The 72,089-nt window shown below is 44.6% G+C and overlaps 2 long non-coding RNA genes across 4 annotated transcripts; one reads left to right on the top strand and one right to left on the bottom strand.

The window, feature by feature from the left end:
- Positions 1-16,391: 16,391 nt before the first annotated feature.
- On the bottom strand, positions 16,392-64,143 carry LOC142363559 (uncharacterized). Its single transcript, XR_012765814.1, has 3 exons — positions 64,093-64,143; positions 52,501-52,696; positions 16,392-16,439 (listed from the first exon to the last, which is right to left on the bottom strand). It is a non-coding gene; the product is annotated as an uncharacterized LOC142363559 (long non-coding RNA).
- On the top strand, positions 22,544-32,750 carry LOC142363539 (uncharacterized). 3 transcript variants are annotated; one of them, XR_012765796.1, is made up of 4 exons: positions 22,544-22,766; positions 23,374-23,594; positions 27,545-27,696; positions 30,663-32,750. It is a non-coding gene; the product is annotated as an uncharacterized LOC142363539 (long non-coding RNA). The 3 variants fall into 3 exon arrangements; XR_012765797.1 differs by having other exon boundaries at positions 23,371-23,594; XR_012765798.1 differs by having other exon boundaries at positions 23,354-23,594.
- Positions 64,144-72,089: the final 7,946 nt, after the last annotated feature.

The following is a 72,089-nucleotide window of genomic DNA, read 5'->3' as shown; positions in this document are numbered from 1 at the left end:
TAAGTGCCATCTACCAGCATTTACCTATTAACTCCTTACCCACAAGTGTGCAGGTCCTCCTCCCCCAGTGTCCCTGCAGCAGCTCGAGCTGCTCACAGCACTGTCTAGCCAGGTCACCTCCACGGTGGTGACCCACTGCCCTTTGGTGGGTGGGAGGCAGGATTTAAGTCAGCGTGGCAGCCTGTCTCTGGCGAGGGGAATGCAGTGCTGATGGTGATGTGCGTGGACTTGTCTTCTTAGCAGCAGCCTTGGGATTGCCATTGCTGAAATGGTCCCAGCCACTACTCGTTCACAGTCTCCAGACAGCAGCCTGGAGCCTGAGCAAGCAGCCTGGGGAGCTGCGTCGGAGACAGCAAAATGCACTGAAACATATATTATGGCAGTGAAGGCTTGTTTGCAGGACTTGCTGTGGTGATGGTCTGTTAGGGGAAATGACACATTGATGTTGAAAGCCTTAAATGTTCCTCAGGCATATTGACAAAAACTGCATGCTTCTCCTTAGGCTGCTGAAGCAACAGGGAAGAGAACATTTGCTTTCAGCTAATAAAACCTGATTTCAGCTGGTTTTGTTTTGTTTTCTTTTTCTTTTGCTGCTGCTGCTGCTGCTGTGGAAAAACAACCCATCCTCCTGGAGTGCATCAGTGGGGTGCAGGCATTTGTCCCATCATCTCATGATATCCTCGAGGGCTTTCCTGGATGCATCCTCCCTCACTTCACCCTTGCTATGGTTTTGATGCTGATGCCATGTGCTTATTGTCCTTTATCCATCAGGTAGGTTGTTGTCACCTGGCACCTGACCTGCTTCAGGTGAGGGCAGAAACTCTGACCCTAACAAAGAATGCTGGTGACCCAAAGTCAGCATCAGCTCCTTGCACCCAACAAGGCTCAGGCACTCTCAGGCAACCTCCTGACCAGCTTCTTTATTTCCACCACTTAATTCCATGTTTATCTGCCAGTTCAGATAAAAATAAACAAAACCTAAAATCTCCTCCTGGTTCTAAAATTCCAACGTTTCTAACAATGACAGGATTTGCTTTTGTTCCTTACGCTGTGGCAGACTCCAATTTACCCTCCCCACTACCAGGAGCTGCAAAGCACCTCCACACGCAGGAGCATCCAGCAGCACACCACAGGAACCAGCCAGGTTTCATTATTCAGCTGTAAAAGGCAGACACCAGAGCTCTCTGAAGAGTCTCAGCATGGAACTTCAGAAGAAAAAGGTGACCTTATCTTCCCATTTTACTCCTCAAAAGTGGTAACAGCCCAACATAACACATACGTATCTTCAAGGAACCCTATATAAGTGATATTAGGAAACAAAGCTGTCTCTAGATGTTTGGAAATGCCTCACTTAATATTATGTGCATAACTTTAAATTAGCTTATGCAGTTACACGTATATGTGGCAACACAGATTTTTCTGCTGAAGGTTTGCTTTGCTTAGTGCTTGGGCAACTCTGCAGTGTTTCTCCCTATTCTTCTTGGGTCCCTCTCCACAGACCCTCTGTGGGATTTAGCTGTGCTTCTTTGTTGTACCTGTGCTTCTTGGTCATGATTGGATTTTTTAAACTCTATTTTTTCCACAATATTCAGACATGTTTTACAGTGTCTTGTTTTGTAATTGAGGAACTGAGGCACAGAAGAGCGGTGAACAGTGTCCACTGACTTTTCTTCTTCCTACTTGAATATTGCTGGGGCAGATTATTTATTTATTTGCAACAGTATTTTTTTTTTTTTTTGTGGATTTTCACAGCTTTCTGAACATTCAAATCTACAAAACTTCAGTGGGAACAATTTACCAGGGAATACTCACCTCTGGGAAGTTTTTTGCCTCATTTGTCTGAATGCTTTTGTGGCAAATGACACTAGGGTCTTATGGACAGGGGTCATCTTCCCATCAGAGCCCTGATGCAAGGGCTTTGGTGTTGATGGTGCTCACCAGTAGCTCTACTTTGACACATTCAAGCAGAACTTTTTTCTTTGAGCCAGGGGATGATATATGGGAATTTTGTCAAAATTTTCCTACTGAAGCTGCTGGTTTATGCTTATGTTTCTTGTCTGATTATGTACATGGTTGGAGAGTTAATTTACTCTGTAATTAATTGCTTGCCTGCTTGCCCTTGTTAATCTTCCTGTTTTGTCTTTTGTGGCAAAGGGCTTAGTTTTCTAACATGCAACATAGCTCATTCATTTGGGTTTCTGTTTCTAGACATTTCACGGCTTGTCTACTTTGAGGAAGGTAGCTGACACAGCCCACCCTCGCTGCACTAAACTGTGCCGTATCATCAGTGTTGTCAGGCTACTGAAGCAAGACTCTGTTGATCATTGTTTGTTCTTCTCTGGATTCAGGTTCTTGGCTGAATTTTGTGCATTAGGTGCCATGTGGGGTCTGGGCAGTGGCAGAGTAAGAGTTTCAAATGGTGTGTAATTTCTATGCTAGCTGGGAATAGCCTACAGAAGGTTGTGGCAGCAGAGTATGCTGTAGTTTAGTTCACTTCTGCCTTCTCAAACTCCAGCCTACGTTTAAAAACCAATAGAACAGCTTACCCAAGCAGCTTTGAAACCCATCCAACCCCAGTATACAGCCTCTTGCCCCTGTTCCTTCCACCCCTTCCCCTCTCTGAGTTTGTTCATCTCACTTCATCCTCTCTCACCTGCTTTGCCTGCATGTGGCTTTCAGTTGCTCCAGGCTGTGATGAGGCACCACTCATTACTGCCAGCAATTTCAAAGGATTTCTGGAATGCCAGTGTCATTTAGCATGCTTTTCTCCAAAAATCCTTTGCTCCAGAAGGACTCCTGTGAGTTGGAAGGTACCAGAGGCATTTTGAAAAGGACCTATGTAGTGTTAGAGCTTGGGTCTCAAAGAACAGCAGTAATGAGGGGTGCCTTGATAACTTACATGCTACTTAATATCACTGCCTGTTGTCTTGAAGCAATCCAGGCAGATGATGAAACAGCAGTATGCAAGGATTTGCATTTCTCTCCTGTAGTCCAGACCAGAAAATTGTCTGTTTATGTAGACAGTGAAGTTGCTGTGTTTGTGGTTGCTGAATGAGTTTTCTGTTGGATCGGATATGTAGTTCAATGAGAAATATTCACCGAATAGAGATTTGGGGTGGAGAACTGTGGTTTTCCATCTGTCTGATCAGGAGATTGAAATGACTGCTTTCAGGACATACCCTTCCTCCCAGAAGAAACAGAACTTTGAAGCAGTTTCTAAAAGCCATGGTTTCTCGCCAGCACCGCCAATGGACCAAGCCCTAGACCGTGGGTTATGTAACAGGAAGCTGCTCTAGAACTGCTGTATGCTAGACTAAGCTAGAGAAAAACCTCTCCCTGACCCAACAGCAATGGCACTCCACTGATGAACTGCAGCGTTGCAGGTTGTGAGCCAATAAGAGGGTTGCTGTAGTGTCTGAACAGGTGGAGCAGAGGACGGTTAGAAACCATCCAGTTATGGGGAATCTGAGTCATGAAAACCATTGGATAAATTTAAATACATTATTCTAGCTTGGAGGAGGAGACCATCTGGGTAAGTAGAAGAATGTTTGTCTTACTGAGGGAAGAGTCACTTCAAATGACAATAGAACTGTCCTGAGCCTGAAAAAGCTGCCAGACCCAAGATAAAAAGACCAGCTTAGAATGACACTGATTTACTGTTTGCATGTCAAGAATCCAGCTAAGGGGCATAATATTAAAATATTTTTAAAAGCAATAAAAGACTTTTGCTGGTATTAGCCAGCTAGATGAAGGAGGAAGGCATGGAAATTTCATCAGAACTTGACATTACAAAGTCCCTTTTGGAGATTTTTAAAGAAATCTTGTATTTGAACTCTGAATTCCATGACAGCTCTGCTTTAAACAAAAAGCTGGGAAAGAAATAGGGGGATCTCACTGTGGCCAGATTGCAGTGGGCTCAGATAAGCTGGTAACGCAACCTGGATTTTAAATTGTTTTTGAGAGTTAAGACTTTGGTTTGCCACCTGGCTCATCCCTGTAGGTCAGGGTTAATGGTTGGGTAGCCAGGTGGTCTCCTGATGGATTTTCTTGGTCTGTGTTTGTCTGGGACCCACTGCCACAAGACACACAGCAAACAGCCTGGCGTTCTGGCTCTGCCTTCTGGCACTTGCACTGGCTCCAGATAACATGTAACCGGTGTGCTAGCAGTATGCTCAGGTAAAGTCCAGTCCAACTCTGTTAATTTTCACAAAGAGCAGGTCCTGCATGGCAGAATCCCTCCTGGATGGCAGCTGAGACCAGCCTTAGAAGTGGGAGAGTCAGAGGGGGAGTGGAGATGTGCCAGTTGACCCAAGTAACGATGGAAAGAGGGCCGAGTAGCTTATGATTTACCCAGCACTGAGCTGTGGTTGTGACTGGGGAAATGAAGGCAGTGTGAGGGAAACAGTCTGAAGTCAATGACTCCACCCCTCTTGCTGTGTTGATGGATTGACCACCCACAAGGTGCCTAACGAAAGCACCCTCTATCGTCATCTCCTGTCACCTACTCGGGAAATGACATGCACGGCTTGCTGGTACCACCACTCCTTGGGGACCCGGCGACCACAGCAGCCCCCAGTGAGCCTAGCCTGCGCCAGGCATGGAACAGTGACTGTCAAGGTCTGCAGGGGGGATCCAGGTCTGAAGCCACGGCAGGACAGGGTTTGCAAAAAAAAAAAATCTATGCAGGGACTGCTGCAAAATATGCAGAGGCCCATGGGGCTTCCTCTCCACCCTTGCTTTAGACAGTAATGGCAACTCTAAGTTTTATTGTATTTTTTACAAGCATAGATCTCAAAACCCTATGGTACAGACTGATCATTACCATCTTACAGATGGGGTCGCTGAAGCATAAAGAAATGAAATGACTTCCCTGGAACCATTAACTGGGCAAATGACAAGGCTAAAAATAGAGTCCAGACATTCAACCTTTCATACAACCCATTGCCATTCCTAACTTAGAGGAAGGGTGCCAAGGAAGTTCGCTAAAGCAGGTAACAACTATTTAACTGAATACAGTTACCTAGTACTCTTAGTAAGATATTTTCATGAGATGCTCCACCTAGATCTCTCTGACAAACCAACACATTTTTGGAGAAAAAACGGTTGACAGAAAGGACAGCGAGCCACATATGGCTGTAGTGTACGTCAGTCACACAAACCCTAATACGTTCAGAAGTTCCAAATGCCTTTTAAAGCTAATGGTCTGTGCACTAATAGCTCCTGGCCCTGGCATCCAGGCTAGCAGCTGGTGCCACTAATTGGTAGCCCCAAGGATGAGCACGTGTGCAGTGGGCAGGCGACTGGATTTCAGGAGCGGCAAAAGGATTAGGATTCCTGCCTTGCTAATTCTATCGTTCAGCATAGTCTTTAATCAAGATGAAAAGTCAAGAGACCGCGAGGGGCTAACAAACAACAGCTCTGCCTGATTACCAGAGTCCAGCTCACTCAGACCGGACAGGCATTGCCTGGAACGGCCGGGCCAGTAACAGCTTGTAAAACTGCCTGAGCTGCAGCTGTTCTTCTTCCCTGTGGTGTCTGCTGGACAATGTTAGAAATAGCATCAGAGAATAATATGTTTGTCTCCAGCCTTTTTGAGGATGCAGGGTTGATTATTTGAGGGGTGGATGTCAAGTCGTATAAAAGCATCCAAACACCTCCAGCTAAGCCCAGCAGAAACAAACAGCCTGTCTGATACGGGCTTGTAACACCTACTAGTGAAGGCATTAACATCTCTCTTCCTTTTCTCCTTCTTGATCTCTGCCTTGTGGAGTGCTGGAGGAACGTCGCTTTGTAAGGCTGGACCACAACAGAAAGAGCAAGAGCACTGAAATGGCTGAAGATGACTGTCAGAGAGCTGAAGCCATTCGAGGAGATGCCGTGCATTGCCGAAGCCCGCACAGAGCGATCCAGCCCATAGCCGGAGGGCAGCTTGGAAAGCTGGTGTGTTACTTGAGCTGTGCAAAGCAACGGGTACCACCTGTTTTGTTGATGGCAGGAGGTTACAAGGCATCCTCTGATGTCTGTTTTTAACCCTGATAATTAAGGTTTTGATGTTCCAGATGAAGCTTAACATAACCTGGAATTAACCCATTTGAACACCATCCGTCTTAGTCCCTTTGAGAGCCCAGCTGGCCCAGGCTTAGGAGCTGCAAAGTTCCTGCAGCTGCAGAGAATGCTCTGCAGATGGTCTAGGGGCCTGCTCCAGTCTCCTGGATGAATCTGGATAATTTCAGATTGAAACTCCTTTGGGGAGACTCTCCTTGCATTGCTGACCGAGGTTTTTGTAGTCCCCAGTCCTTGTTCAGATCTCAGAGCTTTTGTTATCTTTCCAGTAACTTCCACTTCGTGGTTCCAGATCATACAGCTGAGACCAGAGTGTCGCAGTGAGACACAGAAAGAGATCACCAGCTCTAAGCGCAGTCATCGTTAACCTTCCCACCATTTTCCAGAAATATCCTTTCCCGTTATGCTTGTGACTGAGTCTGAACCTTGCTCCAGATGGCAGTGGGCTGAGGAGATGAAATTTTACTGCAGTCAGAGCTCAAAGATGCACAAAAGAGGGAAATTGTGAAATTGCAATGACAGGGTTGTTTGGGTAGCTTGTGATGTTCTGGCTTTAGAGAAATCCATGCCTGATGTGCCTGCATGGCAAGGTAAACTAAAGACCTTACAATTCCATTAAAGCTTAACAGGAAGAAACCCGTGTCTCCTGGACTCCCAGCTGTCTGCAAGCATTGAGGCCAGTTTCTACACGTGTTGTTCAGTCACTCCGTGTTAAAGAGCTTAGGATAAGTATTTCTGGGATTTGGTTACTACAGAGCTTAAATGTCTGGCTCTGCCGTATTCACACTTTCTTTAAATGACATCATGATCAGGCACAATGTGACCACTCAGGGGTTCCTGGAGGAGACTGACCTGCTTGGTCCTCACATCACCCTGTCCTTTCTTCCTGCCCCTCTGCTGCTGCAGAGAAGAATCTCACTGCTGAATTTTTCTAGCTGTCAGCAGGCTGAGCTTGAGGTGAGGGAAGAGAGCCCCTTCCAGAAGCCAGACCAGAGCTATGAATGGAGTTTGTTCTACACTGTGAGAGGACATGCATCACCCCAATGAAGAGCTGGGGTGAACTGCTCGTTTTAGGCAAGGTGTGCACGAGTAGATGGTGCCTCACAGAGATGAGGCTCAAAGAGGGGTAAGAAAACAACTTCCCACGCTGTGAGGTGTGGGGCTGCATCGCTCTGTGTCACAGTCTGGGTGTCCCATGAAGGAGCTGGAGTCTTGACTTGGCGGACAGAAGGGGAGCTGGTGGAGTCTGGGCACACCTTGAACTCTGTCTCCAGACCTTCACTTCTCCTCCTTTTTTTTCTACTTCTGCTTCGCTTCTGTTGGCATTTGTCACTGCATTTTATCTCCCCACCTTCCTATTTTATTTTTGATTTGTTTTGTTGTCCTTATCTTAGCAGTCCTATTTCCAAGTGTGGAACATTCAGGTTTGTTTGAACTCAGCAAATATTTTCTGTTCTGTTCAGTGTGGGACTTCTCAAAAGATTAGCTGTGTTTAATACGACATCATCTGTAACAGTGCATTGGGGTTAGAGCATCATATATTAAACATGCAAACAGATACTTTTCACAATAGCTGCCTCATCTTTCTCCATATATTAATAATGCAGGGAGTTCTAGATCATCTGTCCCTGTCATTGCTACTGCATATTGATACAGTCACAAGGACTAGCTGTTAGAGAGCAAAATATGTGAGGATGTTCCGTGCCCTTTTCCCTTCTCCCAACCAGTAAATTCTATAGATTCTGTACAGGCAACCAATACTGTATCCTGGCAGCAATATTATGGTGAAAAGTCCGGATATCACCAAGCACAGAGTGAATGGTTTTCACAAAGGTTATGTTAGTGCCAACCTTGATGGTTCCCTGATTTATTTATATGATCCTGCCAAACAGTGATATCTACTTCCCATTCATGTCTCTGCTCTCTGTCTCACATAGCTGCAGGGTACCAGCATCCATCACTGGGCACAGTCCTGCCTGGGAAGCTGTAGGGCAGTAGAAAGGAGGCTGTGAGGGGGCTGGGGAGTTTATTTAGTCCATCCCGTGACCCTGAGGTTGCAGTGGGCCTTCATGGGATGATGAAGTTTTTTGAAGACTGAGTTTGTGGAGGAGTGGTGTTTGTCTCCCATAAGAACTTCTTTTGTTGAAGAGGTAGGAGGGAGCTGCATTACTGAGCTCCAAAAGTGGGCAGAGGCAGCACAGAAGAGACGGGTTGCCTGCCTACAGCTCCCCAGCTACTGCTGGTACATCCCCAGGGAGTGCTTCTCTCCTGTCTCTACAGAAACCACTCAGGCCCTAGGAACCTGGCTACCCTTCTCACACACTGCTTTGTGGCAAAGGAAAGCCAGCCCTCTACTTTTCTTCATGAAATTCAAGCTCCTCTCATTTGGGTACCTGCAGGTGGCAGGACTGAAGTGGATGACACCCCTTTACACCACCATCGGTGCTGGCAGGGCTGGCCCTTGTGAATGTACTCAGGCGTACAACATGGAAATGCAGGGTCTCAGGGTCTCCCCTCCAGCTGGTGGGCACAGCTACCACCTGACTGTATAGGCAAATGCTGGCAGCTGCTGTTGAAATGCTTCAGCTCCCCTCTCTCTGCGAGCCACGGTGCAGCGCTGCCTTGTTATTCCAAACGCAATAGTGATAAATGCTCCTCCTTGAGCCTCCATTATATTCTCCGAGTTGATGGAGGCAGCAGGAGCGCAGCTCAGGGATGGGTTTTCGCTCAGTGGTGTCAGAGCTGGGCACCCGGCTGGAGCACGAGGAGACTCGTGTCCTCAGGGGGCAGGTCAAGGGAGAGGTGACATTGCTGGAGAAATGCTTGCTGACACCCTGGGCAGAGTCATAGCAAGTGTGCTGGGAGCCAGACCCTGAGTGACAGCTGGGGTGGGAGTGACGGGTGACTTTCTGCAGAGAGACACTGTGGGACTTTCTGGAACAAGGATGAGGACTGAGTCTCCCAGAGCTCTTCCAGGCACTGGTACTATATAGCCTCCAGACTGATGTAATTAATGAGACATCCCACTTTATGTAATAACGAGTTCTCTGTGACTCACCCTAATGAACAAAAACAATACCATGTGCCTCCTAATGGGACTCCTGGTCTTTATGTCCCAGTGCTTGCTGTGAATTATTTAAGGCATCTGGAGGCATCGGTGAGTAATGAAATCTCTGCTGATTCTGTCTCACCTCAGATGACTCCAAAGGTCTGGTTAGCTGCTTTGGTTCTGTTTCAAGCTCGTCCTTCACCTGCAGGTCAGCCAGCTTGAAAATTTATCCATGTTCTTCCTTGCTACTTTCACTTATCTCTTGACTGTGTTTCCTTTGCCTTCCTTCAACCTAAAAAATAAGATACGTCTTTCCATATTACATGTCTGCCTTGAGTATGCTAAAGCTAGGTTTGTCAGACAAGGAAGAGGATCTTATTCAGGGAAGTGTGTGCACGGTCTGCGTAAGTGCTTTCTGGTAGTCAAGATCTTGGACCTCATGGGCCCTCTCCCTTTCATTGCAGGTGAGATCCTAAGGGCCAGAGAACGACAGAAGCAGCCATGGCACATGGCCATCCAAGCTTCAGACAGTCAATGGCACCTGGAGATCCTTTGAAAACCCTGGTAATAAAGTTTATCATGGAGAAGCCAGTGTGTGAGTCAGTCATACCAACCAGCAGGCTGGAGGTAGGCAAAGTGGATGGGAAGTGCCAGCTACCGTACAGATTGTACAACCCATTGCAAACCCAGAGGTTCAGTGAGTCCTTGGTCGGTGCTTCTGTTGCAATAAGGAAGTTTGTAGAGGGAAAAAAAAAGATGAGGAGAGGAGGAGACATAGGACTTCTTGGCTTTGATGTTCAATGTAATGAGCAGATTAGGTCTCACCATGAGTGAGGAAGCTGACAATCACTTTAGTTTAATGCTAGGGTTTTTTACGTTCTGTTTGTTGGCTTTATTAACAAAAAAAACCCCAAAACTTTCACGTTCACTTCTTCACTCTATGCCTTGAGGTTGCATTACACTTCTAGAATTTGAAGCTGTGTGAAGACATTCTTCTAGCTGCAGCCTTGGAACAGAGAGCCTGAAGGGAATGCTGGGAAGATTAAAGATTGCTTCAAGAGAATGAATGAGAGCGGACAGCCAGATTTCCCAGAGCTAAGACCTCGTGCAGAGCCTTAGCGCTTTGTAGCAGCTCTGAATCTGCCACTGCCAATGGCCAAAAGGGATAAAACCAAACATCTGCCATCTGTGGCTTTTGACCAGAAAGGGGTGATCCTCCTTACTGCAAAGGATGAGAGTCTGATTTAAAGCACTTTGTGCCCTGCTTTTACTGACATTAGGAGGGCACAGATGTTAGGGCAATGTTTCTATTTTTAGGAGCCTGCTTAAGATTACAGGCCTAAAACAGAGCAATGGAAAGGGAACCAGTCTCCTTTGAAGGAAATGAGTTCGGAGGCCTTTGTGGAAACCAAACAGATGGATGTTACAGTGCTGCAGTGCGTGGGACTCTGATACAAGCTGCACTTCCACTGGACACAAATGCCTTGAGTTCTTGGCCTTTCCTCTAATTTGGTGCACATTGCTTAAATCCTAAAATATCTAACCTTTCAAATGCTCAGAAAAAGCAGCTTAAGGGACAACATCTTGAAACACCTATCCCCAAAAAGCAGTGGCTGTTACGGGTGGCTAATTTAACCAGGTGTGGTGGGATATTTTTATCCTCTTTCTGTGAGTAGGAGGATTTAAGAACATTGGCTCTCATTTTAGTGTTAGCTTTGAGCACAATAATTTAAATAGCTCAGAATTTTTCTATAGCTATCATAGACCAGATCGTTGTAAGGTCCACCTGTTTGTCTCACATTTAAGGTCGCACAGGGGACCCTAAAGCAGAAGCCAAGGGGGTGCACGTGTCAAAGTGGGCTGTGGGGACATGTCCTGGATGATGGTGTGGCCTTTGGCAGTGGTTATGTATCGCTATTTGTTAAAGAAGCCTTGAGGCATTTTTAAGTTATAGCAGGAGCCAAATCAGGAAGGATGGTAAAAGCAGTGCTGGTAAGGCTCGAAGGAATGACTCCATGCAAATACCTGGCCTCAGTAGTCTTAATCAGACATCTTCCTATTCTCACCTTCTCATTCCTCTTCTCTTCAAAAAAGCTCTAAAAAATAAATCTATCTTTGTGTGTATAGTTAAAAAGAATACAAATAATCATGTTAACAAGATTTACATTTATTCCTGGTATAATTTTCCCCACTAGGGAAGTTTGTCTAATGTTTACAACAGACTGTAAATGCTTTGTCCGGTAGATTGATGTGCTTTGTGAATTAACTGGTCTTAGTTAGAACATGACTCAGCTCTACTTCCCTGAAAGCAATGGAAACATACAGGATATTACGGGAAGAAAATTTTTAAAAATCTGAAGACTATAAGAACAGGGATCCACCAAAGCGTGATTGCTAATGCTTCCCAAGATGCAAAGTTTAAAAACAATTAGATGGAGGCACAAACTGTGCTACCAAATCCATCATCATGTGCAAAATTTTCTGTTAGCAATTGCAAATTGGACAGTGAGTTGAAATTCTCCCCTGTGGAGAAGGGGAAAGCACAAAGGCTTCTGCCCCTCTAAAATCTTGTTTGTCTCTGTAGTACTTACAGAGCTCTCATTAATGAAGTATTTAAGCATGTTACAACCTTATTGCAGCCCATGAGAATAGCATTCATTTTGCAAGCATTAATTGCAGTACAGGAGCTATGTTAACACTTACCTTGGCTCGGTTATCCTGGGAACTGCAGCCGGCAGCATCCCAAAACTCAAACCTGCACATCCGCGTTGCCCTTACGGGCAGGCTGCAGTGCAAATCCCATCTGCTGCACTGGAAGGTAACAAGATTCTTTTAAGATCCCTGGGCCATTTTATGTCCCCAGCTACAGTCATCAGGCGACTCTTCCAAAGCAGATATGTGGGGGACAGGCAGAGCCCCGGTGGCCCATCTACCTTGTTCTCACAGCCTGTCCTGCAGATACCAGAGCTGAACTCCCACCAGTGCCAGCATCCAAGTCATCCACCAACTGAACAGAACGGGGCCCTCTGTAAGTTTGGCCTCTGGCCAAGCCTCATGGGTGATCTTTTGCTTTACAGCAGATGCAGAGATGAAGTGCAGTTTGTTCAAGGTTATGCAGAATGTTGGTGGGCAAATGTGGCTTCTAGTCCTTGAAAGCCCAGGGAAGCAGCGCTTTCTGAGGTCCTTGGGTTTCTCTGCCAGGTCAATGGCTCTTTACACCTTGCAAAATGTTCCCTGCCTTGGACCGTGGTGTGGATGGAGCACAGCTCAAAGTGGTGACATTCAAGGCACAGCCCACTGGGAAAAGGACCAGACTTCCCAAAGTGAATTTGAAACCCCACCTGAGAGCTGAAGTGGCCTTCAGTAGCCTCAGGAGGAGGATGACGCAGTGTGGTTGTTCCGATCACAGGCACTGGTAAGGAAGACACAGGAAGGCCTTCGTTAACCCTAAATTCCTATAGCCATCTATCCTCTTTCGAGAAAAATCTTAGCTCACCGCTGAAGTGGGGATGATTGCTGTCCTGTTTGTGAATGCTCGCTTGCTTCCAATAAAGCAGGTGGCTGAATACTTTGCCGATGAATCAGTGCGGAGGAAAAAGAAGACGTAATTTGCTGCATGCTTTGGCTTTTCAAGTAACGGCAAACAAAGATGCTTGAAAATTGTGGCTCAAAGGTACTTGGTAAATAAGATACGTAAATATAATGCTTCTCTTCATCTCTGTTAGGTGAAATGTTACATGGTTTTGAAGAAAGTCTCAAACCAACAAGGCAAAGATAGAACAGTAATACACAAAAATACTGGTGAATTCACAGGGAAGTCAGGAATTTTCCTATTCATCCAACAATGATTTCCTGGACTGCTTTAAAAGCCAGGAATTCAAGATCATCCTCTAGTGTTGAGTACTTTCCATACCTGGCATATATATAACAGTAAATTTAGCATGAATTTTCAGTTCTCAACTTTCACCAAGAATTTTGGTACTGAGATTTTCTGCCCAGAGTGTTAAGGATAAGGAAGATTTTTTGATGGGCAATAAATTATTTTAATAGGAACCAGTGACTTTTGATACAAGTTTCCTTCCAGAAGCCGCTAAACTCAGCAGCTGCCATCCCATGTATTTGAATGTGAAAATTACTTGCTGTCGCTATGACTTTGAACATGTTATTTAACCAGTCTATACCTCAGTTTCTCCTTCTTTGTGAAGTGAATAGTGTTCACACACTTAATTTGATCAGTTTGCTGCTTGCTTGTTTTTAAAATTCCACTGTTGTCCCAGCTAATTCAGAATGAGGAGCCCTGGGGAAACTTCCTGAAGTGTCTGTAAGCCACAAGAGAAAGCAGCTCAGAAGGAAAACACTGGCTGGATATGGAAACACCTACATGCTACAGATGCAGATGAAATCAAAATGCTTATTAAAAAGCAGGGGAGAGCTTTCTATAGGGAGAAGGCTGGGAGCTGTCGCTGGTAGGATACCCCGCACTGGCAGGGAGGCAACTGCACAGAATCACAGAATCACAGAATGGTAGAGGTTGGAAGGGACCTCTGTGGGTCGTCTAGTCCAACCCCCCTGCCGAAGCAGGGTCACCCAGAGCAGGCTGCACAGCACCGCGTCCAGGCGGGTCTTGAATATCTCCGGAGAAGGAGACTCCACAACCTCCCTGGGCAGCCTGTTCCAGTGCTCCGTCACCCTCAGAGGGAAGAAGTTCTTCCTCATGTTCAGCTGGAACTTCCTCTGCTTCAGTTTGTGCCCATTGCCCCTTGTCCTGTCGCTGGGCACCACTGAAAAGAGCTTGGCCCCATCCTCCTGACACCCACCCTGCAGATATTTATAAACATTTCTAAGGTCCCCTTGCAGCCTTCTCTTCTTCAGGCTGAACAAGCCCAGTTCCCTCAGCCTCTCCTCGTAGGAGAGATGTTCCAGTCCCCTCATCATCCTTGTAGCCCTCCGCTGGACTCTCTCCAGTAGCTCCTCATCTTCCTTGAACTGGGGAGCCCAGAACTGGACACAGTACTCCAGATGAGGCCTCACCACGGCAGTGCAGAGGGGAAGGAGAACCTCCCTCGTCCTGCTGGCCACACTCTTCTTGATGCACCCCAGGATCCCACTGGCCTTCTTGGCAGCCAGGGCACACTGCTGGCTCATGGTTAACCTGTCATCCACCAGGACACCCAGGTCCCTCTCCACAGAGCTGCTCTCCAGCAGGTCTGCCTGAAGCCTGTACTGGTGCATGGGGTTGTTCCTCCCCAGGTGCAGGACCCTGCATTTGCCTTTGTTGAAGCTCATCAGGTTCCTCTCTGCCCAGCTTTTCAGCCTATCCAGGTCACGCTGAATGGCAGCACAGCCTTCCGGTGTGTCTACCACACCTCCCAGTTTGGTGTCATCAGCAAACTTGCTGAGGGTACATTCTAACTCTTCATCCAGGTCACTGATGAAGAAGTTAAACAAGACTGGGCCCAGTACTGACCCCTGGGGGACACCACTAGTTACCAGCCTCCAACTAGACTCAGCGCCGCTGATGACAGCCCTCTGAGCTCTGCCATTCAGCCAGTTCTCAATCCACTTCACTGACCACTCATACAGCCCACACTTCCTCAGCTTCCCTAGGAGGATATCATGGGAGACTGTGTCGAAAGCCTTGCTGAAGTCGAGGTAGACAACATTCACGGCTCTCCCTTTGTCTAGCCAGCTAGTCATGTCATTGTAGAAAGCTATTAGATTGGTCAGGCATGATTTCCCCTTGGTGAATCCATGCTGACTACTCCTGATAACCTTCTTTTCTTCCACTTGCTTGATGATGGCCTCCAGGATAAGTTGCTCCATCACCTTTCCCGGGATGGAGGTGAGGCTGACCGGCCTGTAGTTCCCTGGGTCCTCCTTCTTGCCCTTTTTGAAGATTGGAGTGACATTGGCCTTTCTCCAGTCCTCGGGCACCTCTCCTGTCCTCCAGGACCTCTCAAAGATGATGGAGAGTGGCTCAGCAATGACATCCGCCAGCTCTCTCAGCACTCGTGGGTGTATTCCATCGGGGCCCATGGATTTGTGGACGTCCAGATCACTTAAGCGATCTCTCACACAGTCCTCCTCGACCAAGGGAAAGTCGTCCTCTCTGTAGGCTTCTCTTACCTTCGGGACCTGGGGTTCCTGAGGGCCAGTCTTAGCACTGAAGACTGAAGCAAAGAAGGCATTCTGCAGCTCTGCCTTCTCTGCATCCTCCGTCACCAGGACACCCGCCTCATTCAGCAGCGGCCCCACATTGTCCCTAGCCTTCCTTTTGCTGCTGATGTAGTTGAAGAAGCCCTTCTTGTTGTTTTTGACATCCCTTGCCAGCTTCAATTCCAGGTGAGCCTTGGCCTTCCTCGTCGCATCCCTGCACGCTCTCACCACGTTCCTGTACTCCTCCCAAGTGGCCTGCCCCTCTTTCCACATTCCATGGACCTTTCTCTTCCACCTGATCTCTGCTAGAAGCTCCTTGTTCAACCGTGCAGGTCTCCTGCCTCCTTTGCTCGATTTCTTTCTCAGGGGGATGCATTGCTCCTGTGCATGGAGGAAGTGTCGTTTAAAGAGCGACCAGCAATCATGGACCCCCCTGCCTTCGAGAGCCCTGGCCCACGGGATACCTCCCAGTAGCTCCTTGAAGAGGGCAAAGTCAGCCCTCCTGAGGTCCAAGGTTTTGATCCTGCTTATCGCCCTGCTTCCTCCATGCAGGATCCTGAACTCGACCATTTCATGGTCACTGCAGCCGAGTCTACCTCCGACCTTCACATCCTCCACCAGTCCCTCCTTGTTTGTTATCACAAGGTCCAGCAGCGCACCTTTCCTTGTTGGTTCCTCCACCACTTGCAGCTTTTTGATGGCTTTTCATCTTAAACAGACACAATATAAAACTCACCTAAACCCCAGAGCAGCCCTGGGTTGTGAAATTAAACAAGTCCAAAGAATGCTGTGGGGAGGGTAAATGAGGAGAGTCTTTGAAATTATGTATTGCTCTAGAATATGTGCTTTTTGGAATATGATTATGAAGAATGTAAAATAAATTATTAGCAGACTAGAAATCAATTGCCTTTCACACAAGTTTATCCTTGGTTATGTTAATGCCTCCTCTCAATATTTTTAAAATTCAGAAATTGGTTCAAACTTTGTTCCTCAGCGGGAATATATGTCATTACAAGACATTGGATATCTTCTTTACTGCTTTCCCGTAAAGACTAGTTGACAAATATATGAGTCATCATGGGAGTGGGAAAGTTTATTTATATTCTTTCAATTCATACTGAAGATCTCCTTTCCCCCTTCCTCCAACTTTTTCTGAACTTCTTCTTGACACCTGGAAGGGAAATAAGAAAAAGGGAGGGATCCACAGGGTTCAAGCCATCCTTGCAGAAAATCACATGGCATTGTGGCCATTCACATTAGCACTTGTGGGCCCAATCCTGCTCATATCTGCACCCAGCCTCTCTCAGCACCTTGCAGTGCCATCAAACTCTCGTGAGAACTTGGTTTGGGGGATTGGGGTCAGGTTGTGCACTGTCCTTTGCCTAAGATTGTTCTTGTGTCTACCTGTCACAGTTTGCAGACAGAAATGAATTCTGGCTGGGGACTCTTAATATTTCGCCATGACTATTTTCACACTCCTTTTATGGCTCTATGTAGCAGAGAGTAAGTGGATGTGAAATGACTTTACTGTAACTGAGAATCAGGTCCTATAGCTGACAAGAAATTTGTTAGCAAACTCACCATCATGTGGTAATTAGAGGTGCTTAAGTGTTTGTGTATATGGATAATGCAGTTTCTGTAAAAAGATCAAATTTTCCATGGAAAAAAATGATTTTAATCAAATCAATGCATAGACTTCTTTCTTTTGTCAGGAAGATTTAAATGAAACATATTATTCCAGTCTAGTGGATCCAGATCAAACTATCTTGGCATATTAAGCCAAATCAAAACATGTCATTTTCAGTTAATTCCACATTACTTTGTGTTTGCCAGAGCTGGTTCAGTGCCCTGCAGGAGCTGTAGTTCAGATGTCATGTGCTGTCCTCCCACTGCCCGGGAGAACGGCAGCTCATGCCTCCCTGGTGTTGGTCTCTCCAGGCAGGACAGAGGGACAGAGAGCTGACCCTCCGGGCTCTGCTCTGCAGGAGAGCTGGGTGATGGCCCTCGGGGTGAAAGCCCAGCTGGTGGAGGTAAGCTGCTTGGCTGCCGTAACAGTTCAACAAGGCAAAGCAAAACTTTTTGATATAAATCACATAGAAATGTTTCTAAACAAAACACATTAAGGTAATCAGGTTTTCTGATGGATGGGAGCTCCAGTTTGCAATATTCTGTGACAACGCTTGCCTGTGACTCATACTCGATTTACTTTTTCTTTAGGCCAGACTCCCACTGCGCCAGGTCTTGCTGTCTTCTGGTCTGAACCAGCACCGACCAGATCAGGGGAGATCACTTACAAACCCCTTTTTGCAAATCTTGAATAATTTTTCAGATTCAGCCACATCTGAACTCCTTTTCTCTCTTCATCTCCTAATTTGCAAAGCTTCGCAGATACGTTAGTGCGCTTTAGTTTCTGGGAGAAGACTGGATTTCAGCCTTGAGCTGTAGGCTTGCACAAATACTTGAAACCATACCATTTGTACTGCTAGTAACAGGTCTCTAGTAGACTCAGAATAAATAGTCTGTGTGCATCTTATAGACTGATAGAGTCAGATCTGCCTCTAAGCTACCTTCTTTAAGTAAGTGAAATCCTCTGAAATCTCTGTGAATTTGCACAAATATAAATCTGAAGCATCACTGCACATGAATTAAGTTGAACGAGTATATCCAATTAAGCAAAGGCTTGTCCTACACACATCATTAGTAACCACTGGTTGTGTTCAAGTGAAATCTGAAATGTCAATTGACTTTAATCCAAACTTTGCCCTCGGTGAGGAGCAAAGCTCATGGGGCTACACACAGATTCTGATTTTGTTCCCCCAACTGTGGTGTTCAAGCTGTGAAGAACTGGGATGGCTGACAACCACGGAGTTTGCTTGAGTAAATGAGTAATGCTGACTTTCTCTCCCAGGCCCACCGGGCTCTGAGTGTGATTAAAGGCAAGTCAAGAAGGACTGCGTGCTATTAATTCTATAGAGGAAATCTCTTGCATTATTCATTAGATGTATACGGCTTATTCTAGGAGGAGAGAAAATAGAGAAGCACCTTTGGTTGCATTGTAACATCTGTGAGTACAGCTGGCTCTTTTTCTCTGTGTCCCACTTATTATGTGTAATTTGTATGTTTTCTTCTCCATCCTCAGATGAAAAAAAAAACATCTCTAAAGAGAAGAAACTTGCAACGCTTGCAATTACCAGGGCAAAACTCCCACTCCTCCTGTCGAGATAGGAATGGCCAAGCTCTTGTTCAGTCTTGGCTGTAATATCTGCTATCATTTGTCAGCCTTCACATAATCAGGTAATCTAATGTAATTCCTACACTTTCAATCAAGCCTGGTGAGCAGATGGCAGAATTCAAACCAGTAGACTTTGTCTAATGATGCAGTCTGATTCCAGACCCAAAGTCGGCTGCCGGTGCCGACTCTGCATTCGCAGCAGAGCTGAGCCCTGCTTATGCCTCTCTGAGGTGGGTTTGGGAAAAGGGAGGCTCAGGGCTGGGGTGGGATCATCAGCCAGGCAGCCTCACCTGGGTGGAAATGAGATTAAACACCTTCTCTTTCATGAAGTGGCTGGAACCGTCTTTTGCTGTGTGACCACTGAGAGAGGGTGATGGGTGCGCTGAGGCGGGCAGCACGGGGTTTCGCAGGGTGGTGGAACTTGGCTGGTGCTACGCTGCTGCATCCTCCCATGCCTGAGCGGAGGGGCATCTCCGTTGGGGTGTCAGCACTGTGCTTTGAGCAGGGCGTTAATCAAGGACCCTCTCTGCTTGCCAGAAGAAGTCAATTGATGACAGCAGCTTGGCCAGAATCTTGACGGTGTCTCCAGCACTGAATAAATACTTTCTGGGCAGTGTGTAGGAGAACAGTCACAGTGTTTCAGAGCCGCAGCGCTGCCACGCAGCATCTCAGCTGATGAGAACGAGCAAACACAAGGGGATGAAGGAGCACAGATGTCAGGGGTTTGTATCAGCTCTGCTCTGTCTTGATTCATAAGTTTGTCCAAGAAATGTGATGCCTCATGTGTTATTTCTCCTGTCTCTGAACAGTAGCAACATTCACATTCCATGCCGATGACAGTGTAAAGCTTAACCTACAAATAGCCATGAAATACTTTGATGAAAAATAGTGAGGAAATCTAAAATGCTTGTTCTTGGGTAATATCTGAGCAGCCCTTTTCAGACAGCTGCTCCAAAATGACATTTTGCTTTTGAAACAGGGAAAGATTTGTGTGCTCTCCCTGTATGTGAAGAGGAGGGTGGACCAGCTTCTCCGGGCAAGTTTGGGTCCACCACCCTCCTTTTGTGCAGCACAGCCTGGCACGTCTGCTGCTCCAGGCCTGGGCTTTAATGGCTGGATCTCAAAACACACGACATCTTCATCCAGCCTCGTCTGGCTTACTGCTGCCTGAGCCCTCCTGTGTGCCCCCAGCTTTCCCCTTTGCCTGCCTGATGTGTCTGGCTCTAAGACAGCTTTGACAGGCTGTGTGTTTGCACGATGGCAGCACACTTGCATTTGTGTTTGCACATGCAGCTGCGGCGTTTCAGGGCTTCTGTCTTAAGCAAAAGCAGTGTCAAGTTAGACAGACCTGCTTAGGACTGATTTATGAAGCGATAACTGAAGATGTACAACCTTTGCATGCCTGCTTCTAGAAGAGGGCTGGAGGTGGTTTCTTGGTATGTTGCATTAACATTACCTTTCTGATTCTGAGTTGCTAAGCACCCCAAGAAACAACTTGAGAGCTACTTTGAAGAAAAAAAAGCCTAGACGTATCACTATTGCACAAACATCGGTGACACCCCAGGAAAGCTGCACCGTGCCTGAGATTAATGCACCGTATGTGGCAATCACCTGTCCCTCCTCCCGTTTCCTTGAGGATTTCTCTTGCGGCTGCTGCAGCAGCTGGGGAAACGTGGCCGCTGCTAGGGCACTGGTGCTTCTGGGAAGTGCGACAGAGGGGCCAGGGGTTGGGGCACGGCAGGGCTCTCCCTGGAGCAGGGGGGTTGCAAGAGGTGTGCTGTGAGTCTCGCCGCCCTCCCAAAGGCAGGCTGCCAGCTTCTCCAGGGGAGCTGAACTGAGGCACAGATGTGCTAATGATGGTGGATTTCTGCTCAATTAGAAGTACTAAAAGGGGCTTAAAAGGCCTCCTTAAAGAACTCATAGCTTCTGCATGGGTGATCGTCATTTCAGAGTGACTAGAGCTTTATCAGCGTAAAGGCACAGCTATATGTATAGATATATAAGTATATATTCACTCGTGCACTGGGTTGCTCGAGTACTGTGAGGCCATTTGTACACGCATCGCCCAGACGCTTGGCTGACTCAAGGTAGAAGGTGAGCTGTTTTCTGCACACATGGCTGCTAAGCTTGTGAGCTTTGTGGGCAAACCTTAACCAGGCCGTTGGAAAGCTACCCAGGAACAGGAGAGATGCATTTTGTCTGGAGGGAAAAACGACACAAAGAAGAAAGGGAGACATGAGTGTTTACGTGTTGCTTTTGTTGCATGTGCTCCTATTTTGATGGATGGTCCTTCTGCTCCCAGATGCCCATGGCTGCTGTCCTGACGTGTGGTTGGAGGACGGGCAATGACCAGAGGGCTCCACCAACACCCTGCTTCCCCCTCCCTCCTCCAGCCGTGTAGATGAGAGATTAATTCTCAGCTGTGATAGTCATTGTCTCCTTCTGCAGGTTCATCAGGTGCAACACAGACTCAAGCTTGTCTGAACCTTGATGATAAGCCCTCCTTGTTAAAAGCCATTATATTCGCTACTAGCTGAGTATAATTCTGACTGACTACCGCAGTTCTCTTCTGCATGTAATTGAATTCATATTCATCATAAAGCAATGAAAAATAAATTGTGTGTGTGTTTTTTTCCCCCTCATAAAGCAAGGCATGCCGCTGGCTCTGCCTTCCCTGTAATCTTCCCCTCTGCAACATATTGTAATAGAATTCATGGGAACAGAACAGCCGAAATAGATTGTGCATTTTTGACCCACCTAGCAGAAAGCGAGCTTTATTTCAGTGCCAAGGAGGAATTGATTAATTCAGTTGGCTTCAAGGGAAAGCTGAAGTCTTAGTTTAAGATGCTTCAATACCAAAGAACAGTGCTGGCTCAGTTGCAGGCTGACTATGGTGGTGTGGCAGAGGACCTGTGCTTCAAGTTGTGCTGGGGGCTGCCAAAATCTGCCACTAGTGAGTTGGTTTGAGTCTAAGGTCTTAAAGACTTCATGTGTTTCCATGCAAAGTTTCCAAGTTCAAGCCTCTATAACTTGTGTGCTTGCAGCACATACAACATCCAATTTCAAAAGTATCTGTTAGTCCTGTGTGCAGTGCCGGAGGGGCAGTTCAAGGAGTCCATTGTACCATGGTTATTTGCTGTCCCCATGGCAATGACATGAGCTTGGTGCAAAGGAGGAGGGGAACTGGGCTGGGGCTATGGGGACCAAAGTAGAGGGTACAGGGCATTGCTGTGTGGGGCGCTCAGTCCCTCACACCTCATTCCTGCCCTGCAGCTGGTGGCTTCCATTGTGCTGGTCTACTGTAGAGACGTCCTCCTCTGAAGATGTCAAACCACTGGTGCCCTCTAAATTCTTTTTAAAGCCCTTTTGTCTGGGTATCTCACAAATGACAGATAGTTGGTAGGGAGCTGGTCAGCTGAGGCCATAACCTCCTCCACATCCGTGTTTACCTTTTTCTTTTGTTCTCCTGTCTTTGATAGGATCCAGAAGCCAGGAGCTAATGGTGCCTGTAAGCAGAGCTGCTACTGCGCTCTACAGGCCTGTCGAAATGCTCTGACAGGAGAAGGCGGCATGTTTTCTACAGCCCATGGCTTGCTGCCAGCCATGGGGTAGCTGCTTCAGAGACTGACTAGTTCAGACAGTCCTAATGCTTCATAAAATTAACAAGCATTGTTCAACAAAGGGTCCAAATGTCTTTCCAGTTAATTATTAATTTCATTATACTGAAATCATTAATTACATTTTAATACTGAAAGACATTACTTTTGCAACTCTTGAACATTAGGAAAAGAAATAAAGAGGATCGCATTGGTAACGAGTCTTGGGAGCTGTGTGAGTGAGCAGCAGAAGCCAGAGAGGTTGTGGTCCTCTGTGATACTCCCACTTCCCAGCCTGTCCTGCTTCCACTCCTCCTCCCAGCATGTGTGCTGGTGAGCGCGTAGGAAGAGGCTGCCAAGCGAGGCAGGCATGTGAACAGCACTCTGCTGTGCTACCCTGCGTAGGACGTACTTTCCATCCGAAGTCAGTGCTAGTTGCACACCAGAAGTTCCACATCCTTTCTTAACCTTGCTCAGGTTGGCTGTCCTCCCTTCCTAGTTGCAGTGAATTTTCCTTTCAGTAATGATAAAAAGTAGAGCACGGTTTTAGCCTGCAGGTTCCTGAGTAAGACCTCTGCCACAGGCGAAACCTGGAGCCATGACTCAGGAGAGGAAGATATTCCTCTTCCATCACTCCAAATGACAGGACACGACCATACGATGTGATGAGGTGAGTTAATACATGACTGAGCTGCAAGAATGTAAAAGCAGCACCCTCCTCTGGGGACTGGGACTGGGTCACCTTTGTACTGGGTAGCTTCCTCTGGTGGCTGTGTCATATCTGAGGGAAGAGCTCAGGCATTGATGATATAATTACAGTCAGCAATTGTTAAAATAATTAATCTGTTTTCTGTCTTATTAGGGAAGTCAAGATTTAAAACCTGCAAAAGGGAAATCTGTTGCATGATACAGTAAACCTACTGGGCATTTTACAGTCTTCTCTAAATTGGAAGTCTGTTTTGATGGCTGTTCCTTGGAGTATCATATTATGCATAAATACTGTCTGTTTTCACCCTTATAGTTTTGATATTTTCTGTATCTCAGTAAACATTTGTCACTGGAGATAGGAGTTGCCATGCAGGATCAGAGAAGTTATTTCCTTAAGTGAGAACTTTTTCCAAGTCAGTAGAGAGGGCTTGTATGCCACCAGCTATAACCCAGAGGAGCATTTTAAATTAAATGTGTTTGCAATACGAGAGTACGATCCCATGGATCATATAGGGCTTAGGTAGGCATCTTTTAATTTTCTGTCAATAGCTCTCTTTTCTCCCTAGCAGTTGGGCACTTCCAGCATTGTTAATAACCAGAGAGTGACCAGCAAGAAAACCCAAGGTAAGGCAGTGCCTGAGCTGGAAAAAATAAGCAGGATCCCCGAGGCACAGCTCCTGCAGGAGAAGGAATTACCATGAAGTGCTGTTTGGACTGTGGCCTTCCAAAGTTTGATGTTCAGGAGGTAGAGACTTAGCACCTGGGTTTTCCCCTGAAACCGCCAGACGGGGTAAGTGAAAAAAAATGGAGAAATAGCAGAAATCTTGCTCGCAGCCTAACAACACAGGATACCTGTCCTCGCCTGGCTCCGCAGCAGTGGGTGACTGCTAGCTGTCCTCCCTCCGAACTACAGCTCTGCTCAAGAAGAAAACCAGCACTTATTCTCAGATGCTTAAGCTGATTGCATCCATGCTCTGCCTGGTCAGCCTCTGAATACCACTTCCCCTTGTTTGAGTCATTTAATCACCGCTGCCAATCAGCACTATTGAAGAGAGCAACAATACATTTCAAAGCTCAATCACCTTCCTCATCGTCTCACTGGCAGCACGTATGTCTCCCTGGAGGGCAGAATTACTGACAGATGAGGTGCAGTGTGGTTTTGCAATTGAAATGTTCACTCCTATGGGTGTGTCTCGTGAGCACAGATATGACTATACATATACAGGAGTGCGTATGCTAATACTTTTAAATGTAGGCTAAGTGTTGGGAGCAGCTTGCATCCAAACAGGGAACTATGCATTTAAACAGAATTTGCAGCTGCTTAAATGTTAGGTCAGCTGAGAAATATGCTTAAAATGAACAGTAATGTCGCGAGGCTTCAGTGACACTGGTCACTGCTAAACACACTCAGTGGAGAGGGCTGACATCGGGATGAGTCCGTGATTGTCCCTGTGCTGGAAGCACTTCCTGGTGCTGAGTCTCTTCATTGTCCTCAACTTGTCCAAGCTGCTCAATTTTGTCTTTTTAAATCAGCATGTACTGGAGCCTCAGAGAATCTGCTCAGCTTTGTGGAGACAGTCACTCATGGGACAGTCCATTCCAACCCATGTAGATGTTCCGGGGAGGCTGAGAAGTCTCCCTGCCCACCCTCCCATCTCCTGCCCTTCAGTCCCAGCAAAAAAGTTCTCTGACAGCTTGTATTTCTCTGTAGAAACGTTCAGTTTCAAGAGGTGAGGATTTTCCTGCAAAAAACCCTTCAAATGGAAAATTTCCAAATCTAATAGCAATCAACTCAGTCTTCTCTAGCTTTCTACCTGTTTTTTTTTGTACTTCACCCCTCCTGACATGCAGCAACCAGAGATAAACCCTCTTAGTCTCCATGCTCTGGAGCATTTTCTGGCACCCATCACAAGTTCTACCTTCAGTTTGGGGAAAAGCACAAGAAGCAAAGTCACTCGTTAGCTCTGAGATGGGAGCACCGTCATCTGGTCCTGCAGCGCTGGTGCTGAATGGCATTACTTGGATCATTAACTTCTGACCTGCAGCACAGTGCAAGGCCGATGGTATATAATTCTCTGTTGTGATTCATCACCCCAGAGTCTAGATACTAATTATAATCTGCCTCTCATATATGCCACTAGCCTATAATTTTAATCCCAAACATTTGTGTGTGTAATGAGGCAATGCTTTTATGGCTTACATCCTGGTGTAAGCCTGTGATTTGTAACATGCTGAAATCAAATAAGAGAGAATAAAAATAAAACAATAGCAAATTTTGCCCTTTGAATTTAACATAAAAGAAGTGTTGTGATGTCTTTAAAGTTTGCAAGGAAAACAACTGAATGTGTATGTGCCTACAACTGTGTATTTCTGGTTTCAGACATCTGTATGAAGGTAATTTCAAAGCCCAGGCTTTCTTCCCTGATGCTCAACAAAGCAAAGCCTGATATTTATTGACCTATAGCAAATGCTGTGAGCAGGATTAAATCAGAGTCATTTCTGCCTTCAACTTATCAAGACAGAGTGTAAGTACAACTCGCATGCAGAGCTGCTTCCTGCTGGCCAGATGCTCTCCCTGGATGCTCTTGGCAAAAACTTTACTGATCCTGTTGCGAACTTCTGAGCTGACATGCAGCCTGTGCTGGGACTCAGACTGAGGGATGTGGGGCCCAGTCCTGACCCGGGTGGTGCTTTTATTTGCTGCGTACATAATTTTCAGGGTACAAATGCAGCTCCTGCTCTGTTATTGCCACCTTTAACAAGGTGATTCTCACAACAGACATAATAGGGCCCAAAGACCATGCAAGCTGATGAACCATGGGACATATGGGCTGGGGAAGAGTGAAGAAGTGGGAGTTATCAGGAAATGTGGTTTTATTAATCTGTACCAAATCAGGAAAATGCCCCACAGGGATGAAGATCATGAGGAAGAATCTGGGGATTCTGGGCACCTTTCCAAGTAGGAACAGTAAAGCATCTAGAAAGAAGAAGTCTGACCAGGAGCTGGATGCCACTGCAAGAAAGAGAGGCAGCATTAGCAACACCAGTGAGTGCAAGGGCTAACGTATGGCCCTGTAAACTGTATCCTAAAACTTGTTGTGCCACCAGGCATGTGCCACATACCTGGAAGAGCTGAGGGACTGGAGAGCTTTAGGAATGGCTTTGGGAGATATTGGTCCCACTCATTTCTGGGCTGACCTGGTATGAACTGCCTCAGACCCTGCAAGATTGTTGGCCCGTCAGCTGGGGTTTGAGCTTATCCAGCACCCCTGTGCTGCTGCCTCACAACATCAACCATTGGGTGATCAAGGCTGATGGACCAAGCCTTGAGGTTTTGCAGCAGGGAGCCAGGGGTTTGACGTGCCATCCTATGCTTTCCTGATGACTTCAGTAGGTTTGGGGGAAAAGTCCGCGTTTGTCATGGACAATCCACCAGTTTATCAGGCATGTGAACTAGAGAAATGTGTGTGGACGGAGAGGCCTCTATCTTTTATTGGTATGTTTTTCCTAAATAACATATTTGATTAAAAGTTGAGATGACATGACAGAGTGAGCAAACAGCAAACAACAAAAAATGATGGATTTTGAGCGCTGGAAGAAGAAACCAGCTTTCCTTGGAGATTGACACTGAAGAGGAAAAGAGAAAGTACTGAGCTGGAAACAATCAATGTTCTGTGTTTTAAAATAGCAGCAAAGGCACTAAACTATTCCTTTTGGCTGCTTTGTCAAGCAAGCCACTTCAGATGAAGGCTTTTGCCTGTAATGAAAATGATATGATCTCATCTTCGAGATCGGAGTGATGTAATAACCGTGTAGGGAGTTTTTTGATGTCTTGCAGGGGTCACTGAAAAACTGCCTGGCAAATTGGACCATGGACTCTAGGGAACATTCCTGCCACAGCAGGAAAATGGTCTGGATAGAGAGAGTGACCAAAGGGTTTTGAAAAATCCCACCATATGTGGTAATTATTTGTAGCTACAGTCACAGAAATATATCTTTTATTTTGCCTCTCTGATTTTTTGTTGTCTTTTAATATAGCCTTTCCTTCGCATTCAATAACCCATCTTACACCTTCATTTTCCCTCTATATTAAGACCTGATGATCCATTAAGGCAAATCCTGTATTTCAAATTGCATCTAAATTGATACTGGAACATGGACCGCCTGCCTCAAAACCACTTCCATTCTCTTCTGCTGGAGATTAGATGGATTTTCTTTCTGAAAACAAATGAAAATTTTGATTATATGTGTCATTCAAACTGCAATTCCATCTTATTAAACGGTTCCAGGCAGTTGGTGGTGGGAACATTGTAATAAGGACTCTAACATCTGAGACTGTTTGGCTGAATCTGTTGGCCAATTCCACAGTCTTAGGAAATTCTGGCTGTAGCTGAATGTGCAAACTGAAAAACATATGAAACAATGAAAACAAGTGTTTTATTATGTCGCTAATATTTAAAGTGGTTTAGGATGTCAGCTGTCCACGTCTGCGTATTTCAATGCCTTAAGGGAAAATGCTCTCTGGACTTCTTGGTTTTAGTGTATGCCTTGGTGTTACACTACCATTCATCTTCTCTCTCTAACAACCAAGATGTCCCTAATGTCACTGAGAAAAGAAACTACACGTGAAATAAATGCTGGCTTAGACTAAAAGATTACATTTCAAGTGTGTACTAGCAGGTGTCAATTTGTCAGTCTAGATACAAGGAAGGATGTGGGCTTTTCATTCTCCATTTCCAGGTGCCAAGGCTTTCGAGGGGGACCCAACATCCTAGGAAGGTACCTGGCTCTATACAGCACCAAAGGAAGGTCCACCTGGTATCACAGGGAGCCTACTCAGACCTGCTTTTGTCCATGGAATGTCCACTGCCTGGAAAACTTTCTTGAGAGAGGTACTTCCATCCTTTTTTTTAAATAGTACCAGTCTGGCTTTTATTAATTCACACATAAATGCACATCTCTAGTCAATCCCCAGATCACCAAGGAACAGATTCGGGCGTGCATTAGGGTGAGTCCCTGATAACTCAAGGTTACTGTACAGGGGGGAGCAAAATTCGTGGGGGGAGAGGAGGAACGAAAACAAAGAGGTGGCATAGCATCACTGTAGGTTTGTGGAGGTCAGCTTGAAAAAAATAGTACAGGTGATACCAGTTAGCACGGGTTGCATATGCCCATGTGGTGTGCAAGCAAGACAAAACTCCCCTGTCTTCTGGTTGGTTGATCCAGCTGGAAGGGAGGCAGATTCCTGCTGCAGCAGCTGGGGTTTTGGGGGTGGGGTTTTTTTGGGGGGGTGGGGTTCAAAGTCTAGATAACTATTGAATGCAAAACCCAACTGCTGCTGTCGAAAACCACAAGCAGTCCAGTAGAGAGGAGATGTGCAACACTCCATCCTGGTTCAGTGGTCAAGTTAAGGAGACTGGAGCCACCAGCGGCACAAAATCCGTAGCATCTCATCACTTTGGTGGCTCCTGCCTGGATCATGCACAACACCTTCCAGGTTAAAGCATGGGGTTTTCTTTTTCCCCCTATCAGCACTGCTTCCCCTAAAGGCCCATACACCAGTTGTTTTCTCCCAGCGGTGTTAGAACAGGCTGGAAGGCATCGACTGGCGGTTAAGTAAAGGTGCCCACAACAAAAAGGAGACTGGAAATACTTGCTTTGAAAGCCACTCCATCTCTTTCCACCCTAGGCAAAGAATAATTTTTAGGAGCCTTTCTTGCGGTTTGAGTAAAATCCCATTAAAAGGCCACCAGAGGGGGCAGCTGCCACTGCTGCACAGAAGACCCAGAGAGCTGGTGCCAGCGTGGCACACATTACGGCTATTATTTATAACACTCTACCTATACTTATGTAAGTGGTGCTAATTAGTAGATGGAATTAGCCCACTGTTCTCGGCAGCATAATTGTAAATAATTTCCTAACGTTTCACTCACTGAGTAATGAGTTTCTCCTGGAAGTACAAAAGATGAACAAATGATAATCTGGCAGTTTACAGCAAGATGACAAACATTAATTACATGGTATTATGATGTGATCCTCCAATTTAAGTCAGTTTGGCATTTCTAGGTAGAGTTGGATCCTGGGACTTGAGACACTTGTCTGCAGGTTTTGTTTCTGACTTTAAGCAGCCTTTATCTTTTACCCATAAATCTAACCACCATCAACTACTTTGCAGGCAGAGCTGCTGGGACAGATTTTTTGACAAGATGGTTGTATAATTGTGTGTGAAAACTATGTGCAGTTTCAAGCTTATTTTTGGTTAAAAATGACTGTTCCAGCAGACCAGACCACTGCATGCATGGGAATGTGGCTTGGCTTTGATTGCATGTGTGATCAATAAGCTTCAAGCTTAAACAGGGGACTTCGTATAGATTTACCAAGGGCAGCTCCAGAATAGTGGTGCAAATGACTCTAGGATACGAAATATTCACTGAATAAGGTCAGCTCAGCAAACTGGACCTTACATTTGATTGTCAAGGGACTCAGCTGACTGCTGGTGGTCCTTGGGAAATTGCTTTGAGCTCAGGTGGGAATTCTGGAGCTTCCAAATTTCAGAGAAGTTTCTCTCCACCTGATAGCAAAGCAAAGATCCATCTGCTGACACAGACATATTTATTCCAGATACAGGAAGATTTTTCTCAGGTTCCTTTTATCCAACACTGGGTAAATTCATCCTTCTTCTTTGGGAAGATCAGAGTTAATATTCATAGAGAAAGAGTTACAGATGTGAAACTGGGTGTAACAAAGTAGACTCAAGTTGAAGAAGTTAACTTCTGAATTTGTAAGTGAGATCTGATCATACTTATGTATTCAGAATCAGACCCGGGATAATTACAGTTTCCATATTTGTAGGAAACTGGAATTTGGAATATGGTAGCCTTGTTGTTTTCTCCTATTCCCTAGTTTTCTATAAATAATACAAATTCATGATAATCACTACTGGAACTCTTCACTAATATGAAAAGGGAGACTTTATTCACTGAAATAAAAAGGTATTCATAGACACTGGTTGGAATGAAACCCCCAAACATTAGGATATTCAGAAACAGTGTTTAGTTTCTGAGCTTGTGCAAACAGCTGGGCACCAGCAAAGCTGATTTCTATTCTTGCTGCCACTGTCTGCTGCCATGCGATCTTGGGCCAGTAACAATCTTTTAGTTTCTCCATCTAAACCCTGGGGATGATGATACTTTGTTATTTACACAGAGCTCCGTCTCTCTCTCTGCATCCCAAGGTGGTATGGAAGGATGTGTAAGTCTTGCGGTAATTGTTGTATCGCTGCCAGTGTTCGCTGGGCTGGAAGGACACGAGCTGACTGCTCCTAACAAAATGTCTGGGCTGCATCTGCTTAACCGCTTGTTTTCAGGTCCCACCAAGCCCATGTGGAACAAAAAGCTGTTGGTAATATAAATACAGCTTGGTTCTTATTCCATCTTCCCAGACCTCTTCCAGTGCTGTCTTGGCTTACTTCAACTTGCTATGATTTCACTAAATCCTACAGACCAGTGCTCAGAGCTTTCAAAATATTTTAGTGTCCAAGTCCTATTGATATAAAAGGGAATTAATGGATTAAATGCCTTTGCAAATCTGCCACTCGAGGCCTGTTTGTGCAGACACATCTGCAGATTGAGCCCTAATTACCAAATTTGGTACACAGTACATCAGTGGGGAGTAGACAGGTAAAAGCTGGCTGAAGTCTTTTACCCACAGAGTATTTACCATCTTGCACCATGAAAAGGGAGAGCTGCATCCCGCCTCAGGAGCTGATGTTTCCAATTTAAGAATCATTATCTTATAATTTACTCTCACAGCTGTTCACTGCGAAATATTTTGACCTTTATCTTTCCCTCTGTCGCAGGTGAGATCTAACAGCGCCGGGTGCGTTGCAGCGCTGGCAGCAGCTGCCAGCTGTGTATTTCCGTAGAGCAAGTGCCAAAGGGTGCTGTAAGTCCCTTCGGTGCCACACCAGCCTGCATCCCTGACCTGCCACATCTTACAAGGCTTCTTCCGTCTGCTTCGAAGAATAATGGCAGCAGTTCTCCCGTCCTGTGACTTTTCAATCAGTAGAAACATCTTTTTCCTCAATTCACCTAATTAAGTGTCAGGAGTTGATCTCTGGGTGAAATTGGTACCTGAAGCAGAAATTTGTGAACAAGCTTTACTGATAGATTTTGTTATTTATCGGGAAGTCAAATACAAACAGCCAGGGAGCTGGCTCAGCTGAAGGTTACTTAATCTGTATTTTGCTTGTTGTTTTTTTTTAAATGTAATGACCAGATATGGAATTAATTTGTTTACCACACTGGCCTGTCACATCCTTTGTTTTAGGTGAATCTTTTCTGACCCCTTAAAATTACTGATAAAATCACTCTTTAATTTTACTTCTGTCTTTCAGTCTCCTTCCACTCTTCAACCCTTTCTCATACATGGGTGTTGCCTGTTGTTGAGCTCCTAGCACTTCTCATTGCAAACTCCTTCTGATTCTGCCAGACCTGAAGTATTTAGGCTGAAATTTTCCGCAGCAGGTGCCCGCCTCCAGATGACCTGGTTAGCAAAGAGCTCAGGCAAAGCAATTTTTAAGTTTCCAAAAAGAGGATAAAGAGAAATACTCCTGTTCTATTATCCTAACAGAAAAAAAAAACCATCTAGCAATCTCTCCTTTTAGAAGCCGCGCTTGCGTTAGAGCTGGGATTTGAAACCTCTGTCGGGGATTTTCCTCTGCCTTGAAACTGCACCAGACATGTCCCTTCAAACATTTGGAAAAATGCAATGCATGAAAACTGAAGATTTGCAAGATCTTTGGTGCTGAAATGCTGTATCCTTGTTTCATTTGCACCGAAGACACTGATGTGTCGGAGAAGGAGGATCGCTGCTGCGGCAGAGCGCGTGAGACACTGTGAACCTGCAGAAGCCAAAGGCGTACACAGAGCAAAGGGCTTTCCCCAGCATTGGGGGGCCCTTGCTGGTGCTCAGGCAGGGTGAAATGAGAAGTTATCAGTTTCTCTTTCGGATGAGACAATGACTAGACCTGTGGAAAGAGCACGGTGAGACTGGGTTGGGATATGTACTCTGGGGAATTTGATCAAGCTTAGAGCTTGGTGGCAAGGAAGACTAAAACACACATTAAAAGCCCAGGATCTTAATTTTTATTTTTACCCACTGGGATTTTCTGTTATCTCCTGTCTACTTTCCTTTGCATTCCCTTTCATCCTGAAAGTGCCACCAGACAAGGAATCCCTAGTAACTAGATTGATTGTGTCTTGGCCTGTATCTAAACGAGAACTGTCTAATTTCAGAAGCTCAACTGTCAGTTCTGTGAATATCTCCTTTAATCGTACTTATTTGGAATTAGAGAGCCAAATTTTCTACAGGCAGAAGCTGTTGACACTAGAAGAGCATTTGGCCATCAAAATAATGTATGTTTTATTGTTGTGTAGCATTTACTAGCTTATATAGCACCTTTAGTAAATGCTGCTGCACAGTGATGAATATGCATTAATTCTGCATTAATACACACCCCATGAAATATATTCTGGAGTCTGGCACTGAGATTTTTGGGCTGTCTTGCCTCAGATACCAACTTGTTCTGGCCTTGGCTGTGTCAGGTAATAACCCTGTGCCTTAAAGGAGCACTGTGAAGTGGGTGGGTTAATGATACCTACCTGAAATGATGCTGCAAGACTCAATTGATTCGCACTTTTACAGCCGCACTTAGAGCTCTTCTAGAGAAAGAATGGTATGAAAACAGTAATGAAATCTGGATGGACTTGTATGGTAACCCTTGGTATTCCAGATTTGTAAGGGAGGACAAAAAGATCTGCAAATATTTACTTTTGCTTTAAAAGCTCTCAGGATATATCTGCACAGTACAGCGCTGAGTGAAATAGCAAAAAGGGGCTGACAGAGGAAGAGCAGACACTGGCTAGGGAGGAAGCTTGGCTGTCTCGGAGAGGGGATCCCAGACTAGTGCAAAAGCTTTTTTTGCATGGTGGAGATGCAGTCCTGCCTCTCTCACGTTTGACCACTTTCTGTACGCATCTGGGCAGTTCGGGGTAGAATAAAGTTGAAAATCCTGAACAGATGAGAATTTGAAGTTTATTGAATTCTCGTCCATCCAAGGGGGCTAGAGGAAGAGTCCCCTGTGGGTGACCACCCTGGAGCACTGCATGAGTGTAACACGACTGGCAAGTCCCATCACAAGTCAGAGAGCAGAGCAAATCTGGAACAGAGTGGGCAACTGGGCAACAAATGGGCATGGTATAGTCATTGACATTTGTGAGCCGAGTGGAGTCTCCGCTGGCTGAATGCTTATGGATTATCTGCCTACCTAAAGGAAAAGAAGTATTTATTTCCCTTTTGTTTATGGTCAGTATCTACTAAGATCCATTTTCCGGCTGCTGTTAGTCTTATGCTATGGTGTTTGGATCATGGAAATAATGAGACAGTATTTCACACACTGGAAATAGAACATCAAATCCTGACCCTCTTGAGCACTGCTTAAGGATGCCAGTAACCTTTGAGGAGCCAGGACTTTACCCCCAGTCCCTTCACTGAACGTCTTGACTTTATTGACCCTGGAAAGCTTTCTAAGAAAGATGTGCTTCTGAATTAGTCATCAGGTAGCCAAAAATCATCTTTTGACTCCTATTTGGAGGAGAGGAGCCACGGTTTGTTCCAGCATCTTCTGAGCTGGAGCACAGGAAACAGCCTTGGGGGAAGGTGTTATAGCCCCATAATTCAGTCCCCCTTCTCTGTTACTGGGGCTGCAATGGGGTGGTCCCAGAGAGAGCCTCTCACTGGTGTGAACATGGGACCCTCAAGCTGGACTCTGCAGTCTACCAGTGTCTCCTTTTGGTTTTGTCTTGTAAGCTCCTGGTCCAGTAAGTGCCTTCAACACTGTCCTCTCCACTTGGAGTGAGGTGCTGCCTGCCTGGCACACATGGTGCAGCTATAGCTGTGATGGCCTACGGATTTGTGCCAGGGTAATATCTGTCACTGGACTGGCTGCTACAGGTGCAAAACCAAACACACTTTCTGAAGAGGGCTTGTCTGCCACCAGCTCTCTCCATGCAGAAGTCAGGTTTCCTGGCAAGAATTGCTCCATGCTGAAGGGTGCTGTGCATTATTACTACTCCCTCTCGCTGTCTGCTGCTGGCCAGATGGGTGCTTCCACAGCTCCAGACATCCCTGACATGTGGTTTCCGCCTTTCCCTTTCTCCGCTTCTACAAAACACCCCACTTGAAACAGCAAAAAGGATCTCTGCAGGTGTGAAATGATGCCCGCATCCTCCCATGGGTGCCCCACCAAAGTAGAGCCAACATGGACATCTGAGGCTGCCCCTTCCTGTCCCCCCTGCTCTGCCGCCTGCCTGTGTGCCATTGCCGGGAGCAGCAGGCACCCACGCGGCACCACCGGTGGGTGGTTGCACGGCAGAGAAAGCCCCCCATGAGATAACAAACATCCTAGCACATTGCAGCCCATCTCCTCTCCTCCCGCTGCCATCTTTCACTCATTTTACACCTGTTAGGCTGCCGCTGCTCCTGTTCTCCAGCTCCTGGTGTGTTCCCCTTCCCTCTCATTCTCAGGGACTGTCACATCCACCAGCACAAAATGCTTGTGTCTCTGCAAAGGGGAGATTTTGGAAAGTCACTTTTTACAAAGCACTGCTGCTGAGAGGAGTCTGTTTTATCTGTGGTCTCCTTGTACTCACCTCTTTGTCACACCTTGCTCTGCATCTCATCGTTTCTTCTTAAAGTAACATTGACTTTTAAACTCCATGCACTTCCTGAGATTTCAGTGATTTCAGGCATATTTGTAGGGAGGGGGGCGGGGGAGAGAGGGTGGAGGAAGAAGAGAGCTAGGAAGGAAACAAAACCTGCTCCTTAAGACCTGCCCCAACTAGCTTTGTTCATGAGAAAGAGCGTGGCCTGGGAAGGAGCCTTTGCTCACATTGATTCCAGGCCGCTCTGAGACACAGAGAGTATTTTATTTTTGGAGCCATGTCTGCAGGCAGCATAGTAATAGGATGGATCTTGATTGTGCAGACATTCATCCAGCCTTCGTGCTGGTGGGCATGTGGAAAGAACAAGAGCAGGATGGATGAGACTAGCCTAGAGTGGACTAGCAGTCAGATCCACTGTAGGCACCGATTTATACCAACTAAGGATCCAGCCTGTGCAATGTGGTTGAACCTTAATTTCTGCTCGGATTCCACTTTCTTTTAGCACCCTGTGAGCATTTATTTGACAGCAGAAATTTTTCACTATCTTACAAAAAGCAGTCACGTTTCAGGGAAAGCTACTGCATTCAGTTCCTCTACACAGCCGCATGCACTCCCAGACATGCACAGAGCTTAATTTTGCATAATCACATTGGTTCTTAACCATGGCAATATATTCAGATCTTCAGACACCTGGCAGTCAGATCCAGCTCTCTAGCAGCCTGCCTGCTGGAAAAGCTATTATATTTGTGCAAAGGCATCAGTGGAGAGGTTAAAGGTACCTGTTGCCCTGGAGGGAGCAGAGAGTTTTTTTGGCTAACCATTGCGAGGGGACACCCCACTGAAAATTGTTATCAAAGTAAAACTCAAGTGATCAAATGTAATTGTAAACTACATCCGGCAAAGGAAAAGGTACATTAATTCACTGATGGGTGATTTGATCATCTTGTGTTTCACTTTGTGATGATGAATCTGCTTGTTGAGATACCTGAGACTCTAGGGATGAAATTCTCATGTATCCAAAGGGGAGGCAGAACCTTTATATCTGAGTAATAAAATTAAAAACACAAACAAACAAAAAAAAGACAAAAGTAGCCATTTACTACCTTTCCAGTCCAGCTTCTTTTCTGTGCAAACCAGAATGCATTAACACTCCCGAGCTTCCCCCATTTCTGCTCACTTGGGCTGAGCTAACAATAGTTTGGGCTCCTGCTCATGGCATCACTTTTAAAAGAGACAATCTCAAATAAAACAACCCCAATTAATAGTAATTACGTTTTCAAATTAATAGTTGTTTTTGGTGGTGTACTTCATTGAATTTCAGTGCCATTTCCTGTGGTCTGACTGAAGATGTGTGTGGCTGACATCTGTCAGGGATGATGCAGGGAGGACTGATCCCACCCTGGGGCAAGGAAATCAACTCGGTGATCTCCTGAGGCTCAGTCAGGCCCCGAGCTCCTGCGACACAGCGGTCACACACTTGCTTTGCCTATCTCTCTATATTTAACTAGATAAAAGAGAAAGCCCTGTCATATGACAGAGATGGCACTGCCACAAAGCTAAAAAACCACACTTCTCTGGTGGAAATGAAGTAGAAAATGCAGTTGTCCCCAATTCAAAGTTTTTGTGAACACTGGAAGGCAGTCTCCTTTCTATTATGATGTGATCCAAAACTTTACGTAGCTTAAATGAGAAACTTAAGAAAGTTAAAAAAGGAGAAAATATTTTGTTTTTCCATTTTTTGAACAGAAGTGTCATTTGAGTACAACAGACATGAAGAGCTGTAGGGCTGTCTTTCCCTCTCTTCTACATTCAAAAAAAGGAAAACATTTAGGGATGGAGACGGAGTATGGTCGCAATTAATGCATCCAGATGTAACGCTGAAGTGAATCTCATGCTATAAATGCAACTGTTTCAGGCTCCCACTTGTGTAACGGAGATAAAAATCCAACATAGAGGTTCCAAAAAATTCTCCCTAACTTTCCAAGGCTCAGTCAGGCCCACATGCGAAGTCCAAAATAAATTATATTTACTGGAAAATCCCCAAGATTATGTCTAGAGTGATTCCAAGACTTTTCTTTTTCCAATTCAAATGAGACCTATTACACATCAGGAATGACTGGAGGAGAAATACAGCCTATTTCATAAAGCCTTATATATTTTAATGTACGCAAGGTAAACATGAAAATGTCTCTTCGGCATTTAGTTGTTTCAGTTTTATAGTTTCATGTGCTCTTTGGATCCTGACAAAAACTCTTCAGAAAAACACTTTCGTGATGTTTATTTTATCTCCACAAGGGCTACAGCTGCTAAATCAGACTCTATACCTCATGTGTGCGTTTTAGTCACTTGGTTAAGTTTCATCAATTAAAAAAAGTATAACAAGTCCCAGTGAGTCAAATAACAGCATTTTGGGAATGACTCACAAACCCAACTGACAACAAGCCCACAGCAGGCACTCATCCACCCCAAAACTTGTGTTTAAAATATACTTTCCTGGCTTCATATGACCTCCAACATCAGTTGGAGGCTCCACTTCCATCACCAACAAATGTCAAAAAGCCATGTATACCGTAAGATCACCGTACATCACAGATGACCCTAAAGATAACCCCTTCTGCTTTGTACCACTTGATCAGCACTGGTGGCATGCAATGCCTGTCTGAGAAGGCAGATCTGTTGCCAAAGGCCCTGAGTTCAGCTGGGGTAGGGTTAATTTTCAGAAGCAGCTGGTTGGGCTGACCCAAACAGCCAATCCAATGGGATAGTCTACACCATGTGGTGTCAGGCTCAGTATTTAAGTGGGGAGCTGGCTGCAGGAGAGTTTTTTTGCTTCTCTGGAGCAAGCTGAGCATTGGGTGGTGAGAACATTGCATGTTGTATCCGTTTGTTATCACTATTATTGATTATCGTTTTCTTCTCCCTCTGCCATTCTGCTAAACTGTTCTCATCCCAACCCATGAGTTTTTGCCTTTTTTCCTTCTGATTCTCCTCTGTCCCACCAGGGAGGGAGAAGGAGTGAGAGAGTAACTGCATGGTTCTTTGTTGCACATTGAGCCAAAACCACAACGGTTTTTGGTGCCCAGTGTGGGGCTGGAATACGACAGCAGTTTTGTACTAAATGTGCTATAGCTATAGTTGTTACTAAGTGGCAAGCTCCTGTGTGGTTCATGGAATTGGTTGGTTGTGCTACTTATCTCTTTATTTTGCTGAGCTTTGGAGCATGTTAGTACAAACAATGACTGTGTGCTTTGTCCTGGTGCTGACAACCTTGCTGTATTGCCGAAGCTATCTTGTGGAGATGATGCAGGAATACCTCTTCTTCTTCCTAACTGGGATTTTTAGGGATGGTTTTATTAGGCAGGCTTCTGAGGTCCTTGTTCACCCGCATGTGAGCTGTCTGATACTACTAGTTAATACTGTTGGCATATTATGAGTTTTGTGGAATGTGGTCTTGTCGTGGTGTAAGAGAAAACAGGTTCTGGATGAGGTGATACTGAAATGTGCCCTAAAACAGCCAGTCCCTGAGTGGCAGGGTGTGTGGAAGGATCTGGGCAGGTTCCTAAGATGGTTATCACCTCTCATAGCCTGGGATTTTACACCTAAACAGGCAAATAACCTAGGAAAACTGACACACCACCTGATAGAAGGGTGCCTTGTTTACCCCAATGAAAACCAGCAGCTTCTAGCACTGTACTGGGGTCTGGCCTCTGGCCTGTGTCTATCAAGCCGCAGTTCAGTACTCTCAGCAGACTGTGGCTGAGGCAGGGACTCAGCCTGCATATGAGGACAATATAGTTGAGGTGGGACCCAAACAATAACAGCTACAGTAATTGCCCCACTAGTGAAAAACAATAAAACAGTGGACAAGGAGAGCAATGGGTCCATGTCATTGATTAGTAAGAGAGGAGGAAGAAAAGGAAAGATTTGATCAAGAAACTGGTTCTTCGACAAGGGAATTGGAGGAAGAAGTCAGAGAGCTCAAACAGGAAGAGGAAATTACCTGGTCCCTGACCTCAGCAAAACTTTGAGATGTGAAAAGATTACAGCCGCCAGCCAGGTGAGTGTATTGCTGCCTGGCTGCTCTGATGCTGGGATAATGGGGCTGATAGTCAGCAACTGGAAGGGAAAGGAGCCCAGCATCATACACTAAATGAACTTAATGGACATTTTAGACAGTGGTCTGTAAACTAAGGAAATTATATTTGTGTGCATATATACATATAAAACCAGAAGAAGTGATAGTAAAGTGTGGACCCTGGGCATGACATAGATGGTATAGAATAAGGGGTGGATAATGTCCTGGGTTCAGCTGGGATAGGGTTAATTTTCAGAAGAAGCTGGTGGGGCTGACCCAAACAGCCAATCCAGTGGGATAGTCTATACCATGTGGTGTTAGGCTCAGTATTTAAGTGGGCAGCTGGCTGAAGGAGAGGTTTTTTGCTTCTCAGGAGCAAGCTGAGCATTGGGTGGTGAGAATACTGCACGTTGTATCTGCTTTTTATCACTATTATTGATTGTTGTTTTCTTCTCCCTTTGCCATTCTGCTAAACTGTTCTCATCCCAACCCAAGAGTTTTTGCCTTTTTTCCTTCTGATTCTCCTCTATCCCACCTGGGAGGAGGAAGGATTGAGAGAGTAATTGTGTGGTTCTTTGTTGCAAATTGAGGCAAAACTACAACTTCCTGTTAGGGGCTTTCACATCAGGTACAAATTGGAGCACAGGATACAAGTATCCCTTTCTGCAGCTGGGATGAGCTAGTTCTGGGTCAGCTCTTTAATCTTGCCTCCATCATCTCTTTGTAGCTATCTTTGCTGTATGCTGCACATCATGGTAAAAATTGAGGTCAATATACAGAAAGTTCCATCCTTGTAGTGATGGGTTTGATGTGCACCTGTAGCCTATAGCTCAAGATTTAGTTCTGGGCTACAGGAAGAGGGAATTCCAAATTCTTCCAGCAGTGGACAAAGAGATGAAGAGTAAAGCCCAAGCAGGTTTGCTTGGAACAAGCAGTCTTGTAGCAGGATCCCATGTTTGTCTGAGCCAGGAGGTCAGGCTGGCCCTGGTGAGCCAAAAGCAAGGCAATGGTGTCCAAGTATCAACATAGTTCCTATGCCTGAAATGTCAGTACACAGAGAAAATCCTGTTGAAGAAATTAGTGTCTCGGGGGCCCAGAGATTTCATTACAGTGCAGACAAAAATTACCAGCCTCCAGAGAAATACAGAAACAAAATGCATACTCCTCCAGCACTAGGACAGTGATAGTAGAGCAATGCAGACAAGTTAGAATTGCTATCCTTAGGGCCCTGCATGCCCCAATAGGCTCTAATTGTCCTGATGAGCCTCACCTGGGCCTCCAGCCCTTGGCCCGGGGTTGCATTTAAGCTCAGACCTTTAACTCTCCTCCCACCTTGAGCAGGGTTGTGTGAATGCTGAGCTTGACCTTGCTGCCTCTGACCAGCCTTGACCATTCCTCACCTCCTGCAGCCTCTCCTGGGCTGTCAGCTGGATCTGCTCATCTCTCCCTGCTCAGGTGGCTGTGTGCCTCCATCTCAGCCTCTTCTGCAGACCACCCTGCTCTTACTGCACCCAGCAGGTATCAGGTGTGGTGTTTTCTGGTCCTCATTTAGCTTTGGTTTTCAGGACAGAAACTGTGGGGCAACACTACAGGAGCAGATATGCACACATGTGGAGGTTCAAATGCTGGGTTGGGAAACACCCTGACCTCTGGGAGTCTGTCCCCTTTCCATACACAGGGTGGGAGGTCCCCCTGGATGAGAATCTCCACAAAGCCATGGTGGAAAGCAGGGATGAGCGGTAGCTGTCCTCTGAGTACCAGCTGAGCAAGTGGCATTTCAGCTGGAACAGGATGAGGCTGTTGTTACATTTCTGGCACTGAACAGAGTGCAAGGTGACACAGCTGTGTCTTGATACCGGTGAAGAGTGGTGACCTTTTAACAGGTTCCCTTTTTAGTAGCGATCACATTGTATAGACAACTTCTTAAATGCAAAATAACACCTTTTTTTCCCTAAGGTGCAGAGAGATATAGTACCAGGGCTCTGACAAACATCTGTTTCACTTTCCATTTTCAATTCTGGCTTGGATAATGGGAGCCCTTGCACAAGAAAGAAAAAACCAGCAAGAGTCCCCATTACTTACCAATCCAGAGAGGTATAAATCACAGAGCAGGTAAAGTCCTGTTCCTGTGATTTCGGTTTTATGGGTCATTATTGTAACTGGCTTGTGATGCTCTTCTTTTAACATACAAATAGCACCACTTTATTTATCGTGGGTGGGATTGATTCCCCTTCCAAGTGGTCCCCATTGAACCTAGCATTATTTGCACTGAGCATGGAAGCAGAGGTGTTATTTCTTTAGTCATGTGAAGCCCTTCTTTGAGGTTTAGCTTTGTTTCCTCCACTGCTGAGCAGCCTCACAGGCTGATAGGTATTGTGGCACTAAGTTCCAGTAGGAGCTAAAAGGTTTGTGGAAGTAGGAAAGCTAAATATCACTGCCCATGTGTCCACTTAGTTACACCAAAGGCGGTACTACTTTGTGTTTGGTGAGGGGAGTTTCAGGGGATGTTGGCAGTGTAAAGAAAAACTGTTATAAAAAGCAAGGTACCTGATTTCTTTCAGCCCCTGTAAAAAATGTGGAGCAAGTTCAAGTCCTGCCACTTGAATTCTTTGCAAGTGACCTCTGGGTCCATTTCTGCTGCCAGGAAATGGCTGTGCTGTGGTGTTACAGGGGCACGTCTCAATTCTGCAATAGGTCCTGGGGTTCAGATGCAGTGTGAAATACAATGCTGCTGCTCAGGGTTTGTTATGTTCTTGAAGATGTGCAAACTGCCAACTCAGATGCCTAATGTGAGGTGCTGTTACAGCTTTGCAGAGACCTTTGCTTGGGATTTTTTTTTAGTTTGCTCCTTCAGCTTGGTACAGTGTGGGACACTTGGTACTCTTGTGTCTGTTGGAGGAATGCACTCTACTTTCCTCTAACTACATGAAACCAGATACACCTATGGCACCAGATTCCTACATGACTGGTTACTTAATAAATCTGTGCAGATGTTCAGCACATGGATTTCTCCTCTGTATTTCTAGAAAGAGATTGAACAGTTTCCAAAATGTTGTACTGTAAACTTTGTCTCAGCTTTAGAAGCCAGATGTAAAGAGAAGTGTGTCAGTAGTGCTGTGTAAAGTGGAGCCCAGCTGAAGGTAGTTAAAGGTCTTCCCAGATAACTTTTTGATGTGAAACTCTGGCAGATAAGATAAATAAGAGAAAAAGTTACAGGATGAGTGAGACTGGCAGGAGGGGAGGCTGCAGGAGAGGAAAGAGGGGTGGTTTGGTCTGCAGTTGAGTCAGTTCCAAGGCAACTATTACGCTTTTTCACTCTCCCACAAGTGGAATGACTAAGGCTGTAAACATAAATATTCACTTTTCTTTCTGAATTAAAACTCACTGGACAAAAAATGTCAGGCAAAACCACTGCTGCTTTCCAGATGGGGAAGCAGCTCTGTGATATGAGCCCTCTCCTTAGAATGAAGTACTGATGATGGGGCTTGGGGGGCTTGGGCATCTGGGGCTTGGGTGTTTTCTGGGTTTTGGTGGGGTTTTTTTTTTTTGCTATAGGGGCAATCATACCTTGCCCATACACAGAGGGGAATGACTACAACCTGATGCTGACAGAAAGTAAGTAAAGCTGTGAAAGCTGGTGATGTAGCCAAGTGGACAGCAAAACAAACGGAGGGCATTGGGGGCATAAAGTTGTCAAATAATTGTAACGTGGAATGTTGCATGGCAACAATAAAGATCCTCTGTATTTTTACAGTCAGAGTGTGCATTGTAGACAAGCATGATCTGCCTTTCCGTCAGTGAAGAATTGCACCCAAACACCTGAAGCCAGTGGGCACAGGATAGCCAAACACAGTTAGTGGAATTGTTTACTTGCTGTGGTCTTCTGTATTTGCAGTCAATGTTTTTAATTGATCCCTCTTAAAAGCCTGTTCTTGATAAAGGTGTAAAATTAAAACACAGTTCTCCCTAGCTGATGAATCCTTTTCACCGCCTTTGGCAAGGGGATGAGTCTTCCTACACATCACTCCCTGGCTCAGAACAGACACTAATACATTTTGTTTCTGAAGCACAAGAAGCAGGTTCACATGCCCATGTAAGCATCTTCTTCACTCATGTCTTTCATTTGGATTTTTTTCCTGCCTCTTGCTGTAATCTTTGTCAAGTAGGGAATCTCTTTTTCATTTTCAAGCAAAGTACTGTCAGCTCAATTCTGTGAGAGCAGCGATTAGCAATAGTGTTAATTGCTAAACTGTTTAAATCAAAAGTAGCAGTGAAAAAGTTCCCACACTGCGCTTGCCCTGCTGCACCACCAAGCCCTCTGCTCCATGTTCACCACAGCAAATATTGACTGTCTTGGTTGTTACTTGATGCACATAGCACTGCTTTGGTATGAACCATCTTGCATCCTGCTGACTAGCTTCAAACTGCATGAGCTCCAACAAAGATGTTCCCAATGGCCTTTTCTCCATTGCAATTGGAGGGGCAAGGTCAAATAAACACACAACAGAATTGCTCTCTGCTTCTTTGCAGGGCTTTTTTTGGACCCTATGTATGTCAGCTGGAGATTGCTTTCATGTAACCTGGAACTACTCAAGAGCGCCAAAAAAAAACAAAACCCATAAAAAAACCCAACCAACATCCAAATTAAAAAAAAAAAACACCTCTAAAGGTATTGCACATCATGTTGTTGTATGTAGTGTTTGGTCTCCTACTGTGAATATCAAAAATCAGAAGCTCTTTTTTTCGCCTTCAAGTATCATGCTAGCAAAAGCTAACACTGGCAGCCTTGGAACTGAAAGCTCAGTTTATGTGGTCCAGGTCAGGTCAGTCTGGTCTTTCTCAGGTGTGCATGCATCGAATGAGAGCCTTAAATAGGCTTCCTGTGGGAGGGAGCAATCCTGTTGGGAATGTGTCTCTCAGTTCATGCTGCACCTCCAACTGCCAACAGTGGCTGCAGGTCACTTCACTACTGGAGTTATGCAGATGCCTGCCCATGAAGGGCTATTTGGAGACCTCCTCAACTGAGTTCATGAGTCCACGTGTTGATTTGGATTCACAGCCAGCTCATATTGACTTTAGCTTTTGGTCTGAAAGCTTGAATTTCTGTAGCCTACTGCAAATCTCCTTCGTGTTGAATTAGATGTTCATGACAGACAAGACAAAATCACCTAGGTTTTTTTAGTCTTTCTACTCCAAGCTGAAGGATGCTTAAACACTTCATTCCGTTTACTGCTAGGATCCTTCTAATTTCCAGCCTTCGCTTATTCTCCCCCAAGGCATCATTTCTCATTTATTCTTGTGTCACAGTTATATTTTATATGTGCAGCGAGGACAAATTGCAAATTTAAATAGCATAGATGCTGCAAAGTTTTGCACTATGTACAGATGAAACTACTCTCTTGCATTAATTACAATATAGTTACTGTTTTCATCTGATTAACTGGAAATACACTGATTTTTCTCCTCCCATACTTCACATAAAAGTTCCTTTTTATCAAGTGATATACAAGTGTTAATCTGTAGGGGGGTCACTGTAGTTGCTCTAGATTTAAAAAACACAATAGCTTGTTTGTAAATATGTCTGACCATTTGTAACATTGTCTATTATTCCCTTTACAACATTCTGGACAAGAAACAGCTGAGGAGGACATAGAGATCTATAAAACTACAGGAGGGAGGAAGAGAGAGCGTGGATGGCGATCGATTGCTCGCTATTTCCCTCTGTACAGGAATTAGGGGACCTCATACGCAGCCAGAGGAAGCCAGCTCCAAAACAAATATTACAAGGTGATTCTTCTTCCAGCAAATCCACCCACTACCAGCTGGACTCCATGCCACACAAGTGGCTTATGCAGAAACCTTACATATGGATTCAAGGGGAAATGGGTTCATGGAACTGAATCTGAGGGTTTCAAAGTGTACAGAGTTTCTCTCCAATTCAGGAAGGCACTGAGCTGGAAGCAGTTTGAGGCTGGGGGGGTGGAGGTGTCGCACAAGTTTTCCCTGTTCTTACTTTCTCCAGGGCAAATCACACCTGCCTTAGCTTACTCTGGTGAGCTTGGGCAGAAGTACAGAAGAGCTGCAAGGGCAGCTGGGGCTTGGTAACCCCTGGGCTGGTCCACAACAGCCTCATTAAAGTTGACACAGTACTCCAAAGGCTAAGTGAGCATCTTCACTTTATTACATGAATATACCTGATCTCTCCCACTTTTCATGGTTGCAACTTGTCAAAAATGCAAGTGAAGTCCTGATTTTAAGGCACATTTTAACACAAGGCTTACTGAGGTGGGTAGGAGTATTTTAATGCACCAAAGCATGTGTATTGATTTCAGTAGCAGTCAGCTCTGTAAAAGCACCCAATTTACAAGTGTAAATAAATAATACTAAGTGTTAATCATTACAGGTTTATATATTGAAAATCCAACTATTGAGTCTTCTTTCTCTGACCACTTAAAAACATTTAAAAGTACCAAAAAGCTATTTTTTGTGCTATCATAGTACAAAAAAAAAAAGTTGGCTGAATCTATTCCAAGGTTAAATATTCCTAGCAGCATGTAATCATTCCCACATTGTTTCTGAATAAGCTTGGTTTGAAAATGTCAGGAGACCTCTTTTCTTTCTGGCAAAATTCTGTTCCAGGCATCTTGCTGTTAGGCAGAGTCTTGTGTGAATTTCATTCCTCATATCCCACCTTTGATGTTGTTATGTCTCTGCTTGGGTACATTTCCTTGCTGTCTGAAGGTATCTTGAATTTGACCAGAAAGTCCAGAAGAATTCAAGGAGAGAAGTGTTAATTCTCCACCATATATACGGAGAGATATGGAAGACACTCGGGCATGCCTGTTTCATTTGATGCTCAGGAAAGTAAACAGGAAGGTAAAACTAGGGTTTGTATATCGGCGGGTTTTGTAAATGAATTTTCTCATTGCCTTGCTGCTTTTGCTAAGTCTTCTCTGAAATAGTGAAAAGGGAAGATGACACATTGTTTTACTCTGCGTAAAACAAAAATCTCACTGAAGGCTGTTTTATACCACTACAGTCTTGTTGGCTCCCAGAAACTCCTGACTTGCACTAGTAGGAAACAAATGCGGTAGCAGGTCTGGTTCTGTAAATATAAAAGTACAGCTTGGATACAGGTTATGTACCAAAGTACGTACTTGTGAGTCTCAGCTGCTTCATATGCGCCTTGGGAGGTCTGGTTCACGTTCCAAGGCACAGCATCAAGACCATTGTAAACTGCATGGTTAATGACAGCTAGTAGAAAACATGCTAGTGCTTTGCTTTATGAAGAATCACTGGAGTGGGGCACAGCATGGAGATAAGTAGGTGCCCCTGAGTGAATCAACTGTGGCTGGGGAAGCTCGGGCGAGTGAGGAGAGAGACTTCTCTCTGCGCTAACCAATCTCTGGACTGAAAGCTTCAGTTAGTGGAAAACAATGAAGCCCAACTCTGGAAGCTCTTATTCAGGTTCAGTTCTCATTGAAAGCATGGAGAATGGTTTCAGGAAAACCATCTGGGAATCTAGAACTAGTATTTCCAAGGTAATATAATGGCTTGGCTTTTCAGCCAGTGCCTGTGGCAGAGGAGTGATACCATAGCAAAGAAAAAAAAGTGATAACATGGGGTAGTAGGTGGAGGGTTCTCTGGGATTTTTGTGGGTTCAGTTCAGGAGGTATTGATCTGCTCAGTAAAAGCTGAAACTTCTGAGTTTCGTCCTGCAGTACAGAGATTTGGTGTCCAAAATAGTACTATCCTCATATGTGCAATATGTTTTATAGCTTATGGAACTATTTGCATCTTAGAGTTCTTCCCTGGGCCTAGACGTAGGCCAGCTTGAATATATACCAAAGCCACAATGTACAGTTATGCTGGCCCAGAACGTCCCATTATAAGACCTTTTTATCCTCTTCTAAACAAATAGCTTAAGCTGAAGTTTTCTCTGCTGGGTACCTGTCTCAGTCTGAATCTTTTTTGAAGGTCTCAGCACAAGTGACTGAGCTGTTTCTGTGAATAGGGCTATGGAAAAAGGATTATTTTATGTGTGTTAAGGATGCCTTCTGTTTGAAGAAGAGACCCCATACACTGGGATACGATCTTGAAGTTTCAGAGTGGGTTTACTCTGCTAATATGGTGTTGAGCAGCCTGGTTTTGCCCTGTTCGAAGCTGGTCGCATGTTTAGCTGTCCACAGTTACAACTGCTCCACTTGCCCCACTGTTTGCCATGCCTGACCAGTCCCGAGTTGGGAGACCGGACAACTCTGCTCCAGGGACTTCACAACCTGGGTCCATGGTATAACCATCAAGTCAAGGGCTCTTCATGTATCAACCTTGACTCTCTGCAGAGAGAATCAGCTGCCGGGACAGCTGGGGCAGAAGGCAAGATGAAGGTTTTTTTACAGCAGACACCTGGCACTGAGAAGCTGGCATGTGACAAGGGGGCACTTTGGGGCAGAACTCCACAGTGGTCGGAGCTTTGATGTTGGGGAAATGGACAGTGGAAGCAAGAGGTTTATATTTAGTGTTTCTGTTGGGCTGAATCCAGAAAGCCAGATGATGCTCCTTCTGATAGGCAAATGTGTTTTAACTGGCTTCAGCAAACCCATATGTAGAGCCAAGGAGTTACATTTCCCTTAAGTAAATTCTCCTGATGTGAACTTCCAGTCTGAAAAAGTGGTTTAGCTACAGGACCTTCTCAGGGAGCGCATCTGCTCTACAAATTTGTGCAGCATCACATCTGCCATATAATTTAACAGAACCTGCAGAGCTCTGGGGAGAAAAAAAAGGATGGGTTCATTTCTGGCTGGCACACTGCCAACAGAATGAACTCGGGACAAGTTGTGCCTTGAAGCTACCTAAAAGACCAAGACTTCTATCATCATGCGACTGGCTAGTTCTGCTGAGCAGCATATTGTGGGGAGGAGGACTGCCAGCAGAGAGAGAGTTGAGCCGGGCTCTGAGCTTTAGGGACACTGGAGGAGGAAGATTCTGCAGCTTTTGAGTACAGAAGCAGTCTTATCCAAATGTTCATGCGCTGTTACCAGTTTTTTTGTAAGAACCTTTTTAAAGGGAGAAAGGAGAAAAAAAACAAACAACAAATCTCAGTTAAGAAACCTCCTTGTATTGCTGCCACTACTACCAGCACTCAAATTGTGTGCCAAAAGATCAGCTTCTTGCTCATTTCTTGCTTCCAACTACAGTCCTACTCTTATCAGTATCATCTGGGTTGCTAACGGGCTTCCTTTCAATATTCCAAATAGGGCTACAAGGATGGTGAGGAGACTGGAGCATCTCCACTACGAGGAGAGGTTGAGGGAACTGGGCTTGTTCAGCCTGAAGAAGAGAAGGCTGCGAGGGGACCTTATAAATGCCTACAAATATCTGAAGGGTGGGTGTCAGGAGGATGGGGCCAAGCTCTTTTCAGTGGTGCCCAGTGACAGGACAAGGGGTAATGGGCACAAACTGAGGCACAGGAAGTTCCGTCTGAACATGAGGAGGAACTTCTTCTCTCTGAGGGTGACGGAGCACTGGAACAGGCTGCCCAGGGAGGTTGTGGAGTCTCCTTCTCTGGAGATATTCAAGACCCGCCTGGACAAGGTCCTGTGCAGCCTGCTGTAGGTGACCCTGCTTCGGCGGGGGGGTTGGACTAGATGACCCACAGAGGTCCCTTCCAACCCCTACTATTCTGTGATTCTGTGATTCGTCATATTTTGTTTCTTGTGGCAGCAGTTGCTGATCTGCCAAGGCCAGAGCTAATGGCAGCACATAGTAAGGAATGAGGCTGGCAGCAGGGTCCTCCTCTTCTGCAGGCCACTGATGTCCCAGCCTCACAAGAGTGCTAGTTTGTGGCATGATCTCCTACTTTATTTGTTTGCTCTTTCCATTTTGTAGTTATCTTCCACTTTCATGGTTAGTCACTTTCTGCTGCATTCCTAAACCTCCTATTTTTGCTGTCACTCCTGGCTGGCTGATGGCTAGACCTTCTTCTACATATTCCTTATCTGAGCTTATCTGCCCTGTTGCCATTCTACATCTGGCTGTAGTGCTGTCCTCCTCTGCCAGTGTCCTGTGACCTCTGTCACACTGCAACTAGAGCCTTCGTTACAGCTTTGTGGACTGCCCTCAACTTATTTTCGTGGTTTGTTGCCTGTCTGCAACACACACCTAGAGCTGAAGTGACTAAGTTGGTGGTTGTACAATGCTCTGCATGTTCCAGAAGGTGCAGGTATTACCCCTATCTGTTTGGCCACCTTGTGACCATTCCCCACTGTTCTAGGCCACCTACCTACCTCAGCAGCCTCTCACTAGCTTCTGTGCCAGATGTTCCTTCACTGGATCACAGCAAGTCTCGTACATGTGACGCCATGTCTTGGCTCTCCAGCTCATCAGTATCTTAGGGCTGTTCCCTGTGTTCCCCTTGCTCTCTAACTTCTTCTCTAACACAATTGTTGGAAACAGACACAAGAGGATGAAGATAGAAAGGTGCCACCATGTGAGCTGCAGGGGGGAGCCTTGGGGAAGAGCTGGTGGGAGTGAGGTGAAAAGTAGACTCTGTTGTCCATGCAGAGATCAGAAAATCACAGAATGGATCTCAGAGGGTTTCTTGTAGAGCTGTTTCTTTTGCTGACTTTTTCCAGTTGTGTACACCCCAACACACAGGTGTTCCTGTGTCATTGTTTACTACTTAGCCAGTGACAGGGAAAGTATTTCTCTCCTCCTAGGCTATAACTGCTGACAGTTAGCCTTCAGTAACATAATGACCAGCCAGTGTGAAACTGTTAAAATTACCTCATAAATAACTCTTAATGCACAGAGAACTAGGAGTTGCTGTTGCTCATAGATAAATTACTCACTGCCATTATGGAGCATTAAACCATGGTTAATATGGAGGTCTCCATAGGGGTTTCATTAAACACCAGAGGTTTCCTATAGATTTAACCATCGGGGAGCTACAGAGCTCTTGCTGCTTGTCAGCTCTACCGTGTTAGAGGTAATGCACTTCTGCACAGGAGTACCAGCGATGCTAATGGCCAGGAAAATGCCTTTTAATGGAAAACAGGAAAAAAAATCCCCATATCTTTAACATTCAGTGGCAGAATGTTGTTTGTAGCAAGATTTTTGATCTCTGTACAGTTTGGAAGTTGTCTCTTTTTGCATGAAGCCATTATGGGAGTGTAATTGCTAATGGTTCTCTTCCAATCAGGAAGCAGGGAAAGGGCAACCCTTGAGATTTGCCTGCCCTACCAATGGTGGAGATTTCCAAATCTGTGCAGTTAGCTTGGCTGGGAAAGATGTGCTGCAGAATGTTTATCTGCCTGTGACAGATCAGAGATACTGCAGGAGTGTCTACCTGTGTTACCATCACACCCTCACATGCTACCTGTTAGATGCAACCCTCTGACAAGACACATCCTCATCTATAACTACATTGCCATGTGACTCCACTGACACAGGGCTTGTAGGATCATAGGATCATTAAGGTTGGAAAAGACCTCAAAGACCATGAAGTCCAACTGTCGACACATCACAACCATGCCTACAAAATCATGTCTTGAAGTGCCATGTCTACATGTTTTTTGAGCACCTCCAGGGATGGTGACTCAACCAATTCTCTGGGCAGCCTGTTCTAATGCTGGATCACTCTTTCAGTAAAGAAACTTTTCCTAATATCCAATCTGAACCTCACCTGATACAACTTGAGGCTGTTTCCTCTTGTCCTATTGCTAGTTACTTGGGAGAAGAGACCAACACCTGCCTTACTACAACTGCCTTTCAGGTCATTGTAGAGAGCAGTAAGGCCTCCCCTCAGCCACTTCTCCTCCAGACTAAACAATCCCAGTTCCCTCAACTGCTCATTGTAAGACTTGTGCTCTAGGCCTTTCACCAGTTTTGCTGCCCTTCTCTGGACATCCTCCGGCACATCAATGCCCTTCTTGTACTGAAGGGCCCAAAATGGCATGCAGTATGCAAGGTGTGGCCTCACCAGTGTCAGTACGGGGGCATGATCGCTTCTCCTGCTGGCCACACTATTCCTGATACAAGCCAGGATTTTTTTGGCCACCTTGGTCTCCTGGGCATGCTGCCAGCTCATGTTCAACCTTCCACACTGTTTCCACCCAACCATAGCCACTGAACCATGTCAGAAGACCACCCAAGCTCCCTGTGGTTAAGGAAGATAGCAAATGAGCCCATGCATGGCCTAAATGACCCTTTGGAGATTCTCTGTCAGTTGTGGGATGAATTGCAATGGTGGTCCTGTGTGCAGCTTTGCTGTGCACTGAAGGTGTGCTAAGCACCCTCAGTTCCGCACACCAAAGCAGGGCTATGCAGCCTCCAGCACACAAGTGGTTCATGTGCATTTGTGCTTGCAGGTCACACATACCCCCTTACAGCAAAGACCAGAAGAACAGATGGTGCCTACCAGATAATCTGGGAAGACTTAATGATCACCATGAAAGTATTTATAGTGTGATCTTCTAAGAAACTTCTGATAAGTAACTACCACTAGCCTAGTACTTACTGTATTTCTACAGTGTTTTTCCATTTTTTGCCATCTTTCCTATTGCTACTGTAACATGCTCGATTTTAATATTAAAATATTTAAATCACGGTTTATTTCTTAATACATTGAGTATTCGTGTTATGTTGAAGGTATGTCCTTTCTGGCCCTCTAGTAAAATTGCACTTAGTCTCAAAGCTATAGTAACTGTCATTCACGTGTAATTAATGTGACTACATCATTGATGACTCCACTGGTGCTAATTAGAGGTGCGAACAGGTTTTCACACCCAGCGATGTTCCCTGTTGGGTCTTCTTTTCTACTATTCTAACCCACTGTTTCAGCTGAAGGTGGACTCGTAGCTCAGTGAACACTGCATCGATAGGAAACCTATAGTTTTTCTTCTGTAGGGTCTGTACCTGGTGAAAGTCTTACTGATGTGATGGGCTGACCCAGTGTGCACTGCTTAGAAAACTCAATGAAAAAAGGGGAGAACTCTTACAGTTGCCAACACAGCCCTGAAGGGATTCAGTCATACCTGGCTTTCTGTGCTTGTATAGGAAGATTGCTGAGTAAGAGAACATGGCTGTTGCACCTTTCTGTGCAAACACAAGGTGTAGTTACAGTTGGGAGTACTAGTGCTACATAGTGCAGCCCCTGTCACTATCTCCTTTAGAGATGTTAAAACCAAAGCCATTGGGGGAATGAGGGGATTTGCACCGTTTGAGCTCCCTATAGACCAAGCAAGTGGTCTTCTGACTGTTATTCAGGGCATCTGTTCCATGACTCTAGCCACTACTTATCTCAAGCGAGCTGAAACAGCACACGTGGCAGGATAGGCGTGCTCAGTGATGCACGCTTTTCCTTGTCTGCAGGCTATCCTGCAGAGGATCTGACCGAAACACATCCCCAGCTCCCTTCTGGAAAGCAGAAAAGGAGATGAACCATAGTGGAAAAGGAACAAAAATTAGGATAAGACATGGACAGTGCTTATAAGTTTTGTGGTTTAAGCACAAGTTGAGTCTCCCTCTAGAACAACTACCTTGTTTCATTGATTATCTAGAGAAATACAGCTTCTGACATTAGGAGACTAAGTTATGTGATGTGATTACTCCTTTAAACTCAAATCAGACACTGATCCTTCAGGCACCCTGATCTTTCTGGCTTCTCCTCCCTTCTATCCACAAATTAAAAAGGTAAATTATTATTACTCCAATAGTTTTCAAAACTCTGATTATTTTTCTGACCCTCATTTCTCCCTCAGCAGGATAGAAATGATGCTTACTGAGTCTGGAGCAAACCCAACCCTTTACCATGAAAAAAAATCTGAGATCTGAAGGGAGAAGGTAGAGGGGAAAATAATTAACTGCGCTACTGAATGATCAAGAATTTTAATCCTTACCTGCAGCTTGGCTGTGTTTTGCTGATGCAAGCAGGAGACCACTGTTCAGTTTAGCTAGTCCCACAGCATTCCACAGTGTGCTGCTGAGTCCTGCCTGAGTTCTTGTCCTCTGGGTCCATTCCCCTGTGCCGGCGTAGGCAGGATTTGGCCTGGTGCTACTGCTTCTAGGTCATTTATTTCCTGCTGTGGCACATTCCTATATGAAACAGGTAAAGAGAATGTGTAGAAATATTACAAGTCTTCAGAAATGCTTTATTCTGCTATCTGCATAACCCCGAGTCTGCTCTGGTAAGGTTATTGCAACGAATAACTGATGAAACAGCATTCAGTGGCCAGTTATTTTAAAGTGCTCCCAATCTTGTTTGGTTGTGATAAAGAGGATAAATAGAGAAATGCACATATTCACGTCTGCACAAAAGCTAAAATCACATGTGGCAGAGATAGTCAGAAACAATAAAGTCCAAGATTGAAAAATGAAACAGAAGGATAAAGCCTTATGGTTTAATATGAAGGAAAATATATGACAGAATCTTTCATCTCTGACCGTGTTTGCTGCAAAGTAATAAGATACGTTGGCTCTGAATGGAGAAGATAAGAGACTGGGATAAAAAAACAAGCTTCGGTACAACAATCATGGGAGCTAAATTATTGCCTTGTTTTTATTACTGCAGGCGCAGAAATAGAGTGGAAAGATGTAGCTGCAGGGAAAAAGTCCAACAGCCGACAGGGTGGGCTGCAAATACTTGGGGTACGCTTTTAAAAGGGTGAATGCTTGAGATGTTTCCCCTTGTAAAACTATCAGAATAATGCTGCCTGTGGATAGGTGGAATGCTTCGAAACAGTGGCTGTAGCTTACAGTTCTGAGTGAAAACGTGGGGAAATTGGGGTCTCCTAAGGCAAACTAGTAGCAACAGTTGGTTTGTGGCAGAACTGCGATGGTGCAAAATCAAAGATTGAAGGGTACTCACCTCCTCTGCCACCGCAGAGCCCCAGTGCCCCAGCCCCTCCCACTCAATTCGATTTTGGAGGCCTGTGCAGGTTTTAGAGGTTTCTTTGTCCTCATTTCAAAGCCAGGAAAATAGAAATCAAGCCATAATGGCATTTTCAAGTGCAGGAGTGTACTGCTGAGTTCCCAACTTTGCATGCAGTTTCCTAAACAAGTAGGCTGATTTTCCAACATGCTGAGCAGCTTCTGAAGCCAAATGAAATTCATCTGGAGACACAGCTGGGTCACTAATGTGAAAAGGGCTTGGGATGAAAGGCACAGCTTGAAAGTTTGTGTCATGTGGTTGCTTTGACTCTATAGACTTTCAGACAGCCCCTGAAGCTTAAGCAGGTCTAAAGATGTCCTCCTAGCTGTCTTTTGCTTCTAGGACGTGAGTTTCTGTCTGCTGATGATTCTTATTTAGCTGCTGGGATAAGAGGCAGGGATGTGTGCCTCTCTTCTGGCCACCTTCTGTGCTGCTCTTTGCTCATTGTGTCCAAGGAGACTTCAAACAGAAACGTCAGGTCCAGGTCTCAGAGCACCAGGAAGGCTAAGAATTGCACCCAAACATTTTGGCTTTGACCCTGTTTTGGAAGCAGGTCAGACCAGTCTTTGGCCAAAATTTCCATGCTTAGTCCAGCCCACTTGGAGATGTCTGGACCCTGAGGCAATGTCCATCTATGCTGTTAATTCATTCCTGATGTGGCCCTGTGGCCCGCTGTCCTCACGCTGTTCCCCAACACACACCATATTGCAAGGTCCCTGTGCCTGCGTTTCCTGCTGCACACAGGGCAGAGAGGTACCTGGAGATACTGTTTTCTGTTTATCACAGCACAGCTAAATCTCCCTGGGTAGGTGCACTTCGTGGCCCAAAATGGCTGTGATTTGTGATGTAGATTATACTGCCTTCCCATAGTGAAATACTATGCTATATTTCAGTATATATTATATATATATACACACACTATATACATAACTATAATGCCTTATATCGCAGTGATAGCAGTCTCCCAGGTTATTTATTACAGGAGGTTTCTTTGTTTATCCGGGGAAAATATGATAAATTTTGTCAAAAGTAGAGGGTTTTTCTAAAGGGTAAATCTCCCTAAAGCCTGCTTTCCTCTCATTGCACTGAAGTCTTTAATGATTCGGCCTCTCCAGTGCTCCTAGGTGGGATTGCTCACTAGTTTGTACGCACTTTAAGTTTGGACCGTATTAAAATAACAATAATATGTGGATTAAAATGGTGTTTCCAGTGTAGTTTGAGGAAAGAGCTTTCAAAGGGCCCACTGAAATGAGAACTTGAATGCAGTTATACTTATCAGAAATTATCCTCAGAGACCCTAGGTATGGTTTTGTGATGGATAGGAGAGGTAGGTGGGCCACTAGTGGTAGACCTCAGTAGACTTCAGCCTGCATTAGTCAGTAGGCATCTGTCTATGTTGACCCATGACCTTTCCACAGGCTTTAGCTGACCTTTCTCCACATTGAATCTAATGTTCTGGGAAGGAACTTGGAGAAAGAGGAGGCATCTGCGACAAGTACAAGCCATGGGAAAGTAAGGCCTTCTTTTGGCATGGTGGCACTTTTGCTCCACATGTCCGGATTCTGTTGCTCAGTGCTTCCCAGCGTGTACCTGGGGGAAGCTGAAAAGGTGGAGGGACAAAGATGTTAAGACCAGAGTCCTGAAGGCTTGGAGGTCAAACCTCCAGCCTCCGTTGCCAGAGCTGAGATGCAGGATGAAGGATTCCTCAGGTTAGATGTGGAGTTAGCTTCGGACATGAAAAAAATTGAGGGCAGGTCAAACTGATTTCACAGTAACAAGAAACGGTAATGCGGAATTTCCGCTGTCCTGTAGAGGAGTGGGACCTGCAAGTCAACAAACACAAGAACCTAACCCTCCCAGTGCCCAGATGGAGGTGGCTTTGGCAGGCGGCTGAGTTGTGCTGGCATGCCGATCTGATCTCCCATGCAGCCATCCCCCCTGGCTAGCAGCAACACCAGCCTCCCAGGCTTCCTACATTTTTGAAAGCGAGACGTGTCACACCACATGATCCGCTGCTTCCTCCCTAGGATGTGTTAATCTCAGCATGCCAGGACATGTGGCCGTGGCATTTGCAGGAGTGACTTCTCCATCGCTCTTGACTCTCCTTTTCTCTAACAGTTTCTGCAGTTTGGGCTTGTGTCCATGAATTGCAGTGATATTTCTGGAGCAAGTCTGCTATCTTTTAAAGGCCACAATGGATAAGAGTGAAACATCTTACTTGAATGCTAAAAATATGGGACGTTTTAAAAACCAATGTTTTTGAAGACACAGGTTTCCTCAGTTACTGAGAGTATCACAAGTTCAGGCATTCCTGTTCCAAAGCACTAGAACTGAAGGTATTTTTTTCATGTGAAGTGATTGTTTCTATGACATCAAAATATTTAATTCTAGTTTCTGTTTTTCAGAACTTTTATTTCAAAAGTTGGTTCTTTTGAAATGCTAGCTCAAGAAAAAAGCTGGGCATTTCATTGTGGATCACTTCAATCTTATTGGATTGTTTCTTTTGTAAAACAAAGCTTTGTGAGGTTGACAAGCACATTTAATTTTAAATAGCTTCTTTCGGTTTGAGATTTCTTTAGTCAAAAAAATCCTGTGAATTCTATTTAAGACCTGCTGTTATATGCCTTAAAAAAAAAAAAAAATCCAACCAAAAAGTGTCATGAACCAGAATGTGTTTTATTCACCCCGACTTAAATTGCAGGTATAACAATACCTGTGAGAAACAGTGAACAGGAGAGAATTTTTCAAGCACTTCAATGTGCCAAGAAAACTGTACACTCATCAGCTATTTCTGCGACAGCTCAAGATTTTCTGAAGTACAGATATTTAAAGAGTTCTCAGTATTATCCAGAACCAAAAGAAATCTTATGTTTTAATTCTGAATATGCAGTAAAGACCAGGTTCCCTGAAAGTTTAACAGAAATTTCTGATCTGTGTATCTGGTCCAGCCCAGCCCTCCTTTTTGCAATGAAGGCTGCAAAAAAGACTTTAAAGTCCCTTAAAATACCGTTGGTTGCTATTATACTTAGACAGCCAAAAAACAAACAAACAAACACTCGAAAAACAAATGAAGTGGGTAGAACTGGTGCTGGAAATTTTACACCTGGCAATCAAAAATCAGAGGTGGAAGACAGAAGTTTAGGACACTGCTGTGTGGCACATCATCAGGTGATAATGCATGGAAATTGCCTGGAGAATGGTGGAGGGAAGGAGAAAAGGAGACATGGAGGGAGGACTACAAGATGCATCGCTGGATAAAGTCCTTGCCAAGTCTGCAGTCAGTCTTAACGCCAGTTCTGAGTATGATGAGCTGGGTTTTGCTACTGTGGATTTGAGCTCATTTGTTTTCACATCTAAACAGGTTTATAACTGAGGCTCACCTGGGCTACAACTTCTCCCACAGGAGGGGTGGACATCAATGGTAAAAGGAGATTTTTTTTAGCCAAATTCTGGAGTCCTGATATACCACTGTTTTCACTTTCTCAGCACATTTTTTTTCAATTTTATTAGGTCATTTAGCAAATAATTTTAATTTTCTGCTTAGATCTGAATTTCTGAAAGTAATGTACTGTTGTACAGTTAATGAGTCTGCTAATAAGCTCCAAGAAAATGTGATTTGCAAATCATTCCAGGACATAACTGTCACTCAGACCCTATGCCAATTAGCATAACCATTAGCAACTATCCCTAAGAGGTCTTTGAAATTTAAATGAGATTTCCTAAGATCCCTTTTACTAGGGAGGTTGAAGATTCTGCCTCATATGGAAAATGCAGCCTGGTAAAAAGCAATAATTCATTAAAGACAAAGTATATCTTTAGATGTAAATGTCCACCTGGGTTCTGAGCAGCAACAATCTTTCTGTAACGCACTCAGTGTTTGTTTGCCCTTACAATGATGTTAAAAGGCATCATGGCTGACTAACTACGTAAGCAGCAAAGAGTTGCTGCTAAGACACTGGTACATCAACAAAATCGGTGGCTTTTTAATGCAAATATGAAAAAAGTGTTAGCATGGGGTGTAATGTTGTTGTTTAGGAGCAATATTTTACCCACAAGATCTTACTAAATCTTGGTGGATTTAGTAACTTGGCGGACTTGGTTTTCTTGAAAACAAAAAGGGTGAATAAAGGCTGTGTGAGGTTGTGGCCAATGTTGCAATGCTATCAGGTGCTGCAGGGACCAGAGCTCCTCTGCGTTCAGGCTAATTTTGGCTGGCTACAATTCTTACTGGAAGTCTGTCCTGAATGCTGCTCTCCACAGGTGCCCGCTCAAGAGAAAACACTTTCATCAACACTTGGGTTGTTTTGATCTTTCCCTCTCCCAGCTCTTAGTTCTTTGGGCTCCCAGGACCAATTCTGTCACATGTTTTAGGAAGAAACAGATCTTCAAGGCTTTGTTTAAGATAACAACCTCACAGAGATCTTGCCATAATGTGGCAGAGATGTCTTCCTGCAGGTGAAGTTTTAGCCAGGCTGTCAATCAGGCAGACAGAGCACTTCAGATGAAATACAAAAGCTTCAAATTCAGGAGGAGATTTCTGTGGCTTGCGGGTATAAAATAAAAATGTATGCTGCATTAAACAACTTTAAAGACCTAGCAGAGGTATTAGCTTAATCTCTCTTCTTTTAATCTTGCCTTATCTCATTTACAAAATGAGAAATCCCTATGTTTGCACCCGATTTCTACCAGCTAGTTGGGAGTTCCATCAGGGTCCTCAGCAGCCAGAGCCAGCTCAAGGGGTGGTGTCCTTGAGCCCGTCATCTTTCATCTCTGGCCATTGCCCATGACGCAGAGAACAGCCTTTGTTGCAGGAGGTGAACCCCAAAGCTGCACACCTCCTCTTGTGTCTGTATGTACTTGTAGACTTGTGAACTGCTACGTCTATGTGGCCTATGAAGATGCAGCCCAAAGCTGGCATTCATGAATTCAACGAATGTACATTTGAAACCTCACGCCTGGGAAAGTGGTGCAGGAATGTGCTCATGGCTGGAGGATGGAGCTTGGTGATGCAATCAAAGGGGTATCTCCTCCTAATTGTCAGACAGACTCTGTCCTGATTTTAACTGAGCAAGTGAACATGAAACACAGGATTAAATTAAACAAAGATCTAGCAACTGATACGAGTCATCTTGGAGAGATAAAGATAGTCAGGCAAATGAAGAAAGCAGATAATACCCTCAGGTAAAAGAAGGAATAAAGTTTGTCAAGATAAGGAAGTGCCTCAGAAAATGATGTTAGGAATTAATGACACAGTAAAACTCAGCCTTAGGCTGAGAAAATTTCATTGGTGTCCTGTGAAGGGCCTCTGGAGGGATTCCCCCACCATCGCTTGCCCATGCTCCTGTCAGCTGGAGCGGCATTCACCCATCTGTGCATGCCGCCTTTCAGCAGCAGTCGTGGGCTGGTTTCCTCGGGTTACACCTGCTAATGACTTGAACTTTCAGTTGTTTTCCTGTTTTCTTTTGTTTTAAAGCAACATTGAGGGCATTTAGGACTGGGGAAAGGATGGACACAGAGACAACATCATGCAAACAATGCCAACTGATTACAATGGTGATTATTAATAGTAACATCAAACAGCAGCTGGGACCAGATTGATTAAAGACAACTGGGAGGTTCAAAAGGCCTTAGAGCACTTTGCAAGCTCTTTTTTTTGCCTTTTCTGATGGAGTCCGAGCAGCTGTCACTGGGATGCAGCAGGTTTGCACAGCCGGGTCCCGCTAACGCATCTCATGTCTCGTCAAGACTCTGCCGGGCAGGTACAGTACTTTCAGAGCTGTCAGTAAGCAGCTGTATCTCACAGGGCACTACAGCTCAGATTGCCACAGCTCAATAAATACCAGGACTCCTATTTTCCCTATGGAAATTCCTGTTTTCTCTGGCAAGCCTAGGAGAAGTTAGTTCTTAAACCATTCCCAACTCAGGCCTGATTATATGGCTATAGATTTCTTGGTCATATTGGCTGTTAATGGATGATCATTTGCCATCTTTTTTATCTTGATAGGAAAAGCCAAGGGTGTATAAAACAGATTTTCATGCAAGAGACCAGGTGCAGATTTTTTTGGTATTTGCCCTTAATCGCCTTTTCAGTTTTTGTTAGACAAGAAAGGATATTAATGGGATTGCGCAATGGCCAATTAGTTTTAAAGGTCTTTAGTTCCATTACTTATCTGGAATAATTTGTAATCTTCCTTTGACAAAGGCAGCTGAGAAACCCTTTTTGATAACAACACTAAATCAGGCTGCTAGAGCACATACCGATTAACATATACAAGGGATGTTACACCAAGTAAAAATTCAATTTAACAGATCTCACAGCTCCAATCACATCCCAATTATATTAATATCCTTCTGCAGACTTCTCTGTTTTACCCTCTTATCTCCATCTACAGAGGTCTCAGCACAAATTTATCATGTTTCCTCTTGCCCTTGTTCATATGCAGCCTGCTCACTACCCACCAGTTTTTTCCATAATGTTCTTTGATGTCTTATTTCTTTGCTGATCCCTTATGATGCTGCTGGCTATAGAGGTGAAGGGGATGGTGTTATCAGGACAGTGGGAGAAGGCATGTACACACTCAGACCCTTCCCCACATCTTAGGGATATGAGATAAGTTCACTGATTTTGATATTCATTAGTCATTTAGAGTCTGGAAGCTGCACAAGTAGACCAAGACTAGTCCAGGAAAAGACTTATGATCCTTCCATATCTAACCTGACAGGGGCTCAGCATTCTGGGGAGAGGTGGCAGACCCTGGAGCTCAGGCCAGGGCACTGGGAGGGCTGGTGGGCTATTCTGCCACTTGAGCAGGATAGAAGAAACTAAAGTACGGACCCCATAACATTTACACAGGGCACCAGTTTTTTGCTCAAGCCCTTCCCCATGCTCTGACATATCAGATCTTAGACATTTACCAGCTGCCAGGATTCTTTCTCGGTTTTAACCATTAGGAAGGCAGATGGATGCCTGTCAAAGGCTCTTTCGAAAGAAGTATAGTATTGCCTTTTTTACAATTCAAATACGAGTTTTTTTTTCACCTTTGACTACTGGAAAAGATTTGAGAGAAAAAAGCATTGCGTGGAACAAAGAAAGAAAGCATGGGTTGAAGACTCTCTAAACAGAGCCAGCAGTGTGTCCTAACAGGAAGTAAAATCCTTGTTAACGAGCTTTAAAAAGTAAAGGTTGAAATCAGTTCGTAATGTAAGTGCATCTGAGGACAAAGCACGTTATTATTATTATAGGACTTGACTCTCTGTGCTATCTCTAATTGTTTCTTCCGAGCCTTCTCTAAGGCTTATCCAGGTAAATGTTTTTTGTCAATTGGGGATACTGTTCTAAGTGGAGATTTTCTCCTCTTTGTAGACCCACTAAATGTTGTCCTAGCCCTACTCAGTAAATAGCCAGCCACAGCAGCATCACAAAACAGAGGACGAGGCAGTGTAGCAGCCAAAAGAGCCAGAGGGACTTCAGTCTATGTCCTCTTCTCCCTCTCACTCCCATAAACCTATGCTGGAGAAACCAGTGACATGACATTTCTTCTATCATTCTATTTTCTTTCCTTCTGTTTTTTATTTATTTGTTCATAAGCTGAGAAGATTTCTTAACAGCACTCGTGAGTGTCCATGATCAGAAAGTAATGCCATGGAGACCAAAATCAGCTGTCACCTCTCGAATGCCTCTCCAATACTGAAAGTGTCAAACAAGTTTGTCAAAACATAGGCAGCTGCCTGTACACAAAGCATTCTTCTGGGGCTGGGTTCTGATACCTGCTTCTATACCAAATGTTGTCTCTTTCTACAGGTAACACCGGCAACAAAATCTGCTGCTTTCAGAAAAATCAAATAGGCAGGAAAATGTGGAGCCAATGCATCTCTTTTACATGGCAGGTTCTGCCGCTTGTTGGTTATTGTACAGTCGTAGAAAGTCAGACCAGTTTAAACATGTCGATGTGCCAGTGAGCTGGCAGAGTTCCACTCGCTTGAGGGAAATGAAGATTTGGTCTGGCTTTGCATGGAAAGGGTTTTGTTTTTTTTGTCTGCATCCATTGCTCACCTGTAGAGAGACAGCAACATTTCTTCCCTTTGCCAACCTTCCTTAGACTTCTCCTGACAAACAGGAGATTTTCTGTGGCAGAGACCACCTCTGCACAGCGCTTCAGTGATGCCTGGTTTGGTTCCTGCATCTCACAGGCTGCACAGAGCATGCCAAGATGTGTATGGGCACACAGGGACAGGCCTGCATCTGTCCAGGTCAGGCTGCTCCTGGGAAGGTGCTGCTTTCAAGGCTCCTTGTTCCATGCTGTGTGGCTCCAAGTGTCACCCCATGCACAGGTACCGGCTTTGCAGCAAATGCAAATGCTACCCCTGTATCTTGTGTAGATTTCTTGATAATAGGATGTCAAGTTAAAAAAAAATAAGAGAAAAACTCTGTGAAAGTGCTCACAGAATAAAAGACTGATTCATGAGCTTAAGCCTCATAAGAGACTGAAGAGTGTGGTGTTATGTATTAAGACTGCAGGAAAACCTTTGGTCAACAGTCGCACTTCACAGACAACAGAAACTCCAAACACAAGACACACAACTGTAGGAACTAGCTTTCATCAGTGCCACACCTCATAAAAATGCTTATTATATACTGTGCCTTGCAGGATTTATTGTCACCTGTTCTACGTCCGATGCAGAGCATTGACCTGGGAGTCATGAATCCACAGCTTCCATTTCTACCTCTTCCACAGTGACAAGGTGGACTGATTTCCATCCAAGAGATTTAAATGAGCCACCAGGGAACCGTGATTTAAATCATCGATGTTTGCTTTTTACATTGGCAGGAGAGGCAGCTTTAATGATGTATGGTCCTACTGCTGCGGCTGAAATCTAAATTCCTGGAATATTCCCTCTAGATAATCTCTAAAGTTCACGTGTTTGCCTCTGGCTGGCGAGCTGCACGCCAGAGAGCGAACTCTTGGCACAGCTGGGCAGTTTGGAGCTGCTGCGCTTGTATTGGCAGCCAGAAATAGGCAGCCCAGAGTGGAGGTGCCAAACAGGGTGGTATTAAGTACCTTTTGGCTTCTGATGAGCAGAGGATGAAAAGGGAAAGTGCTCCAAAGCGCTGGAAAGTGCAGGAAGGGTTTGGCAGGACTGCCAGAGCAGGTGGGAGTGTGTCTGAGCCGTGCTCCACAGTGCTGAGCACTGACCACCTTGCAACGGGATGGGGGCAGGAATTAGTCAAGATGCTCGCGTAGGCAGGACAGCAGCAGTGTGAGCCACGTGCAAATTTAGGATTTTCAATGTGGATATGAAGGTATTCAGAGAAAAATTTCAAGCCTGGATGGATGGACAATTTACAATGTAGTTATACTCTTAATTTTAAGGAAAAATATTTTTTTCATGGAAAACCTTGATAATTCTGATACATGATTAGTAAACAGGTGGTTGATGGCTCAAGATGGCCGTTCTGTTTTCTGCTAGCTAGAAAGGTGCCCTATACCTAGATGAAGTGATTTGAACTAATACATTGTTTAACCATACATTAATCAAGTCTTCATTTTCACATTTTGTAACCTTAAAAGTGGTGAATGACATACTTTTTTACCAGTGGAGATTCAGCTTCTCACTTGGGAAGTGATGTGAAAAGGGACTTTAGGATCGTAAAATGGCAATATTTTACTTACGCGTCTTTTTCGTTAAAGAGCAGTGCATCAAAATGTGGAGTGTAAAAGAGGCTGATTGAGGGCAGTATTTCTGGTCATCTTATGGCATGATTTTAGAAAAGATAGATCTTTTTCTCTCACCCTTAATTCATACTCTTGAATTGAACAGAACCTGACTTTTTGACTTTCTGAATTGACTGGTCACATTGCTACAGACGTTGAATAAGCTGAAATAAAGAAAAATAGTCCTTTAGTTCCTGCAGAAGTGACCATGAGTTTATGCACTTTTTTGAACATCAGTTCTGGGTGAGACACATTAACTGGTTTGACATTCTCTTATCTGCAGTGACAAGCATGTGACATCCAGGTAGAGCATTTTTAGTTTAAGATGTGTAACAGATTATAAATTTACACAGTCAGCATTTAATCTTGGAATCTAAACAGACTTTTTTTTAAAAAAAAAACAAGAAGTATTTATGGTTTGGAAATCTGATTGTACTTTCAAAAAGTTATTTTTTGACTTTCACTTTTATCCGTCCTGGTGTGCATTTGCAGGCAACTCTTCCCCTTTCATGTTTTCCTTTCTCCATGCACAAAGTGGAAAGTACGCTTACCATATGTGTATAACCCAGCAGGATTCCCTAGTTCTAAACCTGCAATTAATGCTAACTACTATTATTTCTTTATTGCAGAAGGCACTTTTCACACCTTGCATTATCGAAGCAGCATGATATACATCTCACTGTCTTCTTTCCATTGTGTGCAACATCCCCTACCTTTCCAGATCACGCAGAGATGATTAACACAACCTGACACAATAGCAGTTCCCTGACATGGCTTCCTGAGGTATTTTGTGAATGCAATCAGCTTCAGAAAACCTGTTAGTGAGGAGAGGTATAAACATGCCTTACCTGTGTGGGTCGATGCAACCTCGGAGAGTGTTTGGTGCTGTGCGTTTCAAGGCCAAGCACTAGATGACGTGGAGTGCTCTGTGCTTCTCTATCTCCTGGCTCCATCCCTGTAGCCATGGTAATAGCGTGTCCTGTGAAAGAGGCAGCTCGCACTGAGCACAGTGCATGCCGCTTGTTGCCCTAAACAGGGAATCTGAGGAGCAGGAGCTGCCTTTTTGCACCACAGTTGCATTAATGCGGAGCATGGTGCAACCAGCAGTGCTGGTGCTCTTGCGCTTTTCTCAGCTCCCTGCCCTCCTCGAGCTCTCCTCCACACAGACACTCATCTAACAGAGGGAAAACCAGACAAATATTAATAATTGTATTATGAGTTCCAAAGCCAGGAAGTTTGACTGGTCTTTTTATCATTGAAGCGATAATGCAGTGAGTAGAGAAGATACCATCAGAAGGTGCTTTCATCTGTGGAGACAGTGAATGAACTAGATATGTATCTTAGACTTGACAAGGATTCTTACTGAAGGCTTTTCTAAAACTCCTGATCTCTCCAGTTCATATGTATATTTTGAAACTTGTTAACACCCCACTACCTCTCTTCAGCACAGGACTGTAATTGTGGAGGAGCTTCAAAGAGCTCTGCTCCTGCCGCCTTGTGTTTCTGAGGGAGGCTGAGCACCAGGGCTCATTTACCAAGCTACCTGTTAGGAGAAAACAGAGCTATTAAAGGATATCTATTTCAAACACTGTGACCAAAGAGAACAGTAACACTTTGGCTTCTGTGGCTCTTTTCATGTGTGGATCTCAAAGTTCTTTGGCGTCACTAATTTGAAGCAGAATTCTCCTTAATTAGCATTTATGTCTGGGATGCAGGGATGTGTTTTGCAAGTCAGCGATGATACGAACAGTCCTGATTTACCACCCGATGAGGGATAACGTATGGCAGAGTAGGCTTTGTTCATTTGTTTTAAAAAGCTCAGTTCACTTTGCTTACAGAGAGGGATCTGCAAGCTTTACACCACAGGGTTGCTAACATGAATGGGAAGCCCCAGCATAGCCTTGAAATATTTGTGCCCAATTCCTTTCTCTCCCTAAAGTTACACAGATGTAGGGGAAGCGACTGATTTCTAAGTGGAGATTTGATATTTTCCCCCCTCTGTCACCTGTAGTGTCAGTAATTGGCAATTGAACTCGGAGAAGTGGGATACTTAACCTGCCTAACTCAGAGCCATGGAGAGTTTTGTGTGCTGTATGTTGGAAAATAGGATTTCACAGAAGCCACTGACTAAGAAACAGTTCTGGGAAGGAAAGGCAGGATTGATTTGCAGGTCGAGGACCAGAACTTGTTTGTGGTGGCTGGTGCCTTCTTGGTTGCAGAGCAGCTGCACCCAGTAGTAACTGGTGATGGGCACTTACAGCAGTCACCTGGGTGCAGAGCAAGACCCTCCTCTCAGCCTGTCCTGCCAAATTGCTCCTTATGCCACTGCAGCACTCAGCGGAATGAGATGGGGGACAACAAGCTATTTCCTCACCTAGAAAAACTGTTTTGCATTTCAACTCAGTTGCCATATCCTTTGTTTTCAACATCCAAAGCATATATTTCCTAAACGAACCCAAGGAGATCTGTGTGGGCAGAGAAAAGAAGCCTTTGGATCAGGTGGGCTGGATATCTTGATGGTGTTTCACAGTCTCGTTGTCTCCATGCAGGCTGTCACTTGGGAAACCAAAGCGTGAGAGTTCAAAGGCAGTTGCATGGCGATTCAGCTGGCAGAGCTGTTGGCTGTGCTACTCCTGATTCAAATCCTTTGCTTCAATTGCTAGACCCAACAAGCAAAGCCTAATAAATCCCCAAAACACAGTGGTATAATAATAAAGAATGCTGTGCAGCACTTAGCAATAGAAAAGCATGGGTAATGAGGGACTTAATTTGGAACATATCATTTGTCAGATAATTTGGAGGCACATCTCAAAACAGTGCATAAGAATGGAGTTTGCTGCACCAGCTGAAGTCACCCCAAATGTTCTTTCTTTGTTGCAAATCCCTTTTTAAATCCAAGCCTTCAGAAAAGAACCTGGAACCAATAAATGACATAAAAGAATAAATGTTCACAACTCATATTTTGGGTTTGGTTCAAACACAATATTAGAAAGCTGAATTAATTGTGTTTGTATCAAACCCAAATACATTTTATGAAACAATGAGACCTCTTAAATGGCTAACTGCTGCCCAGAATATATTTTCCCTAAACCAAACTAGACAGCAGCATATCCCTCTTAAATTGGTCAGGAGAACTGGTTGCCAAATGATTATTCTGTGCCCCATATTTATTCTCCATCTGTGACTTCCACATCAATTTGCTCATTTTAAAAATCAAAACTTGATTTTTTTCCTCCACCCTCTCTCTCTTTTCCCTTCTCTGCCAGAGCTGCAGGGTAAATCCAATGTCTGAAAACCAAGTTACGTTGTTCTTCCTGCTGCAGAAGTGGTTTCTGCTGGTGATGCACGAGGCACGATGGAGCGTGGCTTGCTCTGCTGCACCTCTGTGGTCTTTGTGGTATGTGCAGCGGTTAAGGCTTGTTAATGCCAACAGGCTATGGAAGGGCAGCAAATGGGAGGAATTCCTCCAAGTGACCTGTCTTTCCCCAAATTAATGGTAGACACTGTAAGAGGAAAAGGGGAGAATTAATTCTACCCTTCTGTAGCATCCTTTACCAAACTAAGAGGCTGCATTTGCTTGATAAATGCTGACTTATGTAGGAAGGAAACAGTTCCTAAAAAGGAGGAGAATTTGGGAAATTGGTTCAGGATTCTAGTGATCCAACATCACTACATTTCCTCTACTGCTTTTACTTCTGTTCTTAAAGAGGCATTAACAGCAGCTAAATCTACAACAAGAAATGCTGCTTCATGTGGAGTGTAGTCAGCTGATGACTCTCCCCACTGCTGAGAGGTCAAGGAGCAAAACCTGGTGCTGAACTTTAGGGTGATTCTGGCACTGCATAGTACACCTGTAGTTACAAGCACTCATCAGGGTACCCAAAGTTTGGGCTATAAAGAAATACAAAAGGAATAAAATTCACAGAAGGAATCTCTCTTGCTCTTCCATCTCCATTTTTTTTTGCATTCATCCATTTGTAGCATTGCACACCTGTTACTATAGTAGCAGACCGGGGTATTTTTATCCTGAGCTGATATTGGCCACTCTCAGAGAGAAATCAATCCACTACAGCAAAGCCAGGGTTCCTGCATTTGAGAAAAGAGAGCTGCTATCAAATCATCAAAGTAGTTCATGCTTGGCTTAGAGGTCTCAAATTGTAAATAACATCGATACATTTAAATTCTGAGCAGAATTTATGGTCGAGCCATAGATAAATACATTCTCTGACAATTACACATTACTGGTAGGCTGATCTCTTGCAATTCCAGAGGGTGGATCAGTTAAACACTCCTTACGTTTGTTTGTAGAGCTGGAGCAGAGCTGGAAAGCAGGGCTGCTTAGCACAGGGTTTTCCTGCGTAGCTTGACATGACCCTGATCTTCATCCAGCCTTCTGGTTTTGTTTGACAAGAACTCGTTTTGAAGCAAGCAGATGACTGTCTGTATCCCTCTGCACAGCTTGCACGAAATGCAGCCCTGAAACTTGGGCTCAGATTTTATGAACCTTTCCAAACTGCCCTGTGAAACTGATGTAAATGCAAGCACTTTTGACAAACCCCAAGAACTGATGTGCTTTGCTTTGGTTTTATGTTGTGCTGCGTATACTTCTGATGGCTCTAAATCAGAAAGCTATCTGAACTTTCTTTGCTACAGACATAAGGCGGAAACTTCACAAGAAAAGGCTGCCTCGTGCCATTTCTGGCACCTAACAGGCTTTATGGGAAACCTCGGCAGAACCATTTTTCTCAGAGGTGTTGGGATACTTCCTCCCCTTCCTCTGCTAAGGCTATTTTAACTGTAGATATGGATCAGAGTTTGTCTTTCAGATGAGAGGCTCATTCAGTTGTCTACACAGCTATTCTGCTGATGGCAGGAGAAAGGTGTCATCAGGGCAGCAGCTGGCACGAAGGGAGGTGACGTGAAGGTGGGTGCAGGGGTGTTGCTGCCCTGCCTGAACCGGGATCAAGTCAAATGACAAGTGTGGTGAAAGGAGACTAAGGAAAAAGGAAAACACTCTCCCAGGCAATTTTCTTGGAGGAAAAAATTATAGGAGGAATGATTGACAAATTAGAAGCACTTTGCACCTAATTTTAATGTGTTCAGATCTTAGGGAGGAGAAATATGTTAAGCTTCAAATTACCCACTTTACTAGTTGCTGCCTTCTCTAAAGTCAAAATCAGCCTAGGCATTCAGTACTAAATCTTAAAGAAACAAAATTTTTTTTATGGTATGCTGCATTCTTAAAACAGCTTTATTTGAAAGTCCAGCTAAGCCAGTCCGTTTAAGCAGTGAGCTAGCCCATGACAGTCGAGCACTTGCTATTGAGGCCGGGTACTTCTACGAGCACAAATCGCACTGCCAGGTAAACTTCAGCTAAACCTGACCTTGGGCTCTAAGTCAAAGCCATCTGATGTCCATGAGAGACTTTGGATTGACTTAATGGCTGCTGAAGTAGATCTCAGGTGACATCAGAAATCAGTGGTGGCCTCGCTTGATTTACTAGCCCCAGTGACCTGCATTCCCAGAAAAGAAGGAGCAATTTCCTTAAAGCCCTCTTCTGCCTACTCATCCAGACAACAGCTATGCTTGCACAAGCCCTAGCACCATCCTGCTGCCCTAAGGGAACCTCTTCCTGAAGGAAGTCTGATGTCTCTGGAGGCTGTGCTCTTATTGTGTATGTCTTCGTATCTAGACGTCCATTGCTCCCAGTGCCAGAGCTTGTGAGGCAGAGAGAAGATCTGAAGCCAGGCTTTAAAGTGCTCTTCAAGCTAGGCTGCTCCTCAGTCTGTCTTTAAAGCGCTTTCCCATGACCTCTGTCTTTGCAGGCCTGCTGGCAATATGATGTGTCCGTTTTATTTAACGTAAGTGATCTGAAATAGCCAGTTCAACATCCCAATTTAGTAATGAGACTTATTGAAGCTTATGAGCTGCCTTGGCTTGTAACACAATTAAATTTCAGGAAATAGAAAATATTCCAGTGAGGCTGGTGGATTCATAACACTATTTGGGGCTTAATGCATAATAAAAATCTGCCATTTAAGGTTTAATACAATATGCAACAGCCCTAAATGACCAGTAAAAACATTATGCAAATTTTTAAGGAAGTTATTGCCTCCCGCAAATGACAATTTATCAATGGCTTGTAAACAAAGGGCTTTCCTCATGGTTATGAACCAAAGAAAACACAGAAATGAGTAGGTGTAAATGGGTTATAGAAACAGGAGGTCAACAGAAAGCTGTACAGGATGAATCGTCGTGGGCCTTCCTGTCAGCCAGGGCAGGGAAGTAATGCAGCATTTTCTCCCGTGTGCCAACAGGCTATATTCAGTCTCCCCCCACCCCTAAAAAAGGATTTGCTTAAAAACGATGAGGTTTTTTTGTAAACATAGTGCCTGCAGTTTACTTTTTATTCTTCTTCTCTTTTTCACTTTAAGGATTCATTAAACATTTTCAGATTTTTATTTGTAAATTTAAGGATTCCCCCCCCCCCAAGTTTATTGTTAGTACACTTCCTGTGTCAGCACTTGAATTAGAAAGTGTAACACTGCATGATTCTCAATCAGAGTGCCCAGTCTCAGGGTGCCCGGGGTCCTCTGCAGATATCTGCTAGCCAACACCATCACTTCGGCAGGAAGGTGAAGCCACTGATGGTCCCCAGGAGCAAGCAGGCACAGCTTGCATCCACTGTTGCCATCTGCCCTATGGAGGAGCAAAGAGGGACAACCAACAGAGACATGGGCTGCCCTCGAGAGCAGTAGCTGTGGGAGAAGGAATAAAACCACAGCACAGAGTCTCAGGCTTTTTTTTATATTATTTTTGGGGCAGTGTAGATAGAGCTGGGCCCCAAGAGACAATCCCGTCACATTCAAGTGCCTAACATTATAATGGGCTTTGAAAAATGTTTCAACTGTTATGGAGCCCTTTTTACAGTTGTGCCATCAATTCTGTATGAGAAGATATTTTATTCTAAATGTGCTATGAAGACATGGAGGCATTTGCATTGTTAATTTCTCAGATGTCAAACAAACACCATTATTGCAAAATGAATGCATCTACCCAGCTGAGAAACAGATCCATTCACTGCAAATAAGCAAAACTTTAAAAATGAATGAGTTCTGCTGATTGCAAGTATCATCAGAAATTAATAATGCTCTAGGAATTTTTCACACGAAAGCTAATGAAAGCATTGTGAGTGTTTGTTTCCAGTTGTCGATCTCCTCCTCTCTCTGGGGTGCAAGGGATCATCACTGGCTTCAAATTTAAAGGTCCTCCAGAAGAGCACCAGTTTTGTTGTCAGTCTGGGGAACTGATCTTTCCAATGACTTGTGACGTGACCCTCAAGTCTTGACAGCTGAGGCAGCTTTGTGTTCCCCTGACCACTTGGACTCCTGAGCAAGGTGCTGTCTGCTGAAATTACCTCTTATCAATTTGCAAGTCTCATCTGTGAAATGCCTAAACCCTCTTTCAGTGTAGTTCTCCCTTTTTATTTCCTTTCACGCTGCACCCTTTCCTTGGCAGGTACCGCACACACTGCTGTTTCTTACCCTCCTTTTCCCGTGCCTTGTTTCTTCTCTCTCGTCTACTTCATGGCCATGACATTCTTTATGTCCTTGTATTTGTAATAACAACTTCAGTTCTTGGCAAATTAGGTGAGATGAACTTGTTATGTGACGAATTAAACATAAACAGCTCAAAAAAAACATTCTGAAGTATTTGTCTATGTCTGTATATTCATCTATTAGATGAATCACTTGAGTTATAAAAAGTGTGAAAAGGAAAAGTCTAATGGAAATGATAATATGATTACTGCCCATAATTCTCACAAATCAAGCATATCAGTTATGCACAAGTAGGTTGTCTGAATGTCTGTGGGGTTTTTTATTTTATTATTTAAAGCTGATTAAACAACTGATTGTAGGCCCTTATGTACCTTTTCACACAGTTGATACTTGAAGTGAAAAGCAACAGCTAGATATTTATTTTATGACTACACAACAATCAAGCCTCATGGGGCTGAAGGCTGTGTGCCCTTCTCTGTATCGTCTTGTTTCAAATATTGAGAAAACACAAAAGACACATTTATTTATAGATGTGCCTACTGAGGAGCTAATAAACTGATCTCCATGTCAACTGTATTTTACTTATTTATTTGGCCTATGTTTGAAAGCCTTTCCTGTATATGTTGAGCAGAGACAGCTAAAGAATTAGCATCCTTTTTGTTGATGCAATGAAAATATCAAAGCACGTGGCTGAAATACAGCCATCACCTTGCAGAATTGGTGACAAGATTCAGACTTCATGTCTTTTATCAGGAAATCATACACCCAGAAAATGCTCTTTAAAAAGTGGTCAGGTATGAAGACAAAAGCCCACTATAACAAGAAGGTACTGCAAGGAGAATGGGTATTAATTGTTAATCAGGTTATAAATCCTTATGCTGATGATTTGAACACATAGGGCAAGTGCATAAGAAGGTATTTATTCTAGGTATTAATTTTTAAGGTAAAATAATTTATTGCAAAACAACCTAGGTACTGTTACAAATTCAAATGTTCTTGTGAACAAATGGAGCTCCAGCTTCCTCCATCTTGCTCACCAGAAATGCCATGCTATTGGAGCAGAGTGTAGCAAGCAGCACAGGAGAAAAATTAGGAAACCCTCAGTCCACTTCTTCCAGCAAAGAGGGCACCCAGCTGTGCTATCGCAAGGTAGACATGGGCTGGGGGGGCAGATGGGAAGAAGAGCTTGGGGAATATGGGTTCACTGTTGCACTAATGCTGTGCACAGCACATGCTCCTTTTGTGAAGAGCAGGAAGCGTCCCACTGGAAAACAACAGCATTCCTA

The sequence above is a fragment of the Opisthocomus hoazin genome, chromosome 18, assembly GCF_030867145.1.
Source record: "Opisthocomus hoazin isolate bOpiHoa1 chromosome 18, bOpiHoa1.hap1, whole genome shotgun sequence".
Lineage (NCBI taxonomy): Eukaryota > Metazoa > Chordata > Aves > Opisthocomiformes > Opisthocomidae > Opisthocomus > Opisthocomus hoazin.
The sequence above is the reverse complement of the archived record's forward strand: the minus strand, read 5'-3'. Positions and strand labels throughout refer to the sequence as shown.